Source organism: Megalops cyprinoides, chromosome 25 (assembly GCF_013368585.1).
Source record: "Megalops cyprinoides isolate fMegCyp1 chromosome 25, fMegCyp1.pri, whole genome shotgun sequence".
NCBI lineage: Eukaryota > Metazoa > Chordata > Actinopteri > Elopiformes > Megalopidae > Megalops > Megalops cyprinoides.
The window spans coordinates 8,913,768-8,982,070 of record NC_050607.1 but is presented as its reverse complement, the minus strand read 5'-3'; the positions used below and the strand labels follow the sequence as shown (position 1 = coordinate 8,982,070).

The 68,303-nt window shown below is 46.3% G+C and overlaps 1 protein-coding gene across 1 annotated transcript; it reads right to left on the bottom strand.

The window, feature by feature from the left end:
* Positions 1-7,793: 7,793 nt before the first annotated feature.
* LOC118771681 (cGMP-inhibited 3',5'-cyclic phosphodiesterase A-like) lies at positions 7,794-51,501 on the bottom strand. The gene is made up of 14 exons (XM_036519689.1): positions 50,737-51,501; positions 20,949-20,999; positions 17,262-17,522; positions 16,741-16,898; positions 14,504-14,577; positions 14,190-14,371; positions 13,656-13,793; positions 12,941-13,052; positions 12,487-12,600; positions 11,626-11,825; positions 11,042-11,245; positions 10,719-10,880; positions 8,520-8,814; positions 7,794-8,192 (listed from the first exon to the last, which is right to left on the bottom strand). Exons 1-14 carry the CDS (start codon positions 51,499-51,501, stop codon positions 7,891-7,893), a joined length of 3,018 nt encoding a protein of 1,005 aa, XP_036375582.1. The 3' UTR covers positions 7,794-7,890.
* Between the last annotated feature and the right edge of the window lie 16,802 nt (positions 51,502-68,303).

The following is a 68,303-nucleotide window of genomic DNA, read 5'->3' as shown; positions in this document are numbered from 1 at the left end:
AGGCATTAACATCCATGGCATGTGAATGCCAACTATGATTGGTTGTTTGTAAATTCTCTACTGGAGCCCTGGGGGAAAAAACTGTCAAAGCAAAGCAAAGCACTAAGTGATGGTTATATATTGTTTATTAGTAATGTTCTACCTTGAAATATCTCAATTCTTTAGTGTACTGACTGCTAAGAAAATCCCTACATACAAAAAGTGATAAGTGAATTTATCCAAATATATACCTGTAAACCTATGTGAAGTACGCATGCATTAAAAGGCCTTTGGTGACAACATGCTTTCCATAATCAACGAGCCCTTCAATACATTGTGTCTTTTCAAGGATCTTTGTATGTTGAAACTCAGTATTGTGCAAATTCAGTACCCGGGCAGCGTTAAATCTCTGGCTGCTACTTTGTATGGATCCTCACATGCCTCATCTATCGCTGCCCTTGCATTTCCCTTCACTGTAAGCAGTGAAGTTATAGCGGAGATTGTGCATTCGATGGTCACCCCTTCACCACGCTCCCTCTGCAGGCTGATGTCCAGCCCCTTCCTGCCACCCTCTGCCTTGAAAAATAATGTATTTGTAATTTCCTCACCCACCTGCGTCGTTGATAAACAACCTGAACCCTCGGTCTCTATGGCAACTGCATTGTAAGTGATTATTCATATTCAGAGAGAGACGTGTAAGAGGGACTTTGTTAGCTAGCATTGTTCTCTGGAATAAAAAAAGAAAACAATACTTGTGCTTTCTATTAACCTATAGCATGCACATCTAACAGGAAACTGAGATCGACTTTGACGCAAACAGCACCCCATTGGAATTGCAAAGCAGAGCTTACCAATAATGAATCAAGGGCCGCATTCAATCTAACAGCTACAACGGCCGTGTTCTGGACATTGAATAACAAAAACATACATAAGTTTTTATTCATACACATCACCAGGTTGGCTGTTCCTTTAAATCAGTGAGAAATATTATTCAAGAGTAAATAAATTCAGTCTGTATTAAGTACTGAGTTCTGCAGTGTTAAGGCCGAATGTCCTCCACTGTTTATTTATGTCTGCCTGAGACCTTCTCTTCCACTTTTCTAACCTGCACCCTACCTGCGTATCGTCCTTCACCTTCACCTGCTGGAGCGGAGGGACCTGAGGAGCTTCCACAGGTACCACACATATGTGTTCCTGCAGGCCTGGAGCTGAATAGGACCATGATGCACTGCAACCCACGGTCTGCCAGTCAGTCAGTACATCACAAGGCCATGTGCTACTGTGACACACACACACACACACACACACACACACACCGTGGGTAAAGAAGAGTTCACCTTATTCACTGGCATGCAGAAAAGATCAAAACACAGACGCCCAAGTACCACAGAATTTAACTCATGTTTTTCCATCACTTTCACATTACAAGGTCCACATTGTTCAGTTGGTGACAGGTAGGTTATCTCAATATTTATCTACTGTATAATACAATATACCAAGAGGCACTTCCAGTAGTTCTGGTAATAAAGGAGCTACAGTATAGTGTCGAAAAATGACCAAAATACCAAACAAACAAAAAGAAACAGCCAAAATAAATAATATATCTAATAGACTTTTTTGTCATTTTAATTTTTTTTTAATCTTTACAGCGTATATTTTGTACAAAGCAAAACATTGACAAGCCATAAAATGGGTGTTTCTTTTAACAAATACTTGTGAATTAGTTTTTAAGTATTGCTACATGGGTTAAGTGCAAGGTACTAGTGAGAAGAAAACAAATTCAGTCTGTGTAGTGCCAAATGTCAAAAATAAATACAAAGTCTGATTTTTAGCATTTGCAGACTTATGAAGCTGGTTTGGTTCTGTATTTAACATGCATAGCAATGATTATGGCAACTGAATAGAGATGAATTTGGACAAAAGAGCACAACAAGACAATCCTTTCAAGGCTGGGCTGAACAGGGGACAGAACAGTAAAGATGGAATTCAGTAGAAGCGGAAAAGCATCTGACCAGAACGCAAGATCACCAACAGATCTTCCACAATTGCCAGACCAATCCTGTCCATTAGGGAACGGTTCAGAGACAATTTATCACCAACCAGACCCTACACTTAACATTCTCTCCTGTTCCTGACGCAGAGTTCTGGTTGCCACAGAAATTAGTTCCTGTGGTGCCCGCTCTCTGCGAATACGTCAGCAGTGTATTTTGGTACTTTATGACTGGCTAAACTCGTTAGGCTAAACACATTTCCATGGCGAACAGAATCAGAGCCAAACAAGTAACAGCCTCAATGCTGTCGAACCTTCATGAGCTCTTCCCTTCATCAGAACTACATCTGTTCAACGGTGCAGAATCAGAACCTCCAATGAGGGGCGCAGAGCCTGGCATCTCAATGATACAGCACCTCGGGTTAAAATGCACGTTTGGATCGGGCAGTCATACTGGGCGGGGAGAGGTCAAACGATGCCTAATGATGCATTCACAGTGTTCTGCGTTTTCTGCGCATACTGGCAGTGGCACTGTCTCCGAATCATGCATTTTAATTTGCAACTGTTGCGGCTGGGAAACGATGCACAAGGAGCTGCGCCTGCACTCCAGAGCTTTGGGTTCTTTTTCCCCCCGGGAGGGACTGCTGCAGTTGTTCTGTTCAGTAAATATTCGGTTACATGCATGGCTGTGCGGTTGTAATGTAAATGACGCGAGTCTCCAGATAAGGGCGGTCTGCTGATGCACATAATGGCCGGAGTGTTTAAACGGAAACAGCGCCGCACCGACGCTCATGCGCTGAATACATTCCGAGAAATTTCGAATGAGAAACGTCAGGTGAGACGGATGACAGAGCTGTCAGAATCCGTCCACCAGAACTGCAGAAGCACAGCATTTCCGGGAGCAGGGAGCACTGTGTCATTTCCACGCTCTACCTCGGTTTACCCACTGTGATGTAACCTCGGAACAGCTGGAATGGAATTTAAATTTTTAGATTAAACAAGTAAGATCTGGAAGCACAGAAAAAAAAATCAGCTGAACAGAGTAGAATTAAGAATACAGGCACACAAAGTATGTGAATGGAAGATATAAATATGTATACACACACTATGTATAATCGGCTTGAGAGTGAAGGGTGAGGCTCATGAGTGGAGCTTTCCCTGCGTTTGTGTGGTGAACCTCTGGCCAAGTGTGGAGGCGTTCAATCTAACCGCTTTGGATCACAAGTTTGCTGGTCACTGAAATGAAGGAAAATTGAGGAAAAAAATTCTCTGTACAAATGGAAAAAGTAATACTGGTCTCTGAAAGTTGAGAACAAAACTCCATGCGGTTAGACTGAATTCCCTGATTGTCAGGTGTCAGGATTGTGTGTTAATGCTACAGAAAATGATTTCATTCTGTGTGGCTGAACATGGATCATTTATCAAATGAGGGACAAAGAGAGAAAATATCAAGTGAACCCTCAATAGAAAACACACAAAGGAAATGAAATCAAATTGAACACAATTCCCAACAATCACTGCTCTTAAAATCTCAGTTTATCAGAGGAGCACAAAGCCTCATTTGACTAAATACAAAAAAATACAGAAGATAGAGGAGGTTGGAGTAAATTTTCTCATCAGCAGGTTGCTAAAATTAGGCACTGAGAATGACCACAAAACACCAGCCCTCAGCACTCAGAGACAGGGCCCACTGCTGAATCATGGATGAGAGGCTGAGTGTGGATTCCCTGTCCACAGCACAGCTTTAAGTCTCATTGCTGCTACGTTTTGGATGTGGGATGAATGACAGGAGATATGGGGTAAGGGGGGGGTGTTCAGAGGGAGGTACATGTGGCCTCTGCTCTGGAGATGTAAGCCCAGGTTGGCCATTTACTTATTTGTATTATTATTATTATTATTATTATTATTATTATTGAAGCTCCAAACGAAGATTCAGGTGAAGAACTTTTTCCAAACCAAACAGCCAAACTGGACCCACTTACCATTTACTTTCCACCCCATACCCCCCCCCCCCTTTCTTTTGACCATTTATCATGTGCAAATTGGTGGTGGCGGTGGGGGGGGGGGGGGGGGGGGTCAACAACCTTGAATCCAAACCAATTAAAAATTCCTTTACAGCTGTATCAGACGCAGCCTGGATAAGCAATATTGTGGATGAGGGAACCCATAACTAATTCATAATGTGTAGAAAGCTGAGAGCATGTGGCTCTGGAGACGAGTGGTATGAGATGGAGCCTCACACTAACTCTAGCCTCTCATTCCGTGACTGACGTCCACCTCCCCAGCAAAATGTCCTTCTCACACACTCATTGCTGGAGAGGTTGCGGTCTCAGTAATAACCGGGGTGGAGAAAAAAAAAAAACAATTAAGGTAAAAGAAGGAATGAGCCACACCATTAGAATTCCCCCCCGAATGCAGCGTTTAACTGCAACGCAGTGTGGACAGCCCATTATCCCTGTTGGTGCTGGACGAGGGCCGCGCTGTTCTCTAATTAGGCCCCACATCTGGGAGCGTTCCGTCAGAGAGCAGACGCTGCCGTACCCGCCCGCTCCGGCCAGACCGAAGTGTCTGGCACCTGCTCGTTCCCGCGGTGCGCGTGTGTGCGCGCTGCCCGGAGAAGCCAATATGGAGAGGCTGGCTTTCTGGCCTTTGTCATTCAGAATCCCGGGGTGACCTCTCCCCCTGCCTGCCTCTCGTGCCCGGTCTGTGACTCGCACGTCGCAAGCCCTTACACAGCCGGCCCTGCAATCGATCTGATGTGTGCCGTGTGTAAGTCCTTCTGGAACATTGTGTTTTAATGCGTTTAGTGAGGCCAGGAGGAGTGAAACAGAGGACATGCTGTCTCCTGTACACTTAGAGGAGGGGGTGTGATCAAGTCGGGGTGTGTGGGGGGGTTGGGTGACTTTAAGAAGGGACACCCCCTCCCCGGTGTCCCCCGACCCCCCCCCCTCTAATTCTGCTTGTTACAACTGATCCGCTTTCTGATCCCTCTCTTCTCAGCAATGTTCCATAGCCTGTGCTTCAGAGGAAAGCTGCGCTCCCCTCACAGTTAATGCTGTGAGGTGGGGACCCACTGCTGGGCTGAGTAATGGAGGCGTTGCTGTGCAGGGCTCAGCCCCCACGCTGCACCACTGTTAGAGGTGCACAATGCACTGATGCACTCTGGGTAGACTCTACATGTGTCCCTGTGTTTTACGCGCACAATCACGACAGACTGAGGATTTTCCCCAATACTCAGACATCTAAATGTCTGAAATGCGTAGAGAGCACATGGAACTTCCGCATTGTTCTTTGGAAGAGGGCTAATTGGATTAAGTTGTCTGTCAGGCTCCACCCGAAAAAAAAAAAAAAAAAACAAACATCTTTGGTAAAATGACATCACAGACATCACAGCTCTGCCAGGGTGACAGCGGTTTGTGATCACGTGTGCACACCGCGCACGGTGGGTGCAGGGGTCACGCTGCAGTCAGCCCAGCGCGCTGCACCCTGTGGCCTCTCCTCTCAGCCAGTCCAAATCGGCCTCCAGCTAAGCACAAAATGCTGCAAATCCTGCCCGCCTAATAACGCTGCTGAGATTCATGTCACTTTTGGCAGGATCAAGGACTTATTCTGGAGATTTTTTTTTATGTGGATTTGAATAATCTAAAAAACAATAGTGTTAAATTACCAAAAAAAAAAAAAAAACATGAAAACAACTTTTCCCGACCTGATATCCTGAGCAGAAGAGAAATTTTCAGATTATTGCTTTTACAGTGCAGGCTAGACCCCCCTCCAAAACACCTTTTCGCAGTGTATTCAGATTATATAACGCTGGGCCTTCGTACAGCGGGGGAGAACGGGAGGGATGTCAAGCTGAACGGATATGCCTGACTGCAACCTCCGAACACGGCCTGGTAATGAGGCCTCCTTTTCAAAGAGACAGCAAAAAGAGTGCAGCAAATATGAGCGCAGGTCAAAAAATGATTAGGTCTCCTGAGGTGGCTTTAAGGCCGGTGTTATTTGTCAGGCCGTTCAACCTGTGGCGCAATTATAACCGATCCGGGTCAGCGTGCATCAAAGCCATCCGTCATGGGCTGTGTGAGCATAACCACTTTCATGTGTGAACCCCCACTGGCCCCTCCGGAGAGACCCTCATTATCTCACATGTGCGCAGGGCCCGCCCTGCTAACCTTTTGATTGGATAAGATCGGCCATATCAGTGGTGCACCCACGGGCAAGATGGCATACTGTGGAGGTGGCTGACAGACATGCGGACCAATAAGGAGCTTGAGCACTCCCTGTGGAGTTGGGGGATGTACCAAGCAGCATCGCGGTAAGTGTGGAGAGATGAGCACGTCTCCAATCACAGGAACACCGGAACACCCCGCTCTTTTTTGGCCACTGGGGAACCCGCCCGTCTTCACTACGGCTTTAATTCAGCTGCTGCAAGAATAACATGACCTTGTGCTGCAGCATAGAGGTGCATACATATGCTAGCATACACACAGTGGACCATACATGCACACATCCTGGCCACCATGAGGAAAACCTCCTGCTGAATGAATGAGGACAAGTAATTTCACATCCTTGGTTACATCACTAAAGAAAGTCTATTTTTACAAAGTAACTGGTGACCTTTTGGAGGTATTGACAACCCTAAACCTAATTATTGCCGAGGGATACACCAGTCTGTTAAAACCACAATGCTGTGAACCAATCATGAACTATGGATTCTGACAATGGTGACCAATGGTGTGAGCTCTCTGGTCCTGCTCTGGGTCAGGTACATGGTGTGTTGATCTGTGACTTTGGTGAAGAGCCGTGCCCTTACAGAAGCATGTGTGGCAGTTAAAACATGACAATAAAATGCCTTGAAAATAAAAATGGAGCTGAAGTCATTAATTCATCCCTCAACAGCAAGCCGACGCTGTGAAACCAAGAATTCCCCTTTTTTTTGGCTTAGTCGCTATGAGAAAACATCCAGACATTTACAGAATACCACCGTCACTGAAAAACAAAAAATCACAGATGATAATGTCAGTAAAGAGAACGGTGAGAATATTGTGTTTTCCAGGGGAGACAAAGAGATGAAAGGAAGCTGCTAAGAGCTTGCCTGCGTGTCCTTGGAAACCAAGCAGGCGTAAAGTAGGGCAGAAGGAAACAGAAATGGAACCGTACAGCAAAGAGGGATGCAAACCTCACCAGTGAGGCTTTTTAAGCCCCGCACTGTTTCCCGCTCCTCCCACTCTTATTCACAGGTTAAAATGAATGGGACTGAAATGCACATCCTGCCTTCACAGATTGGAATCAATGGGACTGAAATAGGTGTTCTGCACTGACAGGCTGGAATGATCAGGACTGAAATAGACACTCTGCAGTCGCAGGCTGGAATGACCAGGACTGAAATAGACCCACTGCACTCACAGGTCGGCATGAATGGGACAGAAATACATATTTGTGCTCACGCTGCTGGAAATCTGTCAATGCCACTCAAATGTGTCGTTTCACTGCATAAAAAGTTTTTTTTTTTTTTAAATACTTTTTTTTTTCTTTATTAAAATATTTCTGTTAGAAAAGGAGCGGTCTGTAGAGCCCAGTGCAAACGCGCTGGTTTGGGATGGAGTTTGTTTCCTGGGCCGTGGTTACAGGGTGGAAGCGCTCCCAAAACAGCAGACTGATTTCTCTGAACCAGGACCTCATTAATATATGCATAATATATGCACAAAGTATGCATAAAATGATTTGACCCCACCCCACCCCAAACCCCACCCACTCTCCCACCCTGCTTCCTACAGGCACGTACTCCCCAAACGTCTACAGTGTTGTGTCTAAGTGATGTGCTGGCATAAAAATATCTGGAGTCTGTTTAAAAAAATTTGGAAAAAAAAAACAGTTAAACAGAAACGCCGTTCTGGCTTGGAGTCCCCATATACTCAGGAGCTTCACTCAGGGGGCACCTCTTCCTCGGCAGTTTCCGATGCCGGGACTTCTTCCTCTAGAGGATCCGTTTCCCCTTCCTCTGTTATTACTTCCTGTTCCTGGTCCTCTGCTGACTCCTCCCTTTTGCGCTCTGGCTCCTCCTCCTCATGGATTGGCTCAGAGGGGTTGGCGAGGTGTGCAGACTCCTCCTCTTCCTGTTTTTGAGCCTCCTCCGCAATCACCTTCTTCCACATGTCGTGGTTCTCCAGCAGGTGCTGAGTGATCTGGCAGAAAACTTTCCGCCTCTTCTTTGGGCTTCTCCTCTCTGTGTGACATCAGAGGGAAACAACAAGGACAACAGGGGAATTTAATCAATTACATCAATAAACCCAGTATAACTCCTATGGTTTCTTCTATCTGAAAGGGCTGCTATGGCCAAGATCTCAACAACTTTATGAAGACCTTACAAGAGCAGTCTTCAGGCAAATTGTGAGGTATGGAAGAGGTCTGGTTAAGCAAAAAAAAAAACAGTCCTATTGAGCTCAGAATCCAGCAGGACTGAACAGCTGACATGCTCCTAGCCTTAACGGAACATATGGCATGTGGTCTGAACACATAGCATGTTTGTGACAGTGGACCATAAAGCCCTTACGGGACGCCTCCGAGCCGGTGGATGCGTCTTCCTCCGCCATGTCTTCCTCCTCCTCCTCCTCCTCCTCCTCTTCCTCCTCTACAGTTTCATCCCTGCCTCCCCTCTCCTGCTCCGCTTCAGACCCCACCTCGGAGGGCTCCACCCAGCGGCCGGGCATGAGGGCGGCCGAGTCGTAGGAGCTGCAGAGCGGCCCCACGATGTGGGTGATGAAGGACTCCTGAAGCTTGGCCAGCTGCGGCGCCGAGCGGTCCATGAAGGGGCTGATGGGAAGGCCCAGGCTGGACTCCTCGTCCCCCTGCAACAGCACCCAGAACCCCCGCCCCACCCAGAAAACAGTTTGATTGGACACTCCTTGCATTTACAAATCTGCCCTGTAGGTGGCATGGAATATCCAATGTTATAGCTTTCCTGGGGCTCAATTTCGAACAGTTGCTGACTTTTTCCCAGTAAACTTCAAACAAATTTCTCTCTGAAATCAGTATTATAACAGAATAGATACCCAAACTGCCCCAGGTGCAGAGGCCTCCCATTACTACACAGTCTGAGGGATGTCTCCTGGCAAACTCAAAACCACATTGCCACGGACACGCCAGCAGCAGCAGCACAGATTGGCCTATTTCAACGAGCGGTTAACTCAGCGGCTGTGGCTAAACTGTTTGGTTTCGTACAACCCCAAGCGAGCGGCCGGCTACCAGCTACGACGGACTCCTCCTGATAATGTGTGCTTACATCCTGTTCTGAAAAAGGCACAGAGAACTGGGTCAAAAAAGCTCACGGCCACATTACGGGGATTATAGCTAGCTTAGCTAGCGAGGGCCTGCCACCGGAACACTGTGACTCAGAAAGGTCCTTTTGTTGGCCTGGTATGTGCAGCATTGTCTGACGGCGCGCGCAACCGCGGAGAATGAGGCCAGGGCGGGGTGAAACTGGACCGTAGCTGGCGGGAGGTCTGTCCTGTTGCCATGGAAACTAGCACAGGTGTTGTCAGCGTTCTGCCATATGAGGCGTCGCGTAAAGGCAGGCGTACTGACTGAAAGCATGAATGGATGAATCAATGAATGAGTGGAAGACCTTTGGGAATCTGTTACATCACAGAATGGCGCTATATATGTATATAAAATATAGAGATACATGTTTTTTGCTGCATTATAGAGAGAAAAGGGAGCAGCAGACGAACTTGATCCACAGGGCAGTACAGGTCAGTCCCTCCTAACAGTGCTCACTCTCACTGCAGCCCCCTTCCCCCGGTCCGCCAGGACGGACTGTATAATGCACTCAATATTTTCACACCGTTTTAACGGATGGGACACGCATCACAGCACTGCAGCTGTTGGCAGCCATACCCTATTTCTCCTTTTTTACTCAGCTAACTGTGCATACATTGTACAAATGCTTTACTATTCTCATTATTGCCTTGTCTTCCCAGAAGAGGACATCAACACACGTTAGGGAATGAGAGTGATAGGTCCCTGCAGAGCAAGGTGAGTGCAGCTTCCGCTCAAACCCTCTTTGTCTTTCCTTCTTGAGCCTTTCATCTCCGTGTCCCTCTCTGCAAACTGTCACGAGGTCTTCCTGCACACACACGTTCTGTCCAATCAGCATGTCTGTTTACGACATCCCCAGTGGTTGCCGGGCGTCCGTGCTTAACTGCCACTCTCAGCAACATGAAAAGCCCTCGGAACATCTGCTGACCATGAGGTCCCACTGGCCCTCCTCTCACATTCGCCCTTAAGCAAATCCTTCACCCAGATCTGAGGCCACAGCAAATGAGGCGCGAACATGCGCCAATCGATCAGTGTGGCTATGATGTCATGCACAGCTCTTCAATAAACTGACTGACAGCTGTGCTCACAGAGTGCCCATGCAAGTCTTTAATGCAAGGATTAAACAGCATAATTCAGTCTGTTCAACAAAGGTTAATTTAGTGCTGAACTCCTTGCAGAGACTGCTCATGATAAGCAGGGCTGGTAACCGTAAGGTTGCCTGTTCGATTCCCTACTGAGGCACTGCTGTTGTGCCCTTGGGCAAGGTAATTGCCTCAGTAAATATCCAGCTGTATGAATGGATAACATGTAGAAAACTTTCACCTATGCAAGTCGCTCTGGATATGAGCATCAAGCAAATGACAATAATGTAATGTAATGTAGCGTAATTCCCTGTGAGGACACTAAGCAGACACCAGGGGGCGTGGTGAGTCACCTGCTGGTAGAACTCATTGACGATGCCTTCGGTCCACTGCAGGTGCAGGTCCTTGCACTTGAGTGGTCCGTTGATGTCGGCCAGCTTGATGCACATCTGACACACCAGCAGCCGGTCGTTCTCATTGGACCAGTCAATGCCCGAGCCCACGTCATCACTCACCTGGCACAGGTGACATGGTTTTAAGGACTTGCTCATTGCTGTCACACACTGAACTTTAATAAACTGGTTAAGAGACAGCGTATGTCCATTCAAAGGTTCTGTAGCCTTGCCGTGAGACAGGAAACAGGATTTCTGTCCATTATAGGCATATGATGGGTTACCTTGGCGTTGAACTCGGCCAGGAAGTCAAAGTGCTTCTTCAGGTCGGTGGCGAGGATGGCCTCGATGACCAAGAATCGAAAGCGCTTGAACTCCAGGTGGTCAAGGTGGACCAGGAAGTTGTACTCGGGGCGGGACATGAAGAGGTTCCAGGCAGAGGCAGCGTGGTGGTTCTCCAGAACCGAGCGGTCATTATACAGCACTGCCTGCAGAGGGAGCCCCAGAGCAAATATGCAGTCACTCCACTGGAGAGTATTCATCAGACATCTATTCATAACTCCCCTTATTCTACAGTGTTATATCCTTTCCACAGGACTACAGCAGCTACTCCATATTCAAGAATACCTTGTGTTACCACTAGGGGAGACTCAAGCCACATAACTACAGCCCCGAACAAGAAGGTGATATATACATCACAGACTGACAAACGCATCATTGACAAAAGTATATATAGATGCTCTCTGTGACTGGTGACAAGCACGCTTAAAAATACTGGGAGTTTTCTGGCATGTGCTAAATCAAGTGGTTGGATTCCCACATTAATAACTTGTGACGTCATGACCGAGTGATATCATCAATGCGTCACCTGTGGCGCCCCGGTGGCCACCAGGAAGGCATTGGTCCTGCCGGGGTGGTCGTAGTCGTGCATGGCGGCCGCCACGTACAGCGCCATCAGCTCCAGGGCGGGGATGAGGCCTGACAGGCAGCTGTAGCCGTCCTCCGACGCCGCGTACGTCTTCGAAACCACAAAGCCCATGTGGCTGTGGGTGATGCCGCTGTCTGAGTCTGTCCAATGGCACAGCGGGGAAACAGAGTCAGGGAGGAGCCAGAGCAGTGGGCCACAGGCGAGCAACGCTACCCCCCTCCCTCCCTCGGTACCACCCCCTAATCCTCTTATACGCCCAGATCAAAGCTGGCCCACTGATTTCTCCTGCCTCTGAAGACTGCGAGGAAAATATGAGCACACATTTATTCTAATTACCAGTTCATCTGGCACTAACATCAAAGGATTTTTCAGGCACACACACCCACCCACACAGGCACGCATGCACACACGGGCACATGCACACATACTCACACACACATATGCACGCATGCATGAACACACGCACACATACATACCCTTAAACAGTTCCTGAGATTTTAAAGACAAGCAGAGACCACTGTCCACAGAGACTTCAGTGCACATTCTTGTACAGCTCAGAGCTGTTTATTTTTACTTTTTACTGACAGTGAAATGAACAAGGCAACGTCTGCACAATCACAGAAGCAGCACTGTATGTAAGTACCCGCTATCCAGAGAAAATATCTGAGCTCAAACGGCATGTGTGACTCCTGAATACTCAACCTATCATACATGTCGGTTCAATATAAACTCATTTATAAGCCACTCCTTGTACATCTTAGTGTAACATGCTGATAGATTTCCCTCATAGCCTTCACGTACCAGAGTCGCTGGTGGAGCCGTGGTCATTTACCAGGCTGGGCAGGCCTGGTACAGCTTGTGTTGTGAGGTACCAGACCGCGTGCAACACATCTGTAGCATGGATTCTGTTGTGGTCTGGACAGCAACAGATTCACGAGACCTGATTTAGTACCACACATCTCCACAAGAGGGCAGTGTAATCCATAGGACTACGGGCATTAAAAAAAATTAACGCGATTTGGGTAAGAAGCCTTATGGCTCCCTCTTGTGGTATATACAAGGTATTACTATAGAAGTATTTTTTACTGAACCATTTTTTTCTGCAGTAGAAATATTCCAACATCACACTCAGAAAGAGGAAGAGTGGGGGGGGGGGGGGGGAATGAAAGAAAATAAAAAGCAATAATGACAGCCCATTTCTACATGGTGTTATCTGTGACAGGACAACTCCAATGTCTCCTGGTCTCTTACTCACAGGGTATATCTCGGTAGCCATTCTCCAGCGCATGGAAGTAGTTCATGAACTCTCTGACCGGGATCTTAAAGGTCTCAAAGAGCCCCGTGTCTTCAAACAGCCTGTAGGTGACCTGAGAGACACAGACACCATTCCCATTTCATTCATAATGTTCCAGTATAAGACTGAGACGAGGAGACTTCCACATTTCACATTTACAATATTATCCATTTTTACAGGCCAGATATTTTACTGAAAAAATCCAAATTAAGCACAATGCACAGATAGACAGCACTGGCCTTGGATTTGAACTTTTAACGTGCAAAAGAGGAGGCCCTGGTCTCCTGCATCTGCCTGTGATCCTTTATGCATTTTTATTGTTTTTTGTATATGGTTTGGTTGTGAAGAGGGTGTGGGTTAAAATTATTGTTGCTGTCCATCATTTATGACATTAGCAGTAATGGAAAAAGAACAAACCCTTTGGTTTTGAAGCTACTTGATTTTCTCAATGTTTTCACTTAGCATTTAACCACAATAAGTAGACCATCACTGAAAAAAACTGCAAACTCATAAACTGGACACACTAACAATTATAAAAAACACTTCATGTCTATATATATATACAGGCACCGGGAGCTTCAGTTTGATGTGCAGTCTGTACCCTTATTCCGGGTCAGCGGTGTCCGCTCTGCGCTCTGATTGGACGGTTGGGTTTGCGCAGACGCAGCTGACTGACCTGGCTGAGGATGCAGCCTTTCTTGCCGTGGGTCTTCTCCACCAGGCTGAAGATGGGGAAGTTCCAGTTGTTGAGCTGGCTCATCAGGGGCTCTAACTCCTCCATCACCAGGGGCTCCGGGGCCAGCACGGACTCTTCCTGTGGGGCAGGAACCACATGGCTCCACTGTGAGCCACCAAGCACACCCAGCAGACTAAGCCCTTCCTCAGGGACTCCATACTCCTACCCCCAGGCTTTGAGGCCTGTAACCACCACAGAGCATACCTCTAGGACAGGCCTGGCTAACCACGTGGTGACACAGCAAGCCCTACCTGTGTTTGTATCAGAGTGTTCTTGTGTAGCTGTGTTTATATCAAAGAACTCCTCTGTAACTATGTCTACCAAAGAGCTGTTGGATAACCGTGTGTGGTGTTGTGTAGCTGTGATTGTTTCAAAACACTGTTGTGTAATTGTGTGTGTATCAGAGAGCTGTTGTGTTATTGCGTATATTGTAGAGCTGCCGTATATCACAAGGGCAGCAAGGCTGGTTTTTACCTCTGGGAGCATTAGTGGGTGCAGCATAACGCTTTCGGATGGGCATGTCCTGCACCCCTCTCGCAGGTCTGCGGCTTTCCTGGCGCTCTCCGCCTCGTCCTCGTTGGGCGCGATGTCACTGCTGTCACTGTTGTTGGTCTCGTACGTGCTGTCGTAGTCTGATGACACCGTCGCCGGGTCGTCTGGGAGGGACAGAGAGACGCCCACTGGTTTCTGATCCAGCCAAGCTCCGGGTGAATGGGGTTCAGCTGAGCTCCTGACTGAACCCCTGAGAGTTGAGAGTGTCAGGTGAGAATTACCTGCAGGAGGCTCACCTGTGCGGAGTGTCCTGTCCACTCCATCCATCGACCCCTCCCCGTGGCTTAGCTTATTGTATGGCCTTCCACAGCTGTGAAGACAGACAAGGGGTCAGGGGGTCAGGTGCATGTCGGTCTGCATGGTTGAAAGAGTTCAGTGCTTTCCACTATAATGGAAAAGCACACATTACATTACATTCATTTACCAGACACTCTTACCCAGAGTGACTTCCAGCACAATAGAACAGAAGTGTATCCATTCAAGCTGAATATGCAACAGTGTCAGACCAGGCTGACAACACTCCCAGACCAGTGAGTGTGAGCATAACACTATTCAAAGTTTACTTCGCGTGTGCTGGTGAGGTTCTGGCAGGCTTGCATGTATTTGGGAAGGTAAGACAGTCAAGCATTTTCTACAGAGCTGCACAGGATGAACACAGTTACTGAGGGGTAACCCCGTCGTCGCCTCCTGAATAGTGTCCAAGACACACACACACACACACACACACACACACACACACACACACGTGCACGTGCGCACGCACACACAGGAACGCACACCCAGATCCATTTTGGCATGCAGACATACGTACATACATGCAGGCCATTATCTGCAGCTCAGAAATCAGCCTCCTTACGTCTCTGCAGCTCGTCAGGAGCTCTCTGCTTTCACTAACCCTAATGCTCAGAGGCACGCAACGAGCCGTGATTGCTCTGTTACGCTTTTCCGTACCGATCCGCCGCAGCATTTGACATTAAGCGGTCCAGCGCGCTGACAGATACGCGCTCGTTCGCCGGCGCCAAATGAACACCCCCTACAGCCACGACAAACAACGAAATCCTCACTCTCTGCTTCCAGGAATCTGCGCTCACGGGGCACGTGTGGAGCAGATAAAACTGAGAGACGCAGTGGGACCAGAGGAGGGCCGCTGCTTTGCCTCTCTACCTCAGATGTGTTAGATAAAATGCCTGGCTTTATACTGCGTCACACATCATTATAACCGCCTCATACTGCACAGGAAAACTGATGCCACATGTCTTCCTAATGACCTGTTGAAAATATATACAGGTACAGTGCACGTTTTAAATGAAGATTTACAGTTATGTTATTCAATCAGGTACAGTTATATTAAATATGTTGAATTAAATCATTTTGACTGACTAATGTCTAATTTAAACAAAGTCCGGATGAAAAACAGCACTTCCTGACTTTCAGTTCCAGGTTTAAGGAAGTAAAAACGAAGCTGAAACAGCAGCTGTGAGCTGAGCAGCGTGAGGAGCTTCCTGGGTTGTTCTGTGTCTTTACTGGATTATTGAGGGCTGCAAGAACAAGGTCAGCAAAAATATAATGCCTACGTTCACCACCTGAGCGGAAGTCTCACACACACACACACACACACACACACACACACACACACAGTCACATATGAATACATGCACACACAACACACAATCACAGACACAGACACACGTGCACACGCACACATGCATGAAGACAACACACACAAACATATCCACACAAATGCACATACAGATACAAAAAGAGAAATACAGACATACCCTGCTGTTCTTAGATAAACACACACATACCCACACACTGGCTCCGAAACATGAAAGGCAAAAAACACAATGTTTTTGTACATAATGGTGGTAAAACCTGGGCCTAAGAGACTTTCTGCACACTATGGCCTTCATACAGTCCACACAAGGGCGCAGAGCCATATCAGTCTCTCTGAGGGATCACTCTAATGTGAGGAAAAAAGCCAACAGAGAAGCTAAAGATGCCCTTGCAGAGGCTAATTCAAGTCACTCAAAGGCAACTCCCCAAGGACCCATCACTCTGGGGGAAAGAATGCTGTTACTAAATGCCTATGACTCTGGCCTTGTATTTCACTCCGTTCCCCCATAAACGAGAGTGATTTGCAGCTATGATGTTTAAACAAGTTGACTGGAAACTGGACAGTAACTCAATCTGAGACTTGGCCAGCGCTCTGACCCCTCTGTGGAACGCTGGCCTCTGCCTCCACGCAAGCTGTTTCATTTCACCTTATCCTACTGATCTCCGGAGCCACCCCCCCCCCACACCCCCCTTTTCCCATGAGCCTCGGGGGTGTGGAGTGGTCAGCAGTGGCCCCTCGCTGCTCTCCGCTCCTGCGTTTCTCTTCACCGCTTGGCCTCGTCCGGGAGGAGGGGCTACCGTATGCGGCTCTATTCACTCGCATCGATACATGTCATGGCAGGGACTGTGCTGGTACCTGCAGGTGGCGCCCTCGTGTGGGGACTTCATGCTGGTGCTCCGGTCCCTCCGCATGGGGCCTGGCTCCAGGGTTGGGAGGCCCGTGGCCGAGGTGGTGGTGGTCCAGGTGGAGGAGATCCTGCGCAGAACCGCTGGGGGCAGGTTCCGCCTGAGACGCTGCACGCATATGCGCGCACACACACACACACACACACACACACACACACACACACAGACACAGACACAGACACAGACACAGACACAGACACACACACAGACACACACACACACACACACACACACACACACACACACACACTCTGTTACAACCAGTCTGAGGGCCCTTAGTGATGCCATAGGTTATTAATGACATCATTATTATTATTACATCATCATATTTACTTTTCAGAGGCCTTCATCCAGGGGAACTCATATCCCATAACATATATGGTTTATATGATCCTTTTAAACAGCGACAGATATTTATTGAAGCAATCACAGTCATCTCCAAAGCATTTCCCATGGTGCACTGGACCTCACCTTGGCAATGGCCAGCTTCTCGCCCCGGTCGAGGCCGTCCTCGGAGTCGGAGCAGGTGTAGGTGTCGCTGAAGGAGCCCAGCGTGTTGACGCGCGGCCGGTGCAGCGGCTGGAAGGTGAGCTGGGTGCTGAGCAGGTTGCTGACGGCGCGGAGCGAGCTGCAGGTGTTGGGGGGCAGGGCAGGATCCGCCAGCAGGTCTGTGATCAGCCCATGGGCCTCGCCCATCACCGCGATGTCCACCGCCACGCTGGTGCCCGACGACTGCGAGATTAAAGGGAGGGACACTGACTCAGTCTTCATTCAATTAACACCTAGCTTCATGTTGTTCTGACCTGATACAAAAGGGATGATGCTGCCCCCTGCAGGCTACTGTGTGCACATACAGAAAATATTAATGACACAGCTGGAGAGAAATGGATCGATAAAGATCGAGAGAGGGAGGGAAAGAGAAGCAGGGAGAGGGAGAGGGGGAGATTGAGAGGGAGACAGACTGAGAATGGGAGAGAGAGGGGAAGCAGAGTAAAGGACAGATACTGAGGGCAGTGGAGGAGAAACACAGCTGTGCACCCTGGGGTTTGGCCGGTTTCACTGGACTAGAGGATCTGCCCTGCAGGGCTACATACAGACCTAGATGACTCAGTCACGATAGAAATACTCACTGAGTTCTGAATGACACGTCAGTAAGGAAGGAATTTAAGGACACGCAGGAGCTAATGCGGATATGTGTAATGACCTGGAAACTATGACATCCTCAGTGTCAAAGGTCACCCACACCATGTGTAAAGGATGAAGCACGGCACATATTTTTGTGTAACGCAATCCTTCAGCCACTATTCCTCTGCTAAATGCACAACATCCTCTGAGCTTTAGGCTAGCACCCACAATCCCTCTGGGTGGGGGTTTGGGGGCCATGTCGCACATGCTCAATGACGACAGCAGACTCCAGCAGACAGCCGCTAAAGTGCTCCCGCACAGAGTCTCCTGTTCAAACAGTAATCGCTTACTGAACACATGATCGCACATTCGACCTCAGCGTACCCAGAAATGCTCCCATCTGCCAATGCCCCCCAGCGTGTTCCTGTTGTCTGGCTCTGTTCTGCTCAGCCATTGGTCTGTCCGTCGCAGGAAGAGAATGACGAATTTTCCTCCCGGCATTCTAGAAGGTGAGTCACTGCGACCAGAGACCGTTCATCATCAGGGGAGACTGCGAATGCTGTAAGCTCTCCCTGGTCCAGCTCAGTAGTCCCACTTGCTTTGTAAATTGTTGAATTTAAGCGTCCCGGTGATGGAATTTTAAGTTCAACAATGTAGGGACAGAAATTTCGAAGAGTGTGGAGTCCACCGTCTTCGGTTCATACCCAATATGGCTGTCTCAGACGAGCAAACCATGCAGATGTGTGTGGAGTTGTGTGTGGGCAATGCTTTGCACCTCGAGCCCCCCCCTCCACCCACCACCACCCACTAATGAAAGGACATTCACAGTGTCTTGGTCCAACAGCAAAACACATCAGCAACAACACACAGCCATTACTGCTGTGTGCATGACTGTAGTGGTGGCATTTCATATGGCCAACAGGCAATTTCAAGCCAAGAGCAATTATACACAATGCAATCAGAACTGCAACTCTGGTATTTCCTGAACCCAATAAAAGGAAAAAAAAACACCATGGCAGCCAATTTCTTGCTGACTGGTCACTGCTGGGACATTTTCTGTGTTGTAATTTAGGCAGCTGCTGTATAACTTCTTCATGGCTGTGCTGTAGGATAACAGAGTACTTCAGACGAAGAAAGAGAAAGCCTAGCACATTCAGCTTTCACGTTTGTTATAGTTTTAGTTTAGCTATTTATGAGGAGCTGATGTTGCTGAGGGAAGCGACGGGGCACAGGAAGCATAACTAAGTGTCGTACACGAGGAAGGTTAAGTGGCCTGAATCATCTCTCCTCTCCGCGTGGAAGTCTTCCTGTTTTACTGGACAGCTCCCTCTAAAATCCACTCAGCTCCAGCCAACCCCGCAAAGAGTGAAACAAACAAACCTCAAAGGCTAATATAAACACAGAACTCTTACCCGCGACTCAGATTTCATGAACGCTTTGAAAGGAGCTTGAAGGAAGAACCGAACAGATGCTCATCTAAAGGTTTCCTTGAAATGAGCGTTTCACAGAGTCCTGAATCACCTTCCTGAATCAAATCACAAGACCCATGTAACAGCAGGCAGAAAATGACTCCCGACCATGCTCCCGACAAACACCGGTACAAATCCAAGTACAAATACAATTACATACTGTATGTATAAATCCAAGTACATTTGCATACATACATAAAGCAGCAGTGTGGTGTAGTGGTAAGGAGCAGAGGTTGTAACCGAAAGGTTGTTGGTTCAATTCCTGGCTAGGGGACTGCGGTTGTACCCTTGGGCAAGGTGCTTAACCCACAGTAAATGTCCAGCTGTATAAATGGATAAAATTGGACCTGCCTGTATGTAAGTCACTCTGGATAAGAGTATCTGCTAAATGACAGTAATGTAAGGGAATGTAATTTCCTTGGATCTCCAATCAGTGTCATATACACATGAGCAAATCACAATACAATGCCACCTAGCACCTACTACTACTATGGTTTGAACCATCTGTTATATTTCCTTAAAAATCCCAGGTACATTACGAGGTGGGCGATGAGTTATAGCTGATGGATTACAGGTTGGGTGATGAGGTGCAGGTATATTATAGGAGATTATAGGGTGGGTTAAGAGCTGTAACAGGTGATGGATTACCAGGTGTGTGATGAGTTGTATTAGCTAATAGATGGTAATATTTTTTGTTAATTTCAGCGACTGTCAAACTTGCAATGATTTGTAAGTTGCAATAAAATCTCTTTCAAATCTCTTTTTCTCCTAACATTAAATCTGTCTTCACCCAAAATAGGTACTGGGAGCTGCCCGTTCTCAAGTGAAGTTCAAAAATACACTAGAGGTCCAAAAACAACATATTTTGAATAAACATTTGATTCATTCTTTAACTACATCTCTTTCCTTCTGTAATGTGCAGTGTTTGCCATAACCTGTAGAAATAAGACATTGCTAGGCTAATGATTCTGCTAACACATATCGTAAACAAATACAAATGCTCCAGAAAAGGCTGCAGGATTTATGCACTGAGTGAGCTGCTGTAGCAGGAGCAGCCAGGCCTGCTCTCACACTCAAGACATAAACCCAGGCAAAACATCTCCTGAAACATGACAAAAAGCCAGGACGAGCCTCAGATTCTTTAACGGTCTTAAAAAAGACGTTTACGAGATCCTTCTGACAGAACCCAGACACCTATCAAAACTTAACATTAAAGAATATGTCAAGAAGTCAGACCGGAGCAGGCAGTCCGTCAATCAAGACTGGCCCGCAATGGCAAATGTCTCCTTCACAACAGAGAGAGCTTTTCATCATAGCGCCAAAAATACGACAAAACATTGAGGACAGTAACAAACAGAATACTCAATGCCAGCCTCACTATGACACTGCTGGGTCAAAGGAGCTATCGGAGGGTGCTGGGGTGGGGTGTTTCTGAGGGTACCCCACACCACTGTGGGAACACCCCCGACTCATCTTTAAAGCACTGCCTGGCTTTAATGGTAAAGTTCAGCTGGAAGTCACAGTGGGGCGGACAGTGCAGTGGACAGTGCGCCAATGTGCCGACCTGGGAACCCCGAGGGCCTCGCTTGTGCTCCCATTCGGACTGAGGCAGCATCTGCGGGAAAGACACAAAAAAGAGAAAACACTCACATTAAATCCATCCCTCGTTAGGGGTCCGAAAATAACAAGCCCGTCACAGCGCTACGGAGCCAAAATTAAACAGCCGCAGGAGAATAAAAATATCAGTTTCTCAAACACTCGCGGGTTTGTTTTAGTCTCTTTTATCCACATTTTCCATTTCTGCGCAGTGATGCGAGCTCATAACTCTCCGGCGCAGTCAGGTTTAGTTTACACTGCCCTTTACTCAGATTAATGGGATCTACACAGATGAAAATTCTGAGAGCCGGGGAGCCGTGCTCCTGCGGCCTGAACCCAGGCGCAGAGACACAGAGCTCTGTTGCATGGTTGACCTCACTGTCATGACAGCCATTTTATGCATCTCATCATGATGGCCTCAGAGGTCACTCTGGATAAGCGCTTCTGGCAAATAAACACAAATCAATCAAACTAATTTATTGATGATTTAAGACATTGTTTGGTCTCCAGGTCACAAAACAAGGGGATCTGCCACAATTTTGAGTCGGTAAGAGACTTAGCTGCCATCTCAGAAATCTTTCCAGCGTCGACGTGACAGAGCAGCAGCATGGTGGTGATGTCACTACATCAATCGCAAAACTTTACTGACATTGCAAAAAGACATGCATTTAAACAGAAGAAACAGACATGTCTGCATCACTTTCCCACAGTGAACAGGAAATAAACAAGGAGGAATGTATTTTGAGAGGCGCATCTTCCCTTAGCCTTGTAGCTGTGCGGTGAAACAAGAAACCCACAGTATCATCCGCACAGGGTGCTGCTGCTACTCTCCAGCTCTTGGGGTCACTCTCTGACCGTGTCCCCCAGAAACAACCCTTCGGCTTACTATCGGGAGGGAAGGATAGCGTTACGACGTGACTCACTGTTTAAAATTACAGAGGGAGTGACATACAAGTATAACTTACCCCTAATAAAACAGAGCATCAGTCTTGATCAAATCGCAAATCTCAGTTTCAGACCGAGCAGCCTTGCAGCTCACAGATCCCCTGCGCAGTCCCATCACCCCATCCTGATGGGCTCCATTACGGCTCTAATGCACTTTTAACAAGGTAAAGCTAAGGGAGCATATGACACTGCAGAGGGCTAATGTAGCTCTGCATAAGATAACTATTCACTCATAGCGAGCACAGCATACATTTTATAGAGAAAAAAATTTATTTCCATATGCTGCTGGTACTTTAACTATGTACTTAACTTTGTACTAAGCTTCAATAGGCTTAGATTAATTTTGCTTCAGACTTTTGGTTTGAAAATAAAAAAATCACTGTTTCCAGTACTCTGTCTGTTTGGTTCCCCTCCTTTTTGCATTCTGCATTGTTAGTGCAATTCTAACAGTCAAAGGTCAAAGGTCAAATCTAAGACTTTTGAATCAACTCTACCCCAAAGTGTATTTTGTTCTGTTTAATTAATAAGGTCATGTGCAGTAATTAAGATTATTTTTAGACTGGAGTGTTCCTTCTGTCAAAAGTTTGTGTAATGTAATACCAGCTGTGACCTGCAGAGGGGGGTGTTCCAAAGACCCGTGCGTCTCGGGTGCAGCGGAGCTGCGGTTACAGCAGAATTGTGGTGTGGGTGACTGTTTGATGGGCTGAAGTGACCACTGGTAACCATTTGTATTGCTGATACATTTCACTGGATGTACCAGCCCTTTTGCCACCATATCTGGCTTTTTGGCTCTGTCTAATGTGGTTTACATGGCAGTGGGGAAAGAAAGAGAGACTTTAACTAATCATGACCAATAAGCTCCTAATGATGAGAGACTGAAGCTTCGTGAACCCTGCAAGTAGATAGAGCTACAATGCCATTACACTACAGTACATAATACTGTACTATAGTACAGTTGCTCAGCCATGCATACGTTATCTCAGTATAGAGTACGGTCATCATCTGACATGTTGGAAGGCAGGCTGAGGAAGGGGGTTTGTTTTTTTCAGTTCCTGTAGTACAGCTTTTGGGCCTGTGAGGATTAGCACAGCTGCAGCAGAACCCTCCTGAAATACCCAATAATTCATGACGTTTTCATCTGTTACAGAGTGGCCATTTGTGGGTATGAATCATCCATGTGCAACTACGCAATCTCATTCAGGAGTACTGTACTGAGTACTGTGCATGGACAATAGCCATGGTAAAACTTCAGATCTGCAAACAAGGTCATTCAAGCCAAACAGGTTAAAAAAATGCTCAACATTACTACTCTTAAATTTGGCTGACAGTGGTGGAATAATTCAAGTTAAAAAAAGAAAGAGAAACCAGATAACTCTATTTAAACTCACATCTGTGAGGAAACGCAACTGCTTGGACACACATTACTCTTCATCTTTGTATTCATTCTGTGGTCAGAACGAGATAAACTGCGATTTTGGACAGAGTGGAGCACTTCATTACTAATAAAATGACACAGACCATAATTAATGATATGTGGAGGATGAATCTACACTGTGAAAGAGGTCTGAGGAGCATTGTCCGCAGAACTGAAAAATGAACCAATTTAAAATGTGCCCGTCATTTTCATAACGTTCACCAGGCGGGCGGTTATTTTAATAGATGGAACACAAGCTGTTATTTATGAACACACTGTACAGGGCTGCCTTCACAGCACGCATTAAAAGAAGGATGTTCAGCCTCTTGCCGGAATAATCTTTACAATAACACAGGTTAAAAAATGACCCTCACTATTTCAGAGAGGCTACAGCTGGACTGTGTGTACTATATGCACCTGCCAGTCTGCACAGATCTGATACAGATGCATGTTTTCATAGCCAGGCTACAATGGAAAAACCTGTAAACTTTTTACGACCAAAGGTACAGCTTAAAAGCCCTGCGTGAGAATGTGAAATTTACTGATTTTATGATTTAAGGTGTTATTTTGATGACTGATGTGAAATTTACGGATGATTGCTTTTTATTTCTCAGGCATGAGGCAATGATTTTGTTGACTTTCGCTTTCATCTCATTTGGTATCTAGCACAATGGTATGCCTATTTCCAAGCAGAAGCTAGTGAAACACAACTCCCCAGTATTTCAACATAATACACAACATTAACATTAACAATACAGCAATATAATGTATAATGGCCCATTTACTACATAGTAGATGGCCATAACCATAGACAAAATTATCTAGCATATGGCTTTCTTCTACCCTTTGTAGATCACAATCCTTCCTACAAAATCTACAGATTTGTGACCACATGGGATCGATCAGGGGATCTAGACAGAAGTCTGGACATATATGAGTGTACATGAGGATACTGAATGTGCAAATGAGCATACTTTTTAGCTCATAACCAGCCAATTTAAGACTTTTCCTACCGTTATGTTATATGCCTAAAGGCGGGTGTGACCAGACCAGTTAGCCTGGTAGTCTATTGTTAACTGACAACATCCTGCAATTCCAGTGCCACCTGCATGACTTAACCACAGTGACCCAGACATCAGAGTTCTTACTGACTCTACTCCTCCAGCTTCCTGGAAATGTAACTAAACGTGTCATGCAATTTTTCACCTGTGCGAAGCTTGGCCGAAAAGACAAAAGTTCACCTTCATATGGAAGCATGCGGTTGCTTTCAGTGCCCGGCTTCCACATATATACTGATGCAATATTTTGGCAATATTTTTTTGCCAAAATACTGCATGGGGTCTACATCACTGTCATCTTGTCCCAGATATTGTACCAGCTGGACAGCCCAGAGACCCAGAGAGCTGGGTGACAATACCAGCCCTGCCACGCCGGTATGAGTTAGGCTACGCCCACCTGGACACCCCTACACCTATAGCAGAGCTGCAAACTGCGGCTTGCAGCGCTCAGGGGCTGAAACAGGAGTTGGCTCCCTGAAGAGTGGAGCTCTCTCCAAAAGCCATTAGGGTATAATAGCCCATTCATACCTCTGCAGGAGGCTGGAGAGCAGAGCAGCTTTCAGGCACAAACAGGGAACAAAGTAGTCATTTTCGCACCGCTTACGAGGCCAACGGACAGTTTGCAGGTACCAGCCGACTCTGGCTTTGTGCTGTACTGGACTTTACTGGTGTTACCATGAAAAACTGCTGTTCTCAGACAATTCACTTTACCAAACAACAGTTCTGTTATCAACAGCATCTGTTATCCTCATTTTCAAGAATTCTGTAACAGAAAATGGCGTGCAAAGAGATTATAAGCTGTTAAAGTGACGTTACGTCGTCTTAAGTCAAAGAGAGTGTTGGTGACACCAACAGTGGTTAACATCAGTTAAAAGGGAGGTTGGGTCCTTTTCACACTGGAACTCAGAGTGAAGCAGGAAAGCACAGCAACAGAGGCGTGTTTATTGAGTGCTCCCTTTACATGATTTTGTGCTGTTGTTCTGTAGTCTACGCAGGCTGCTCCTGGCGAATCTCTGCCCTCACCGCCAGTCTGAAACAGCAGGCACGCGGGTCATTTCAAGAGCGTTACATGACAGTGAACAGACGTCAATTCCCTTTGTCAAAAGTTTCCAACTTGGCGCCCAAAATGGCCGCCGCTGACAACTTATGAAGGAGCTCCACATCATGAAACAATATTCCTTGTTTTCTATTGGCCGCCGTCATGTAAGTTGTGAGAGTCCTCGCATTCCTGTGCGTTTATGGCTCCCTCTCAGCCGTGGGTGTTACGGGTCCACTGTAACTGTAAAGTGTTTTATGACGGTGGACGTCTGGCTGCGGCAATATTTCTTTCTAATGCCGCTTTTTACGGTACATGAACGGCCCCATAATTTTTTTTTTTTTTTTCTGACGCAAGAACCTACGAGGAAATTTCGGTTCTCAGAGGGGACTGAGATTGCCCGCGCTCTCTTCCTGGTCAGGAAACCTGACGGGTACGTTTCGGAGGAGGTCGCATGCTGCCCCTCGCACCTGGGGCACAACTCTTCAGCGCACAGCGTGCTGATGTGACGGGGGAGTTGTGCAGGTGGGGGGGGTGGAGGTCGTGTGATAGCTGCTCGTGCATGGATATGTGGAAATCCTGACGAAACGTACAGCGCTCTACAAAGGCTCCTCTCCCGACGGAACGGCGTGAACCTCGACAGCGCGGGAGAGAAATACGCACGCTTTCGAAATAAACAGATAAATTTAAGCCGGCACCACAGGGTGCCGCCAGCCTCTCAAGGAGATCTGCGCAGGACTGAGCGCTGTTTGGCAGCTGCTGCAGCAGAACTCTGATATACAGCATGTGTTTAGCCCACTGTGCTGTAAATCTAAACCCCCCCCCCCCCCCCCCCACTCCCCCCCCACTCCTGAACTTGCCTGCTCTCCTCAGAAAAAGCTTAGGGCCCTTCTCTCAGCAGCGATGAGCAGATCATTGAAAACGCTCTCTCACTTTCATTTGACGTTTTCTGGAAAAAAGGACCCTGGATATGTGAATGTATTTGAACACATCTGACACACTGTTTACCCACAATCACACAGTTCACTTCCCCTTTCCTCCACCCTACGGCCCCCGCACGCTTCCCCTTTCTGTGAAAGGTCACCTTGTGTTTAGTTCAGTAAACGCTCCGCTTTGCGTAACCCTCAGTCGAGCTCAGCAGCCTTCCTGCACAACACGATCAATAACTGACAATGGGGGGACGTTAATGATTACAGAGACACGTAACGTGTAGAGGTCCACAAAACCTCAGGAAGCATGCACAATCAAGGCAAAGCAGTTTCAAACCAGAGACTCAAAGCTGTGACTCACCAATGACCAATCACTACAAGGACATCTGTGTTACACGGGCATGCCCTTTATATTCCCTTACAAGTTTTAACAATTTCAACGCTCCAGTAATTTCAGTTTTACTGGGGCAGTGTGGCTCACGTGTAGATCACTGTTTTCCCACCCCTCTGACACCTACAGGGCTTTAAATGTACTGGTTACCCACTGTAACTTACGAGTCCAAATGCACACTGAATTTATCTCAGGTTTCTGACTTTTGAACCCAGGGAGGGTGTTTGGTTGGTCATCACAAAGCACACCTGACAGGTGGGCTTTGCTATGCAGATTTAAAAATGCTTGGTTTGTCAACCCAAACACCCCCATCAATCAGTTCAGTGCAATGGAAGATCATACAAAAGGGACTGCCTTTAAGTTACATGCTCTCTCAGCGCATGCTGTGTCAGAAAGACAGAGCATGCATGTGGATTCTTAGAAAAATAGACCCCTCTGGGCCAGTTCTGATGGAGAGCACCCCCCCCCCCCCCCCATTCACCCCAAAGTGACCCCCGTCTGGAATCATTTGCAAAGGCACTGAGCTCTCCCTATGCTCTTCCTTGCAGGAGACTCTAAAAAACAGATGCTCAAGTGAAAAGGACGACTGAACAGCCACTGACTGGAGTAACTCAGCCACAACTCGATCAACAGTCAGTCCACACCTATATGACACTGCACTGCAGCACTGTCACCAAGAAACTCTACCGTCTCATTTGACAGCAGACAGAGCAAGACAGTACAGGTGATGCCTGTAATATCTGCGTATTTGGCTGTGTTTCACCTTGTCCCTTCAGAAAGTCCCACTGATGACCTCACAGCAGCTGTCACCTCATTCAGAACAGCAGCAGCACACAGCAGTTTCCCTGCCTGGGAAAGAACAGTTGCACTTTCATCAAAGGAGGAGCTCCATGAACAAAGGCAATAAAAGCTCACAGATGAACTACGTATATGGGACTGGATGTGGTTTGAAGGACAAAACCAGAGGCCACTCTACAGCACAGAAGCACAAACAATCTGGACAACTGTTCATCTCCTTCCATCGGGGCAAATGTTCCGTCTTTATTGGCCATGTGCATTAACATAATAGAAAACAGACACTTCAATAACTGAGCGTGCAGCCTCTAAACCAATTATGGGGCAACAAATAATACAATGCATCAGAGACATAAAGAGACAGCTGAATGAGCCCATAGAAAGGCAGCTACCTCACAGCTGGTCTGCGTCTGTGGTGGTTGACCCTTGTTGACCTGGAAGTAATCTGTAAAGCCCATAAAATGATCTGATCTCTAGGCTGACTCTGTGGGATGCAGTCTGCATGCTCTTCATGACAAAATCAGGTCATGGAGCTGTACTATGGAAACCGTGCAAGCTGATGCCAGCTTTCAAATTGTAAAATTATCAATAAATACAATTTGAAGAGATACTTGGCCAAAACCACATTTGGTTTCATTTCAACAGTATACAGCATATCAATAATGAATACCCACAACCATGTACCTACATTACACAGTATATTACTGAAACCCTGGCCCGATCTAACCAACAGACCTGACAGAAATAAAAATAAGAAAAAGAACAAGTCAATGCTGAAGACAAAAATAATACATATGGTCTCCTTTTCAGAAGAGCACATCATGAGTTTACTTTACAATTATCATCTAAATCAACGCAGAACTTGAAAGTAAATGTATTTTTTCTCATAAAAGAGGACAAACGTTGGAAAATTAACATCAAGGAAAGCGTTAGTTGGACCAAGCACACACACAAACTCATAGCTCTTACAAGAGAGATTTATGAATGCCTGGTTTTAATTTCTCACCATTGTGTTTTTTAAGTGTACTAGTGTGCTGACAATAATCACATTTAAAAGCTGTGCCTGGCATTAGCTGTGTTTCAGTCCTGCTCAGACCAGACAAAAAAGCCCAAAATGGGTGGATCACCCTCTGGGGCCTCTTCTGGGTTTTTTTTTTTTTGGTTTTGCAGCTTTTCCCTGAAGATGTCACTGGGGCTGTCCACATGGAGCCACATGGAGTGGCTGTACGCCAATGGGCTCCCAGCTGATTCGTTGAGATATAGAGGTACAGTTACAGCATGGGCTCCCAGTTGATTGGCTAAGCTATAGAGGTACAGTTACAGCAGGAGCTCCCAGCTGATTGGCTAAGATATAGAGGTACAGTTACAGGATGGGCTGTTGGTTGATTGGCTAAGTGATGGAGGGTCAGGCTCTGATTGGGTTAGGGTGCTTCTTAACAGGCTCCCCAGTGGTTACACATTTACTGAAACCCACAGGACACCACCCAGGCACCAATAACCTGAAAATATATGGCTGGTACCTGCACGCCCCAAACATGGACACCAGATCCTGTTTGTCCAGAGCTACTGTTCACACCGAGTGAGTGAAAGGGATGAGCTTTCCTCTCTAATGTCCACGTCCACAGAGGAGCACATCAACCTGCAACATCCAAAACAACCCATTTTGCTCTGAGGCACCCGGTGTCATCGAGGAATCTCTCCGAAAGCTCACGCGCAGGGAAAGTGTAAATTCATTACCGTTATTTATGGGAGGGTGTGCTCAGACGATTTTTCCAGAGTTATTTCCACCATTTTTCTGTCAGAGAAAGCTGGAAAAGGACCCCTGTTTACGGCAGCTGTTCTGAGAAGATTGAGACAGGAATGCCGAGGCACTTTGAGGGTGACAGCTAGCGGAGATCAGGGCCATAAATCAGACCTGCCTGGACCTGACAGCAGTGTGGACTGTGGAGTTTAAGCGCTAAAGTGTGGACCCACCACCTCCCTGCACCCCCCCCCCCCCCCACCCCCCGGGAGCAGATGGAAGCAATTACACTCAAGACCTCAGTCTTCAGCACACTCACTCTAGTAAAATCTTGACGGGAATGATACGATTACGTCTGCTTTCCTACCGTCTGCATTTCATCTACCTGGACAGTGTAAACCACTGGAGAACACAGTAGGCTCTGAAGATGCCTGAAAAGATCTTACTGCCTATTAATGAAGCATTCATTGCATTGACTGTTTCTGACAATAAACTTTTCATCTCTCATTAAGGCCCATACAAAGCTTACTTGGCATTTTCCTTCCTTCAGTACATTTGATCAGCTAAGCCTGTCGTTGATTCCTTACAGGAGCTGCAGTGCCGTTAACACACTCAGCTTCTCAAGTATGTTTACGTCAACCCAAGTGCAAACGGCAGCTTGCGAATCAAAATCATCTCAAAAACGCGAAAAATGTCAACGCAAGCGATTAGCGAGATCACGTGACAGTGAGCCGAGCTGAAGGAAACCCCACGCGGGGCCCTGACGGCCGTTAAACTGTCTGCATGATCCCGCTTCAGTGGGCCTGGCCTTGCTGGAAAAGCGCTCCGGCCCCCGAAGCCAAATGCAAATACTTCCTGCAGCACATTGTCCCAGAGGACACTCCTGTTCTGTAAGTTTCCGGCCATCTCACAGGAGCTCGGCCCATTCTGACAGAGGCAGCACTGCAAACGCAGCACGAAACTCAAGCAAACTAATTAAAAGACAAAGCAGGATGAAGAAAAACAACTTAACACTGGGCAAAACTCACTGACCTATTAAAGCATAACGGTGCATGACGAATTGGTGAATTTGAGGTGCAGACAGCACTGAGGGCCAGCAGGCAAGGGTTAGAGAGAGTGAAGGGAGGAGAGAGTGTGTATGCAATATGTGTGACTGTTTATATATGTATATATAAAGAGGAGAGAGACTGACTTTTAAAAGCTCTTCATATAAATAACTGTAGATAAAGAGCAGGATTATTTTCAGAACTCACCAAAAAAAAAAAAAAAACTGAAAAAATGACCACAGCACCAGAAGCAAAACTGTAACAGTAACACAGAACATCTTTTCAGAACATTACAAAAGAAACGAAATAAAGTCTTTCTTACACCCTGCCAGCATCAGACCAGCACCTCGTACTCATTCACCTGACTAGAAGCATCTTAGCTGGCCTTTATTTAACTTTATTTTAACTCACCCATGTCACGGAGCCCCTTGGCCTTCCTATTCTGCCTTGCTATTTCAGAGTAGCCCGTTTGCTGCCTCAAGGATAACATTTATCAACAAATAAAATGCTGCAGATAAAGTTAGTTACCCAATGACGCAGCTCCATGTTTGACTGACTAAGAGAGGGAGAGAGGAAGAGAGAGAGAGAAAGAGAGAGACTGAGAGACAAGGAAAGACAATCGTTACACGGTGCACACTCGTCTCCTGAAACAGCAGGGTGGGGTGGCCTCGCGTTCAGAGGAATGCCGACTCTCTGCCCATGCAAAAACATGGACCTTTTGAGACAGGAGCTGCGCCGAGTAGCCATGGCGACCAGCGAGAGGGCTGTTGTGATAGCGAACATTATGGGATGACTCCCTGAGACGCAGAGCTGCGAGTGATGGCATCACTCTCAACATAGCATCTGTATCAACTCCAACAAAAGGAACACCAGCCCAGCCCACACAGTCAAACTTCACACAGGGCGTAATACATCCTAAAACAACTGGCACTTCCTGTGTAAAAGCAAAAATCTACCGCCTACTGCCTAGTAGACACCTATTGATTTGAGTGAAATTGCTCATTCAAACTAAAAGATAAAAGATAAAAATAGTACAGATTATTGCCATATAAAACACAAATCCTAGTATAACACTAGAAGACATTAGACATAATAGTATATCCAATGTCCACAACAATCAAATATGCACACGACAGGAGAATGAAATAACACGTACACGTACCCTACCCAAAACCATGCACACAGCATAGGGAGTAGAGCCAGTCAGCATCAGAAGAAGGAAAGAAGGAGCGGCTGTTCCTTGTAAAAAGTAATAATTTTTTTTAGAAATTCTGAATACCCTATGCTTTTGTCCCCCTTTTCTACCAATCTGGAGTGTTAGACTGTATCACAGAGATGCCACTCATCACCACAACCCCTGCCAACACTCCGGGACTGCACACACAAACCTGTGATGTCACTGCAGTCCCAAAGCTAAGCTTGCACATGAGCTGAAAGAAGACACTTTCATGCTCAGCTGAGGTTTGTCTGTCTCACCACACACAAGTCGACTGAGTGAAGCCATTTTGTTCTGCTGCTGAGGGGATAAGGCTCAGCTTGCAGCTTGTGTTAATGTAAATGCCTTCACCACTGAGCCACTCTGGAGCCTCCTTATTAGCTCTAACAGAGCTCCGTGGTCTAACGGTAGAAACTTTGGGTTCAAGCCCTGCTAAGGCTGCTACACCAGGCAGGACTCTCTACACTTCCAGTGAAAAAGGAACTAAAAACCTTTTTGCTAAATAAGAAACCTATGCACATAAAGAATGTCCTTGAGAAGAAATCGAGGAATTCTAGAAAAACTCTTGTTCCGTTGTTCCGTTTCCAACAAAAACAATCACAACAGGTCATTTTCCATGACATCATCTGACGACATCATTTAACAAGCCCCGCAATTTCACTCCCCTATCGCCCCTCCGCCTCCCTCTCCACACATTAATCATGCTTTTAGACAGATAAGGATCCGAGCAGAAAGTCTGAGATAGAGACATAGGCAGCCGAGACCACGATCACGATTCTACTACAGATGACTACTCTTCAGCTGCGATGCTTATTGGGCCACAGTGTCATGTGACCTGTGCTGTGACCATTCATGAAACTGCCACCATCCCAACTGCCAAGCCCCCTCAAACCTGCGTTCTGTGACATGATTGGCTTGGCTGATGCCTATCTGAAATGCAGAAACAATATTATTCTCGTGGGGACAGTGACAGCTATAATAAGGAGCTAGTCCAAACTGTTTTTGTTTGAATTCCCCTGATAATAAATGCCCCAGAGCGCAGCAAGGCCCGTCAGCCCTGCTCGTTATCTGTGTCATTATCCCTTTATTTATAATGCAACATTTCCTGATTTCAAACAAAAAAAGGCCACTTGGTTCAGCTCACCGTGGAAACAGACACATTCCTCTGGGCTCCAGGGAAAAGGCAGAAACTCACCGAAGGGAAGCGACCGATTGCAAAAGCCAAAAGGACGTGAAGTATCGAGGAACGGAGCTCAGAGGCATGCTCCACACGCCGCACATGCGCTGCCTTTGGATCTGCTCCTCTTTATGCCTACTGTATGTGCACATGCAGGCACGCACGCACGCACACACACACGCACACACACACACACACACACACACACGCACACACACACACGCACGCACGCACGCACGCACGCACACACATACACACACGCACGCACACACACACACACGCACGCACGCACACACATATACACACACACGCACACACACACACACACACACACACGCACACACACACACGCGCACGCACATGCGCACACACACACACACGCACGCACACACACACACACACACGCATATACACACACACACGCACATATACACACACACGCACATATACACACACACACGCACGCACACACACACACACACACACACACACACGCGCGCACACACACGCACGCACACACACACACACGTACACACACACGCACGCACGCACATACAAAGAGGCCTTGTAGGAAATTATGGAATGTGTTTTTTTTTTCTTGTTTGTTCGTTTTCGGCATGTATGTATTTGGTATGTTTTCATGCCAAAGCAAAGATTTCCATCAAAATAGGCAAAACACACACAGTAATAAACCACAGGAGAGGGAAATCACAACTCCACAGACACATGAAGCTTTCTTTGGCTAATATGTTCACATAAATGACTGGATCCTGTCACACATGTGGGTATTAAATCTTAGTGCACTTGTACAAGCATCCGTGGCTTCCCTCTTCCTCCCGCTTGTCTGCCTGCGACTGGAACTGCCTATATACCTGACAGAGGAGGAGAGATCACTCATTCAAGCCAACTGTGTGAGATTAGGGTCTGCTTTCACTGGACACACACGTGTGTCCGTGTGTGCTTCCATGCATGTACACACATGAATGTGTCTGGTGTGTGTGCGCCTGTCAACCTGTCTGTCTCTTAGCATAATCTATCATCCATTTAACCACAAAGAAAAACCGGCACATTCTCAGGTATAGGTTTGACCAACTGCAGTGGGAATGGAATAGCTCCTCCAGATGGGCTGTCCTTAGAGGGATTACAAAACTCAATCCTTGCTCAAGCCAATCCTTGCTCCCTCACACTCCCACAGCTAATTCAACCCCAATCAACACCCAGCTCCTCCATAATCCTGCCACACGTACATGAAAACAGTGGGAGCTCCACCACCTTCCCATCACCCCCTCCCCAGTGTGTAACCTGTAGTGGGAGACGGAACGATAGCAAAGCGCCACGCCTGATTGGCTGGCTCAGAGAGTAGGGGGTTGTGGGAGAGGAGACGATTTCCTGTCTGGGCTCTGTCCTCAAGGACAGAGGCTCCATTCATCAGACATCCCCTCCGCCACATTCTGTTTGCTTGTTCTGTAGGGTCACTGACAGCCAGGAATGACAAGCAAACAGACACGCACTCGCACATGCACACACTTACACACACATGTACACACACATATATGCACACACGCACACACATACCATTTTACAGTCCGGTGATCTCATGTACTATTAAGATTAAAACTGTCTCTGGATGCCTGGAACAGGAAAAAAATGACCATGGGCATAAGGAGAGAACCTTCTTCATAGCGTTTATGGATTCCATCCGGTTTATATAAATAAGTTGAAAATTGGTGCCTTGCTTTACCCCTGTACCCCCTCTCTTTGCACTATAAACTCTGACCTGACTCCTGTACTCTCTCTCTCAGTGCTGTGGAGACTGACCTGACTCCTGTACTCTCTCTCTCAGTGCTGTGGAGACTGACCTGGCTCCTCTACCCTCTCTCTCAGTGCTTTGGAGACTGACCTGGCTCCTGTACTCTCTCTCTCAGTGCTGTGGGGATTGACCTGGCTCCTCTACTCTCTCTCAGTGCTTTGGAGACTGACCTGGCTCCTGTACTCTCTCTCAGTGCTGTGGAGACTGACCTGGCTCCTGTACTCTCTCTCTCAGTGCTTTGAAGACTGACCTGGCTCCTGTACTCTCTCTCTCAGTGCTGTGGAGACTGACCTGGTTTCTGTACCCTCCGTACCCTGTCCGTCAGTGCTGGGACACAGGAGCGGATCTGCCCGGGCTAATGACACACACATCAGGATGCCCGGCACGCTCTCCACTTTCCTGAGCGCTACTGCCTCATGTTACTGACGTAAAAACACAGGCCGAGTGTTCCGCACATGGCAGCACGTGCCCCAGGCAGGAGGGTGACTCACCGGGCCGACTGGCTTTCATTCGCTGCACCTGCATCACCCACCACTTTTGCTCCCTCTCCCTCTCTCTCCCCCTTGCCCTCTCCCTCCGTGTGCCATACTCATAGTTACACAGGGCAAATTCTGCTCCATTCACAAAGCAATGTAAAGCACTGATTAATTCAAGAAAACTGACCAATAAACCTTAGATTGCTGGCACTCAGTGTCATCACTGATACTCCTTGTACACTAACCTGAATCATCTTTGTTTTCAGAATTAAATTCTACAATATTATTCACCTATCTGCACGATATGCAAAAGGCATACTGTAAATATGATTTATAACACAATAATAATTAAAGGTGTATTATGACTAAAATGCATCCAGCAACATCCATGGCAATATGTAGTCGGAATCTGCTAAACAGGTGCTTTCCATAAAGGCCATGTGTTCAGTGCTGATGTCTTCATTCCCCTCCGGAAGCAGAAAACGATATTATTTGGGTCATCGGGCCGTGCTGAACAGATCCATGGGAATATCATGGTGAAACCGAGAGAGGATGAGGGCGCCATCTGTGAGCAGAGTGTGTAGCATCCTGGGGCCTACGGAGAGAGCTCCAGCTCCACCCTGCAGCCAGACTACCCCCTCCTCAGCCAAACACAGAAGGAGCCATTCACAGAGGGCCAGCAAGCCGTGCCCGACGTTCCGGTATCCCGAGCAGGAAAAACAACTTCCCTTCTGTCTGTCTGTTGGAAGTTTGGACAACAGGTGCTGTGTTCTGCGCCAGGGGTGCCGTGAACCCAACGCTCTCCTGGTGCTGGCAGGGCAGTCTCGCGGAGACCGCCTTCCCATCTGCACCGCGGAGCATCGCGTCATCACATGACCCCCACTGACCAATCCCGTCCCAGGAGCGAACACTACCTTACCGTCAACGTTTCGAGCTTCATGGTCCAAACAGCTGGGGTGAATTGTGAAAGAATGGCCGATTAGTTTAAACACAGTACCGGACAGCGTGAGGAGGTTCAGCTAACACCAGCTGGGAGCTTACAAAGGGCTTTTTCTAAAACTGCTCTCTGCAGGTAGCACCCTGGATATTTTGCAGCCAATCAGAGAATGGGTTTATGTCAAATTCTCCACGTGAGAGGTCAGACAGTGATGAGTGACAGCTGAATTATTCCCACCCCCATCGCTCCATCCTCAGGATCCCATTCAGAAACAAAGTTGATGATGGACATATTCTCACCCTGATGTCTGCATCTGAAGCCTCTGTAATTGCTGTAGCTCACCAAATGACTAAACCCCAGTAAATTACTGAAGCTTTTTCAACAAAATAAAAGGATTTTATTCATCATTTGTCTTTCTAATGCATTGTGATATATATAATTAATATGAAAGGAGTATATTTTAAACTTTGTTACGCACTGTTATGTATTCAAATATTTTCTTATTCTATATTTTGTTTACTGTTGTGCTGTAGTTATCTCACGTATTGAAAGTTGCCACAGATACAAGCATCCTCAAAATACCACATTAATACTATTAAAAGCTTTGGCCCATATATGTATAGTGGAGCCATTCTCCTGAACTTAAAAAATTCCTCGCAACTCTCTCGTCTATAAAGAGCAAAGAGACTCCGCTAACAGCAGGAGCTAATCGCAGGGAATTTAATGGACTTTCCATGTGTCCACTGGCCGTGGCTAATGACACTCCCTCACTGTGTGAGGGGCATGTCCTGTTAATTTTATACCACATAGCCTCCAGTCTTCAGTGCCAGGGTTTGAGTTCTCAATGGGGGAAAACCTCACTCATGTCACAGAGGCAGTGACGGGTCAGTACCCTAGATCATGTGTGAAAACCAGAAACTGTAGAATGAGAGTCCTTCACTCCAGACCGCCTCTTCAGTAAGTTTTCACAGAATTTGCCATATTGATGTGAGCCTTTACCTGTTGAAAAAGGAACTACTACAGCTATGTACTAAACATGCCGTTTGCAATCTTCTCATACAATTGTCAAGTGCTTGTGCAGATATGCCATTCAGATAATAAACTGAAAAGCATACGGGCCTAAAAGGTTAATAATACCAGAGATGACCTTGTATGCTGTTAATTTGTATGACTAATGCCAAATTAGTCTGCCATGAACTGTATATGTGCGCACAATCAGAACACATATGGTATTGTATTGAAATAAGCACATTAAAAACATTGTAGTCCAATCCATACAATAGGCTGACGTAAATGCAGCCAAAGTCCTGGCAGTGTGTGGATTCTGGGCACTCTCACACAGCGCTGGAATGTTTTATAAGACAGCAGAGACGGCTTACATTTCCAGCAAGAGTTCCAAAAGCTACTTAAAATGTCCATAGGTAAATCCAATCCGTAGTGCGCTCTGTGCCGCTGCCAGCAAAAGGCTGGGTAATAAAAAAGGAGAGAAAAAATACTAATCCTGACATCGATTTCAGCTTTGTTCTGAGCTGCAACACTGCAAATAAAGAGAGACACATACAAGGGATGAACACACCACAAATGGCAAATATTCAGCAGTGAAAAAGACACACAAACAACAACATGAGTTTAAAACTTGAAGCACAGATTCAGGACCTCAGAAAGGTTTCCGTTCTCTGCTTACACATTACCCCTGCACCCCACACTGCCTTCCACACCACAACCCACTGAGACTAGCAACAGGCAACATCCTGACAAAAAAAAACAGCTTGATAAGCAGAAAGAGAGACAGAATATTCAACCAAAGCTGCTGATCACAAACAGCTCTGGTGATGAGCTGACCCCAGATCAGTTGTATGGATGGTGTGGTGTCCAAGAGCAGTATTTACAGCTAGCCTTCTGTTCCTCAATGCCCAGTCTCCTGTCCCTCAGGACAGTAACCCAGCTCTCACAACCAGTCTCCTGGCCCTAAAGGCTTTAACCCAGCCCTCATGCCCAGTCTCCTGGCCCTAAGGGGTGTAACCCAGCTCTCATGCCCAGTCTCCTGGCCCTAAAGGCTTTAACCCAGCCCTCATGCCCAGTCTCCTGGCCCTAAGGGCTGTAACCCAGCTCTCACCCCCAGTCTCCTGGCCCTAAAGGCTTTAACCCAGTCTCATGTCCAGTCTCCTGGCCCTAAGGGCTTTAACCCGGCTCTCACACCCAGTCTCCTGGCCCTAAGGGCTGTAACCCGGCTCTCACGCCCAGTCTCCTGGCCCTAAGGGCTGTAACCCGGCCCTCACGCCCAGTCTCCTGGCCCTCAGGGCTGTAACCCGGCTCTTACACCAGCCTCTCCATCTGAGAGCCATATGCAGCAGCTCTCTCCTTAATGGCCTGCACAGACGTCAAATTCCTGGAACCGACCCACTGTCTCCCAGATAAACAGTAAAGGGGCCGTTTATTTCACAACCTGTTTTTACCACTGCCAGCTGACCTTAAATACAGACGAAGCAGGGAGGGGAAGGCAGTCAGAGAGAGACACAGGAGTTGGGGAGGAATGAGAGGATTAAAAAGAAAGAGAGTTAATGGAAGCTTGAGCGGCGGCGGCCCCTCTTTATAACACATATCTAAGCCACTAGTGCATGTGCTCCTGCCTTTGTCTTCCCCAGGCCCACTGCCCACAACACATGTGTTCCTGCAGTTGTGTTCAGTATCCGTTGTGCATTCACACCACTCTCTCCAATTTTCCTTTTGTGGTTTTGCTTTTTCCCCCATTTATGCAACCTGGTTTCAGAACCATGAAGTGAGCTCATCTCACCCAAAAAATCTCTGCACTCGTGCAGAAGAGAGACAAATGCAATCTTCCAATATACTGATATGCAACCAACAGCTTTTTTTCATACAAGTCACACGGTGCACCACTGTGAAGTGGGCACCAACTGGAGGATAGGCGCCTCTCCACTGACGCCATCCAAGCAACTTGAATCACAGGGCCCCAGAGAGCAATGAAACTAAGAAACCTTAGACCTTGGCTGACCTACCCACCTCATCCCTGGTGGAATGATGCCAAGCCGCTCTGCTGCAGTGGGCCCCCGAGAGCCCGTTTCAAACTCAGGCCACAGGGCTCAGTCTGCATTCAAGACAAGCACCTTCTCAGCTGAGCTACTCGGGATTCCATTATCTGTCCTTTTCAGACTTGGACATTCATTAGACAGTGGGCCTTCACCCAGCAGACTTTCAAAATCCTTGCTGAAGGTCATATTTCAATCCTTTAAAAAGCATGCAAGTCAGCCCCGCACTATTCAGAGACAGAGTTTATTAAAAGCAATACAAGAAATAACCAGTTAACATGCCTCTCTTTATGTCAAGCAAAACATTTATTTTCAGGAAACACCCTTCCAACAAGCAAGGAATGGCAAAGAAAACAGAATGAAGTGAAAGACTCTGGTAACATGAATATTTTTCTCAGAGCAGATGGAAAGTATTCATACAATCCCAGTGTAAACACTGGTGTACCTGACAAGGGCTTTGTTATTGATTGGATCATCAAGGAATCAAAGTACCGGGCAATAAGCTCTGCTGACGACAATCATTTCCAATGAGACCTGAGCACTACAATAATAACTACAGATAAATCGTTTTCAAATCCACTGCAAATGCTATTTTCAGGTGGGTTATCTGACCAGATGGAGCGTTCAAACCTGTGGGCTCGGAACAGTGCCGGCGTTTCGTCAGGTTACGTATCTCACTGTTTATGAGAAACAGGCTCCAAAATCACGCTGCCAGGGCCGTTGGTATAAATAAGCCCTGACAAGACATCGCTTTGTTTCGGCAACCTGCGCTCGCGTGTGCTGACAGCAGCGCGGCTGTGTTTTAGAGACGGACTGTTTTATCAGCTAAATATTTACAGCCGGCGCCGTATCGCCTGTCAAACAAGTGCGCCGCCCGTGTCATCACGCATGCGCCGAGCCCGCGGCCGACCAACAGGCATCGCCACAGAGTCTGGGCCCCCTGCGCTCGCATCCTCCTCCCGCTAATTCAATGCGATCGTCTGCAGGGAGCCGCGCATTCCGATCCATTATTTATGCGCTCGGCCTCGAACAGCAAGGAGCCCTTCTTCTCCTCGCTCTGCATAACAGCAGAGGAACTTCAAAAGCTCAGGGGTGGGTCTGATACCATAGCAAGGAGTACAAACAGTCACAGCAAATAAAAGTTTCATCTACAGTGCAATATTGTAGATTATTCAAGATCATTTTTTAAAAAAAAAATTAAAAATAAGGCTCTCTTTTATATCCCATAGTTATTGATGGATAACCTTAGGTTTAGTGCCCTGCTGATTGCACTGGGGCAGCTGGGACTCAGACCTGCAACCTCCTGGTGAGAAGCCCAGGCCCATCACCACAGTATTGCTCTATAGCGTGATGAGAGCTTTTGCACGAGGCTGAGTCTGTGAGGCTCTGTGCTGCTGACAGCCAGAAACATCCTTATATAAAGGCCGGGGCGCATTGGAGCGTGGACCGTGCAGATCGCTCCCGGTGGGTGTGGGGAAGGGAGGGCGAACCCAGCGGACTGCGGTTCACTCCGGTCGATTTTAGACCCGGCTTACGTAACGGGGCGAATGAGGACGGGGTTCCCTCACATCTCACAGTTTTTCCACTCCGAGCGCTGAGATCACGCTGCGCCATTAAAGAGCCCCCAGAACTAAAGCCCACGCCCCGTCAGCCCACCTCACGGTCCCCATGTAGCACTTACATCTACTCAGATCACTACACTCCTGATTCAGCCCTCTGGAAGAGCTCCAGAGACACGTGGGAGTGAACCCCAGGGAAAGCGCTTGGTCTGATGTACATCTTGGCACAAGCATAACCTCACTGACCATTGCAAGACCATTTCCTTTAGAAATGCTTGGTATGTCCAACCAAACACTTTCCATGGGTTTTATTCACTCACAGAATCATGCTAGGAGCATTTTACCCTCTGGTTTGATCCCAGGCGAATCCAACTCCATTTTAGTAAGCAGAAGCAGGCTGTGCATGATAAAGCTCAACGTTCAGATGGGCTGAATTTTAATATTCCAACCGACTGAAACAGGCAGCATCCTAACCTGTGACCTCCTTCTGTCCCAACACTATCCCATAGTGCATTGCGCTATAATCATATTCCCCAAAACAGCAATCATAGCTCAAGCTTACTGGTGCACAAAAATCAAAGCTCTTTTTGAATGAATCAGACTATGCAAGTTCTGTGCAGCCTCGTGATATAAGAGGGCCAGGAGCTGCCTTCTCTAACTTCAAGTCAGTTCAGCTGGCCTGGGGCAGCTTTCAAAATCACGCTGACACAAAGGCCACAAAATGACATTCCTCACAGCCAGAACAAACCAGCTTTACGTTATTTAATTTCTTTTTTTTTCTTGCAACGGTTCACTTTTTGTAATTCTGCATAGGGTTACCTTGGTATCTCCTTCTTTGATCTCAGCTCTCCTAGGAGCAACAAAGCATACGCTGGCAATGGACTGACGCAGTTAGATTTCCTTCTAGCTCCAAAAATCTATAAAATTCAGTGTTTCTTCTGCATGTCTTCACCCTTCAACACTTGAACATTGTGTGTCATGGAATTCTTGAGGCCTTTTTCAAGTAAGAGGTTAAAGGCCTTTTTTAATATAGGTTCAAACCTACACTAAACACCTTGAACTCAAACATACACTACAAAAAGGAAAAACAACAATAGTGTTTGTCTGTCCCTCTTGCATGTGTTCCAAAGGGACGTAAACTGGACAGACCCAATGTGCGGTCGAGAAGGAGACGCACCGGGGCAACATAATGCCCTTAATCATCATCATTTATTTACCTCTGCAAAGCATAAACCAAAATGAAAAAAAAAAAAAACAAGAGAAAGCAAGATACCGGCAAACAAGAGCAGACACAGAAAATAAACAGACTAATCCTCCATCCTCAGTGATGTAATCCCTCGCTTTGGAACAATGTGTGCTCGAAAAAGGTCAGCCCGTGCGCTTACCCAACGCCGGCCGGGGTCTAAACACCCTCTGCACACATAATTACCAGCCAAATAACCCATAATAACCACTTCCCACTCGACGCGGAGAGGAAGCCGTGTCTGGAGACAAGGGACAAGTGCTCCACATGTGTTTTCTGGCTTCTTTAGCGCAGGTTATGTGGCTCCATGACGGAGGAGTGGGCGCCTAACAGCGGCCGTCCTAGTGGTTCCTTGCCCCGTGATTGATTACATGTATGAGCTGACGGTTATATAGCTTACGATTCTGAAATGTTTCGAGGCCGTTGTGGGTCGAGTACCTTGCAAAAGGGTACAGCAGCAGTGCCCCAGCAGGGAATTGAACCAGTAAACTTTCAGTTACAAGCCCTGCTCTTTACCGTTTCGCCACACTGCTGCCCCTTACACACTACTGCCCTTTACACGGTAGAGGAGACAGGTGACACAGAACCTGTTAGCCATCCGTCTCCAAGCAACATCAGGTGGGGGCACTGGGGCGGAAATGGCTGGGAGCTGAGCACAGTCACTGCAGTGCATTGGACCAGATGCCTTCATCACAGATGAGGAGAATGGAGACATCTTAAATGTTTTGGGTCTATGGACACATGGACCTATTTTGTTTTATTATTTAGTAATTACTTGCGTGCGAGACACCCTTATTTTTCAGGTGACATATTTTTATGCTATTATGTTAATAATTTAAAAAGCTGGAAAAACATGTAAACATTTCGAGTAAGTACCTTGCTCAATGACACAGCAACAATGCCCTATATGAAAATTTTTGATCTAAATCTTCTGAGATGGATGTATCACCTAGTACTCATACTTGCAAGCCTTTAATAACGAACTCAGCTCCTTATTACTACGATGTAACTGGAAACCTTGAAAAGATGATATATGGTACACTGGTAAGGAGATGCGCTTGCAACCCAAAGGTTTCCAGTCCAGTTCCCAGGTGGGGCACCGCCGCTGTACCCTCGGGCGAGGCACTTAACCCAAACTGTCTCAGTAAATATCCAGCTGTACAAATGGATAAGACGCGAGCTATGAAAATGGATCTGGATAAGGGCAGCCGCTAAGCTAATGAAATCTGATATCTGGGCCCGGCGTGGTGTGCTGACGCAGCCTCCGCAGTGCTGCTTGCAGCACGGGTGCCTCCTGCATGCAGCTGCCTGCAGCGGGGCTGCGCTGATGCACGCAGCCCATGACGGCACAGCACTCCAACCCCCCCCGCTCTGACTCACTGCTCTGAAGCAGCGGCCGCTCAGCACAGAATCTGCCTTTGTTTAGATTCCATTAGATGCCCTCAGCCAGTGTTTACATATTTTACACAGTCTGTAACTCTTTACTGCGGCCACAGCATTAGCTGCAGCTACTGAGGGCTTATGGTGTGCGCGCGCACACACACTCTCTCAAACACGCACACACACACACACACACACACACACACACACACACACACACACTCTCTCAAACACGCACACACACACACACACACATACACACACACTCTCTCAAACACACACATACACACCTACACACACACACACACACAAGCACGCAAACACACACACACACACACAAACCGTTTCTCACACAGACCGCATGAAGTAAAGGTCTCTAAATCAGGCATTTTATTTGCCAAGTTGGCAACAATGTGTGAGGAATTGGAAGCAGACACACGTCCCATAGAGACACTCTGACATCATCGCTGTATTGCACATTATACAGTAACACTGTACAACTCCATGTACAATGTCAGAAACATACAGCAAGCTGCCCAGAAAAAAATGTAATGCAATAAAGGCTGCTTTCACAGAAGGAATGAACTGACTGCAGAGTCCTAATGGCACTGTATACCAGTAGAAAAAGAAAAGGCTTTGATGTGGGTAACTTGGGTGTCTACGGCTGTGAATTTATTCAGGGCAGAAATACATTAATATACCTGAAACTACTTATCAGACAAGTCCTTACTCTGCTACAGTATAGTATGCATTTTGTCCCACTTCAATCCCAATGACTGCTCACTCCTGTTATATGCATACACCAGTTGTACAACATCACACCACTCCTGAGCACAGGCAATTATCAGGAGTCGATCGTAGAATTCTGCATATATTCAAGAGGCCACTCAGCATGGTAAAGACAATCCTGAGGTGACACCGGACATGCGCTGATGCACCAGATTGACATCGTGTGCAGTTAATCAGATAGAACACGCTGGGCAGCGTTATGCAATCAGCCGAACAACACGCTGAGCTCGGGTGCGTTTAAATGGAATTACACATCCAAAAGCACACAGCAAGATTCCAAAACACTACCAGCTGTACCACTGTGTGGGTATCACAAAAGCCCCTGGTTAAAAGCACCAAGAGCAAATCCTTCAGACTTAACAATGCAAGGGCAGTGGACACCGTAAACACAGACCCCTGGTGTGAACACAACATAACCCGACTCTGAAAACAAAAAACCACAACACACAGCACACTGGATCACCAGTTTTAAAGCAAACTGGTTTCCAACATAGACTTAAAGCCGCTCTAAATGCAAATGCAAAGGAACATGCGTCCTCTTTTACAGAGGCTCCATATTCAGCTTACTGAACTGCTCCTCTGTGGGAAATGACTGAGTTTCTATGGAGAAGGGTTGCTTTGAGAGAGCTCCAGTCAACCGAGACAGATTAAGTGACCCCCCCCCCCCCCCCAGCTATTATCTCTCCATCTGAGAGGTTGAGAAAGCGTTCTTAAAACATTGCGAAAACCATGGCACACATGCTCACAGGACGCCCTCTGGAGACCCATTTACGTCAGTGAGAGAATGAGGTCTTTTAACTCCCATAATAACTCCCCAGCACACACTGTTCACCTCCAAAAGCAGAAATGTTGGGACACTATCGGAAAGGCCAGAAGCCAAAGTGAAATTGAGCCAAAAACAAGAGGTGTCAGATTTACAGACATACCACATATATTGCTGTTGTGCAATCCCTTCCCATGCACAGTGTAACCCCAAGCTAGCACGTGAAACATCTTGCGGTTGGTCATTCCGGCTTGATTCACATGCATGTCATATTTCTTGCACAATACGTTTGTACCTTCACACACTTTGTATGTGCGTGTGCATACTTGCTTGCATATGTGTTATGTGAGTATGTGTGTGCATTCACGCTTGCTTATATTTGTGTGCATGTGTGTGTGTGTGTGTGCGTGTGTGTGCGTGTGCGTTCGCGCACTTCCTTCTATACTAACCACAGACCAAGGAAGCACAGCTACAGTGGGATCTGTAGCTCCACAGTTTTGTTACATCAGAGCTATTAATTAACTAAATAAATGCTTCTCCTTGATCTGCAACCCGAGTGCAGTCAGCCAGCCGATGGAGCAGGAGGACATTTATTCACCTGCATGAGATGTGAGGGCAGATCTGAGGTCTGACTCCTCTCCTCAAAGCAATGGCAGTGTAGAGATGCTTAACGATCCTGCATTATTGGGGATTCCCAAGCTCTGGGTTGGGGACCCCAGTTTCCGGAACAATAACCACAGAGCTGGAGCAGCACCTTCAGTGCTGTGGAGGATTCTCTCATAGAGGGTCTGAGATGCCCCCCAACATCTGTAGAGACAATCTGAAACAAAGTCTGTTAAGCATGGGGCAGGCTCGGCGCCAGGAGAGAATACAGAGGGGTGCAACTGCAATCCAAAGTCATAAATACTATGTAGACACTGGGATATAAGGAGACAACTGGGGGTGCACTGAAGTCTGTCTGGGGGTGCAATGCGCCAGGCCTGGCATGGGGGCCGTCCTGTAAGCATGCAGGGGACAAAAGACATGTTTTAGCGCTGCACTCTGCACGGACACGCGTTTACGAAGAGGCTCGTGTTCTGCCCTCCTTTTCCTTGGCCCGCTCGGCTAAAACCTTGAATGACCTACTTTTGCGAAAGCTGCAAACCTGCGTCTGAGCGTAATTAAAACCCTGATGTGCGCGCGCCAGTCGCTAATGACCGATTCAGCGCTGACAGCTGTTTCCATTCCAGACGGCGCAAGGTTTGCGCTGAATCCACCCCAAAACCACAACGTGGGCTCGTCCCAAAAATCACATCCCACACGAAGTCTCCTGCTCGCTCTCCAGCAGCCGGTGTGTGTGGAGCAGACCCCTTGCTAACAGCAACACCGTGCACACTCAGGTCAAAAGATTCCCTGCGCACAGTGGTTAAAACAACAACAGCTACCAGTCATTCAATTCAAAATATTTTCAAAGCTATGCCAGGGGTTTTATTTGGATCTCATCTGACAGGAAGCCGTTTAAATTTTAAATGGTTGTAAAGTCCGTTATTGCTAAGAAAGAATTTGCTCTGCAGGCTGGGATAATATTTGTGTTGGTGTTCATGGTGACAGTGTGTAGTCAGCTGTCAATCACTCAATCTACGCTCCTGTCATATCAAAAACTCCATCTGCCAGCTGCTGACTTCACCCACATATAACCCTGCCCTTGTGATTGAAACCTTCCTGTACCAATCACCTTCCTTCACCTGTACTTCCCTTATGCATGTAAAATTAATCTTTAATTACCTTTTCTAACAAAATAGAGTAGAAGGGTTACTCTGAACAGTTTGCTGTTAATTTACATTTATTAATAAAGATTATTGTAATATTTACTAATACTTTGCTTTAATAATATGTTTAAAAATATTTACTGTGCTCAGTTCTGCGTTTTCATTAAAACAAAGAAAACAAAAATGCAAAGATCAGCTTTTTGAAGAGGGAAAGCCCTTCACATGACCTGTCCATTTTTTTTTCAGTGTTTCAGGGGAAAACTTGGAGCAATATGAAGACTAAAGCATAACAGTGCTGACATTTGGAACAGTGCAAAATGAAGCCCGGTCTCTTCTTACAGATATCCTTCCAAGCTATGAATATGGATCCAGAAAAAATGAGTTCAATCACCCTGACTGGAACACAATAAGATTAGGCTGTCATTTCCCATTGTATCACCGAGCTCCCGGGCCAGTGAAGCCAAATGGCCTCTGTTTGATGAACTAATGATGACTTTCTTTAACGCACTCATTTCTAGAGGACCCCCTTTTGTTGTGAAACGTGGCTACTTAAGAGGGCTCCCGGACACTGCTGGCCAGAGCAGAGGGGCTAATAGGAAACTGCACTGTGATTAAATCCGGACTTCTCAAAGGGACAGTACTGCCTCCAGGCCTGCACAAGGACTGTCTGAGGAGGTGGATGAAAAAAATGCTCATGGTTATGAGGCTCAAACAACCACTGTGTGTGGGTCTACTTTCAAATTAAACTCTCTTCTTACACAGACCGCCAGTTTTGAGGAATCGTATGTAGCATGCTTTATCCCAGAGAAAAGCTGGTTTGGGAATATTCACCTGACTTTACCCTACCTACTTATATTTTCCACTTAACATACCAGTAACATGGGAAGGCAACTGTGTAAGCTGTCATGTAGAACAGGGGAATGACATCACTCATTTCTGTTTGCGTATGGAATGCAAGTGTTTCCGTTTTTACCAGACAGAGCTCTTATATTATTTCTCTATTTGTTACATTGTCATAACATTGCACTAACATTAAATCAGGGAGGCCCTGAGTCTGTGTTGGTACTGTATTGAAACGGTACGCCTTGGATCAGGTATATTGTTGTACTTGTGTGTTGGGCCAGATGCACATTTTTGGTCTCAGTCTTGTTTGTATGACATTGGCTCTTGTTTGCATGTGGGTGCTGGTTTCCTTGTTTGTGTAATGTTTTGTGTCACTTCACTGGATGACTTTTGCGCTCAACTTCTAGAGTTGCTCTGGACAGTAGTGTCTACTTGATATCAACAAAGTAAATGTAATGTTAAATGTACTCATTCTGTATGTTGCTGTGGATAAGAGCGTTAGCTATGTGACAAAATGCAAGTGTATTTTTAACCTGTTCTTTATATTCATGTTCCATCTGTGCTATGCATTTAGCCTATCATCTCATGATTGCCTCATAAGTTGCTCTGTATGAAAGAATCTACCAAATAACTAAAATTATTACTAAAGCACCAGTATCCCTGTCAATCTAGAATTCTCACTCCTCTCCATAACATTCTGGAATTTTACACCCATCTCCATCACATTCTGCAACCCTCATCCCTTTCCATAATATTCTAGAATGCTTGCTTCTCTCTCCATAACATTCTAGAACACATGCTCCTCTCCATAGCATACTACCACACACAGCACATTGTTGACATCAAGTAATGTCTGTAAAGTGATTCCCACACTGTAACACAAATGAAAAATCATAACGCCCTCTAGTACAACTCAACAACTAAACAAAAGACTCCCTGAGAGGAGTCTTATTTTGAAACACTCCTTAAAACAAGTCCATATCTGAGCATGAATGCCACATAGACCAGCCTGCTGTCTATGTGTATACTGTGACATTTCAGCATTCACACACTTCATTTCTACAAATAAAAGGGTCGTCTGTGGAAATCTGTGACCCGTCCATTTAAGGAAATGCAGACTAACTGCCTTCATAAACCGACAGTTACATTTACAAGTTTATGAATGGTTTCCCCCAGAGCTGGCAACTTTGCATATCTGCCAGTAGAGGGCGCCTCTTCTGGAGAATGTTAGGCAGCTGCAGTTGACAGCTGAACCAGATGGCCAATGATCTCAGCCGTATTGGTTCACTTCGTATCCTTACAACAGTGTGGCCTGGTTTTTTCTCTTAAATAAGCTTTAGTTCATTTATGTCAGAGAATCTGTAGCTTACCATTGTCAGTCACTGGGTTTATAAACAGTGAAATTCTGGTTTTACAGAAAACGACTCTAAAAAGTAGCATTACAGACGCATGACAGATCACGACGAAGCCCAGAACAAATTTTATAATTGAGGTGCGTTTAGTTACACAACCTGGTGTTGTTGTACGATGCATTTTCAGAAATTAGACATCTAACATGGTTATCATAATTTAGCTCAACTTTTTTGCTCCATACGATCGGACAGCGAAAGGACCGCGCGCTTCAAAAGGACCCAGCCACAAAAAGGGACCCTCCTACACTCGTATCGCGACCTTTCTACGCACAAGAATCACAATGAGTCCTTTGAACATCCAGACAATCTGTTTTCTGTTTGAACGGCCACTGTGGCCACTGATTTCACACGAGGGAGACGTAAATCCGTATGGATGGACTTTAATAGCAATAACTTAGTGACTAAAATCAGTTTGCCCACTAATTGAATAAGGGCCTGTTTCCGCGTTGAACGGATAAGATCCAGAGCAGCAGTATACGCATGAGTGATTGCCAATTCTTGGAAACAGCTGCCAAGTCCATCAATTCTAAGAAATGTAGCTATATAAAAATTACCATGATACTGAAAGCAAATGCTTGGATCCTATAACAAGTGTCAGCGAGGTAAAATGCGAAAGACGAATCTAAAACACAAGCCTCTCATAGTTTTAAATTGCCATGAAAGCACGAAGTTTAAAAGGCACGAATACGGTACAGCGCACCTTTACTGCGAAAATTCATACAGTTCTGGTTTCAAGGGTTGATACTAGAACGTGTGAATGTGCGCCTGTGCGCCGCAAGACTTACTTAAAATAAAAATATACCAGTCAAATAACGCACGCAAACCATAATTTGAAGAAACAGACCGTTATATGCTACAGTTCAGAACGTTTGAAATGTATTTGTTTCTATTGCTTTCAGAATGTATTGGGTCTAGTGGACTACTGATCACAAGCCGAGTGCCAGTGGGCTTCCAAAACGCTTTAAAATAATAAGCAAGGTGCAATATATGTTCATGAATAGATGTATTGCAGGGAAAGGCAATTATTACACGACTTTAAACACAACTTGTTTAAAATCTCACCATTATGCTTTCCACTGGAATGAGGCGAATTAATAAAGTAAACATATACATAAAAAAACAAAGCAATACAAAGTGTTATACCATTCAGCGCCAGATGCAATGCGTTATAGGCCTGTTATATCAATCTAAAACAGGATGAATAGTTGCCCTTTGTTGTGTGAGGCGATAAGGAAATCGTCGAAACAGTCAGATGCCATAACTTTAAGTGACACCCTGAACCCACAGTCTGAAACTGGAGGTGTATAGACGCCCACCGCTGCTTACGTTTACTACTGTACGTGGAGGGGGTACCGTTCACAGGCGGCAGGAAAATACGTCAGAACCAAAGGCTGGGGTACCCTGTCATGAAGCATTAGCGGACTCATCGCATACATTGTTTTTGTTTTTTTGTTTTGTACACCCTTGTATTCTTAAGTTTTATTGCTAAATATAACAATAGGCTCTTTACTAAAGAGCGTGAGTGTCAAGGGAGAAATGTTCTTATTGGGACACGTAATTCACAAACAGGCTAGCTGCGCAAAATAATTAACCAAGCAGCAAAATTTAATAAAGTGCATGTTTAAAATCTTTAAATCAGCGACGAGATAATGTCGAAACTGCGGTGACACAGCAAGGACTATAGGATTGTGGATGAATACATTTCATATTGTTTAAATAACCTCCACATAAACATCCCGCGCCCAACGCTACAGCCTTAGCGGATCTGGTGTTTACCAATTCAGCCTATTCCTGACAGAGAGTAGTAAACCAGTAGTGTTACAAACAATAATAACGGAAGGCGACTGGGTTTTTAAATCCTCTGCACGCAGATCTGTACGTTGATGCAGAGGCCGAGCAATATGTACATCCGTAAATTCACAACCCATGGAAATGCAAAAAATGTCACGACTAACCGAAGTCAGACATGATAATCGCAAATGGGACAGCACAGAAACTCACCTGGTCCCTTTGAATGCACGGCAGCGAGGTGCGCCGATGGGATTTGCCGCCAGAATGACTGTGTGCCATGTCTGAAGATATTACTGAGCTGGATCTCCTTCGCCTTTTAAACACCGGGATATCTTCCTTCGTCCCGGTCACGGAGGCGCAGCCCTCCCCGTGTACGGCTTGGTTCGGCAGTAACTTGTCAGCATACCTCGCCAGCAGGACGCCGAGCACTCCGACCACGTACGCTAAGTAAGGTCGCCAGCCGGCTTGCACTTTGTTCAGCGAAATGAGCGAAACGGTCCTGACGACGCTGATGAAGACGACGATAGCGATCCCGTGCTCGAGCTTCAGCACCATCAGTGCCCCGCTTGCCAGGCAGGCGAGCACCACCGCAGTCGCCGTGAAGGAGAGAAGCTGCTCCTCCGCCCCGTGCAGCAGCGACTGCGCCGCTGCTTCGCTCAGATGGCACACGGTCAGAAGAAAAAGCGCAGCTTGGACCAGGACACCGCACCGGATCAAATACAAGCCGAGCCAGAAGAAGGCACAAAGGAAGGCGAGGGTAGTAGAAACCAAATGCCACCAAGTTAACAATAGCTCCCCCGCGCAGCTCGACGCGAAATAGACAGGAGACCCGGACTGTCTGTTATTGCTGCTGCTGCTGCTGCTGTGCTCAAATCCCCAGTCCACAAATTTAACCACCAGAGCGAGAAAGACCGAAAGCGACCCCACGCACACCGCAGACGAGAGTGTCCCAGAGCTGCGTATTTTAGCGAGCATCTGTCTCACCCACGGTCCGCACGCTGGGTCCGGAGACAAAGGGGGGAAACATGTTTTCACGTTACCATTGCGATCGGCAGCCCTGGAGCAATTTTCATATCTTGTGCTCCATAGACCGCTGCTGCCGTCCGATTCTGCGGTCATCGCCATCATTCAAAGAGTTAACATTTTAGCGTGTGTATAAAAGTCTGTATTTATTATAATATCGGGTTATAAATCCATGATTTCAGGCACCACTATGGAAAAAACACAGTTAAAGAGAGGAAACATTCCCAATACCAAAAAACATGCTTGTTGTAAAAAAGAAAAAAATGCAAAATGAAGGATAAAGTTTGAAAGAAACTATAAAGGTTCCATTGTGGCAGTACCTTTACAGAAAACACCCCCTGTCACTCGTGCCTTCGGGTAATGAAATAAACGGTCCTGAACAGAATGACAGACTCCTGACGTTTTACAGATTTAGGCCATAGCCGTTTCTCCCGGCAGCGATGCTCTCTCCCGTTCCACGCTCCTTTGTCCTGCTCTGTGGCTCAGCCGTCTTTTTTTTTGCCTTATTTTCCTCCTCACATTTCACTTTTTTTTCCCTATCCATCCAAGCACGCTTTCTTCTTGAAAATATACGAGCACCATTCCCGATCGCTTGGAATCGTAGACACGCGTTGTCCGGTCATAGTTTTTGTATTGTTTTTTTTGTTGTTGTTGCTGATGTAGTTCGTTCCTTTTTTGATAGGATGCCCTTGTTCCAGTTGCTCACCAACTAAAACTATAAATCCAACAACGATGCGGCGAAGTCGATGTCAGTGAATGTGACGACGAAGAAGAGGGGGGGTGGGGGTGTGGGGGACACGGGTTCTGCTTTTTGCCATCAGCTGTAAATTTTGGAGTGGTAATGCTCCTCGGATACAGTCCATACATACTTTATAGAAAAAGAGGGCACTGCACAACAGGCTGGACCAAAATTCAGGGTAATTTGCACATGGGAATATTGGACATTTTAAGTACACATTTACCCCCGCCCGTTCGGAATTTGTAAAACTGTTTGTCACCGCTGTAGTTGATTTTTTTTTTTTAAAAATCACATGCATTTTAAACAGGCATTTTAAAATCGTCTTCTTTAGCTCCGTTTTTCAAAAACGTTTCTTCTCGGTGGAGGCAAAGGTGTCTAATGCCTTGAACCGGATATGTTTAAAAAGTGTTTCTGCGACCCCGCTCATACTGGTATTATTGTTTCGAAAATTATCATTGCAGTTTATTTAAGTTCTGTTTTAGATTTGCTTTTTCTGAACTTTTTTTTTCTGAAAAAAAGTTGCTCTGGATAAGAGTGTCTGCTAAATGCATGTAAAGTAACGTAATGTGATGTTAGTGATGTTATTGGGATGGAGGTGGGACCAGCTGCAAACTATACCACAGCAGAGTAAATAATTGCCTAATAAGCATTTTGAGGGAGCTCTATTCTGAATAAATAAACAGGCATTAACACCCAGGTTCCCCTCATCAAAGCCTTTTCACTTTACTGGTGTTCAGTACCGGTTAGGACTCAGATGCTGGGGCATGCATTCAGTGCAGGCAGCTTTTATTGCGTTACATTATTCATCTGCACATCAGAGACCCTTACAGGTTTGCTCAAACACTTCAGGTTAAGTGCCTTGCTTGAGGTCATACTCATAGCGCTCAAACCTGTCACCTTGCCATGGTGAGTCAGACAGCACAGTTACTTAAGACAGGTTTGTTTTTTTTTTGTTTTTTTTTTTGAAAAAGCAGTTCAGTTCCTGCCAAAAACGGTGACCATCAACAGACTTTTTGAATGGTTGGGAAACAGTCATGCACTGACTGGAGAATTCAGGTGCAGACCAAAAAGGAAATCAAACTTCCCAAAAGTATTCCCTTCTTTCAAGCAGTTGCTCCGCTACAAATGAAGCGTCACTTTGGTTCATAGGTTTATGGTGACATGGAATGGGATGAAATACCAGCTGTGTTTTAATAGATGAATTTCAGCAGATGACACTGGAGACAATCAAACAGCCACCACCTTTGACCTGTGTACAGATGAGCTTTACTTCCTTCCAGCTTTGCCAATTATTTAGTTAAGCAATACTTCTGCTGTTACAAAATTATACATATCCACAAGAACAATGAACAATGCAGGCAAAACTAAGTGAAAATCTTTCAGTTTTAATGGGAAATGGTTTAAAATAAGTATGTTGTCACTGATTGATGTTTGTTTGGGAGGTTACTTCATTATTCATCTCTTTGTGTATGTATACCTCTGTCTGTACATTCTCTGTAGCTCATCTGCATGAGGAAACCTTTTAGAATACCTTTGCAATGGATAAAAAAAGCCTTTGATTGAACTTTTTTTTTTCTCTGCCAAGGGAGAAGTCATTTAAATATTCATCTGACAGAACTCCCAGTGATGGAAGAACCATCAATGTTTTATTGGCTTGAGCACAGTACAGTGCATGCTGAAGTCTGCCGAATTCTACCTCACAATGTACCTTTCTGCCTGTACATGCTGGCACACACACGTGCACACACACAAACCCACACATGCATAAACTCACATTCTGTCTCTTTCAGGATCAAAGGAGCGCAAGCAGCACAACAAACTTTGGGAAAGCGCTTGGTTGGACATGATATCCATCTCTTCTAATGTCTTACAAATAAATTCACAGGTCTCCCGTTCAAAGTTTCACCATGGGCAGCAGTGTAGTATAGTGGTAAAGAGCAGGACTCCTAACCAAAAGGTTGCTAGTACAATTCCTTGCTGGGGCACTGCTGCTGTACCCTTGGACAAAGTACTTAACCCAGAATTGCCTCAGTGAATATCCAGCTCTACAAATGGATAGCATGTAAAACTGCAACCTATGTAAGTCACTCCGAATAAGAACATCTGAAAAATGACAACAACGGAATGTAAGGTAACCCCTGGGCAATAGTAAGGAGCTGGCAGTGGGTGTCCGCTCTGGTCGAAGTGAGTGTCACGCAGACATTTTGTCCTCAGAGGTCAGTCCTGTCCGGATTTTACCACAAGAAGGCGTGACCCAGAGGCACCTCAAAGCAGGATGAAGGAGATTGGAATGAGAGAGGTTTTTAGTGCTCGCACACAGTAAATCACACCTCCACAGAGCAGGCCCACTTTGCCTCAAGGGGCTGTTTATACTGACACTAAACAAGCCATAAATATTATTGCTACCTATTAAGTGTGACTCCTTTTTAGAAGCAATTCTTCATTTTTTATTTAAATGGATCACACTCTTGTTTTAAGCTTTTATAAACAGAGACACATATACAGAGAGAGAGAAAGAGGTAAAGTAAGTGTGCATGTGTGTGTGTGCGTGTGTGGTGTACCGCAAAATAAGGAGCTAGATTAATAACCAGGGGGCTGTGTGTTCGATTCCCAGGTGGCCTGCTTCTGCTTTCCCCCACGAGCACCATACTTCACCTGACGGGTTTCAGTAAATACTCAGCTGTGTAAATGGAAAAAGGGGAAACACGTCAGCTGGGTAAGTCACCACGGATAAGGGGGGAGGGGAGCGGGGGGGGTCTGTTTCCTCTGTAAACCGCACTGCAAGCGGCCAAGTCCACACGCGGTTCAACCGCAACCCTTTACGCATGTTCTACTAGAAGAATGCTCACTGGATCAACTGCCTTTCTCCGTTAGGTGCTGCAGTCGCACAAAACAAGCGAAACGAAGAGCTGGCACCACAAGCGCAAACAATTTATACCAACACAACGCCTTCAAAAGTATAAGTGAAGCGTGATGTTATTTACGCCACTGTAACTGACAGCCAACCAGCTGTGGACGGAGAAAAGAGCTCCGGTACGACCCCGGAGCCCTTTGCTGCAGCGCTGTTAATAAAGCCGGGGCCCGCGTCCGGAGAAGAGCGTTGCAAAACCGCCGTCAGCTGGAGACCCCGATGGCAGCCCTGCCGGCCGTAATAAATGAGCCCTGAGAAGGGGAACCGCAGCGCAGCGGAATGCTCGCCCCCCACCCGCCCACCCCCCGTTTGGCCGAAGTTCACTGGATTGTAAAAATCCTGATTTTATGGCGGCCCATTCATCAGGGATGTGGTTGGGATCTCTTACAGGGCCTGGCTCTGACCCTCCTGTTACCTACAATGGCATCCAGCACAGGAAACACACTGGATGGCATCGCCGCATGAAGCGGCGGAGAGCACCAGCGGTCTGGATCCACGGGTTTCAGAGGCTGCACGCGGTTCGACCCCCAGTCGGGGAGGGTGGGGTTTGGGGGACACGGTGTACGGCTGTAGGATAGTGTTCATAGGCATAGTCTGGGAAAAGTGCCAGTTTGTTTCCAGACAAACCCTGAGACACGGCAGCATGACTTGGTTGCCTTTGGTCCTGTGGCTCACCACTAGCCAGTCAATCAGGTCTGAGAAGAAGAGGCAAAACATGACTATGCTGTTGTTGCTCATCACTGGCTGGCCAATCAGGTCTGAGTAGAAACAGCAATTGATGACTCTGCTGTTGTTACTCATCACCAGCCGGCCAATCAGCTTTGAGTAGAAAAGGCAAAAGATGACTGTATTGCTGTTGCTCGTCACTAGTTGGCCAATCAGGTTCCTGCAGAAATGGCAATTGATGACTGTGCTGTTGGACCTCTGGTGGAGTAACGGTGAAGAGTTTGCTTTGCCTTTCTCAGACTGAAGAGTAATTGTGTCCAGGCCAACCTTCACCTGAGAGAGCGTCCACACACAAGCCTGCGTTATGTAGCGGCATAATCATTGAGCAGTCTGGTTTTGCTTTCCACTAGTTTACATAAAATTAAAGCTCTCTTTAGCTAACCTTCCCCCTGAAATATTTCAGAGGAGCCAAAAATATTTTTACATTATATTTATTCCTTCATGTCAAAATCTCTCTGATTCCCGTCAGAGTTCATGCACCGTGTTTGGGAACAGAGACACTGTAAAGGACACAGAATGTTCTGCGGCATTTAGACTCAAACATTCCAGTCAATTTTTCAGCTCATTCCAAAAATCGCAGTGGTTGTGAATGATAGGTTTCTCCGGGGGTTGGTGAATCATTCAAACCACTTGTATTTGAGTCAGATCATCACTGAATCAGGGATCATTTACCTGCCACTGTAAACAGCTCCAGCTGAAAATAAAAGCCAAGGAATGTCCCTGTTTGGACATACCAAACATTTTGGAAATCAATCTTTGTACGGGTCGTTGACTTGGTGTCTTTGGTACATCCAGCTACACACATTCCCCGGGATTCTTTTTCAAATAGTCATTGACCTTCTTCCTGAAAACTCAAACAATGTACACAGTACAGTTTAAAAGACTTGAACAAGGTAAGCTACCGAAAATACAGTATTTTTAGAGAACAGCTTAAATGGGCCATCAGAGTAGTCTCTGCCTTTCTCTCCACGTTATACCCCACCAATAATATCTCTCCCAGCAGAAACACTCACCTTTAGAGAGACAAAAACACACAAAGACTCTGCATTACATATGAAAAGGCCACGACATGGTCTTCAGAGAAGGAGAGCTGAGACTTGCTCAGACGAATTACGTAATTCCTACACAACATTTCGAAAAGACGTACATATTTCCTGCGTATGTCTCAGGAGAGGGAAAAAAAAAACGCTTAGTTCTTAGACTGAATGCCCTCCTAACACACCTCTGCATTTTATAAGCAGGAAAATCTGTTTGTTGCCCATTAATCAAAATCTTTGACACAGTTATGCACAGTTATGCTCACAGTTATGCTCTACCAAGAGAATGTGTCACCAAAAAAGTCACCTTGCAAAAGTCATTTTATACTAACTGTCACTATCATGTCCACATTTATATCCATTGCACTTATGTGTACTCCAATCCTTATTGTTCACTTATTTAGCTGCTAATGGCCAAGCTACTGAATCATTTATTCAAACACTCATTTTGTACATCAATTTTTGTGAAGTGATTGTTTTCATTTCATCGTTTGAATTTTCCCTTTGATTTCCTGTCAGGAGAAACAAAAAGACAGTCTTCCTCTTGAAACCTGACACCACAGCGTGTGGACATCCTTGAAGATGACGGCAGCGGCAGGTAGCCGAAGGGCAGGACTGACTGAACGTGTCAGCGGGTTTTCAAATGAGAAGCAGTGAAGGAGGAGGCTTGTTTTGGAAGCTTACCATACTCATCCTTTGAAAAGATTTACACCTATAGATTGAAAGACTTCCTTAATTTGATTATGTCATTTTTTTTTTTTTTTGTTCCCATTATGCACACTTCTTTCCTGGGAGAGCTCAAAGATGAGACGCAAAGCCGCGTGTCACATTCGGACACAGCGGGCAGCGCGGAGGGTAGCGGGTCTGTGTTTTCCTCACGGCGGCCAAGAGAAACAACACAGCGCTCACCTCATCAGAGAACAGGCCCGGTCCACAAAGGCCCGCTTTTATACGATAGTGGGAGGATGGGCCGCAGGCCAGAGGAGCTGGCTGGCGGAGCCTCGCTTTTCCGCACGTCACTCTCCCTTTCATAAACAAACAGGGGTGTCGCTGAAGGTGTGCCTCAGATATGTGTGTCCCTCTTTTTTTTTTGGGGGGGGGGGGGGGGGGGGGGTTTAAAGGTTTACAAAGCGTACCTTTTTCAAAGAGGGGTCTGAGTGTTCCCCTGTGAAATAAACAGAAAAGAAAACAGCACAGGGTTTTGGTTCGTTTGCCCAGCTGATTAAACGACTTGCAGGGGTGCGAGCTACAACATCCAGGAAGGATTAGAGCCGACCGGCATCAGAGGGGAACTGCTTTGAATCTCATCCACAGTGAGGTAAAAACTGTGGGGAGGGGTGAGCTGCAGGGTGGAGCTGGAGTCTGAGGCTGGAGATCTCCATCCTCACACTCAGAGCTTGAGTCACTGTGTTCAGGACACACCAAGACCACTGCGCCTAAAATCAGTGTCAAAATTTGTCTTCTAGCCTCATCTTCAAAAATGCTGTGTGCGGATCTGCCACAACTTAATAGCAATACTGACAATAGAGATTGACCAGTACCTCTGTGGTAATGTTAGAGCTGGGTATAAATAGGTTGCCAACAGGATAACACCATTTCAGTAATGAAGGCTCTGTGCTGGAATGAATGAATCACGTTTAAAAGCCCTGAATGTGGCTCTTGATGAATTTGTTTTTGCCTTTTTACATTAGCTTGATCTGAACCTACACAAAACTATATTTACAGAAACTGGACATGTAATAACTTGTGTTGAAAGGTGCCTATGGCATGTCTTCAAGCTACAGCCTTCAACTGTAGATTTTAGGAAGGAGGGCATCTAGAAGGGGTTCTGATAGTAAGCAGAGTGGAGTATCTGTACTGTTTGATTTGCTAGCATTTCAGAGACTAAAATAACTGGTCACAGACACATACATATGGATAGTTTGAGATGCTGGATTAACGTCTCTGATGTTAGCAGTCAGTGTGGACTCTGGGAGCATTTCAGGTCCTTCTCTGGACTCTCTCAAACCCGACGCTCTACGTGCAGAGCACCTGATGGTCTGAACAGCGAGGTCCAGGAGATCGACCCCTGGAGTCCATCCACAAGCAGTGCCAGCCTACCTCCATACGCACCGACTCTGCGGTCTGGGCTATGGGAAAGTGTTGGGCCTCTCTGGGCTCTTTGGAGTCCACAGAACTGAGAAAAAACCACGGCGGAAGGACACTCCTACACAGAGAACAGCAGAACTGCAGGGTGAGGTCCTCCACTCAGAAGCCCCCCTGGTATAACACACCTTCACCATCGGCTGACTCTGTTTCCTGTCTTTGCAGCAGCTGTGGAGCAGGCTTATATATGTCACATATATTTCATGAAGCATGTCTTCCTGTTGTATATAGCTACTGGCTGTGTGGCTGCCCCTGAGAGGCACTTGCAAAAGGCCTTGAAGGCTGAAGGATCGACCCGCTGCCTCTGCAAACGGGGGCCTGAACGGCTTTCAAAAACTGCACTCCCTTCTGGTGAGCAGACTGCACGAAGCAGAGCTCCGAGCAGCACAGACGATGTCACTTGCAGAAGGGCAGCCATTGTGATGGGAGGTTGAGTAATCTGTCTGGGGCAGGCACGGGTCTCCAGGTCAGCACTGCCGGTGTGCTACTCTGTCCCTCCGTGAACCCCCCCGCCCCGGGCTTCTCCCAAACTCAAACGAGAGACACTGAATCTGCAGCTACAGGACAGTGTCCCCACTCTCCAAAGCTTTGCAACTTCACTGCTGAATCCAGAGGCTTCTGACGCCTGCGGGCAATCGGGATCATTCATCAGCACTGATTCTAATCACTACGGATACAGCACTTAACAAAAGAACTGCCACAGACTTCTTCTAAGGTCATATTCTGTATTAATACGTCATGAGATGTCCCACAGAAACACCTACAGTACCATACACTACAATATCATTTAAATGCTATAAATGCTTTGCTCTTGGGGGGATAAAATAACCAGAAAAAAAAGGTTGGTGAGGAGAAAAGTGGAAAATTTAAAGGCAGCCAAAGATAAAGCCAGGAGCAACTTTAGTTCAATAATTTGGGTGTGTAATTTCATTAACATGAAAGGAAAGTGTGTGAGCGGAGGCAACAGGAAAAAGTTGATGCAGTTGATGCTGAATCAACAGTCAACCATTCAGAACCAGAAAACCTCCCCAGCCTGCCCATCAGTAGTCACACACTATGGAATGAACTGGGGCAGAGCTGATCAGCAGGTGATGCCTCACCAGTCCCCTGGTCAGCGCCCACACTGCACTGTGACTGGCCTTGCCCTCCCTTCCCAAAGGTCTGTATTTACCCGTGTTCGTGCAAAAGGCTTTTTACTGCACATCCTTCCCATTCAAAAGTTTATCCCTGTTACCAACACAACACATCGCCTTGGTGACCACTGTACATGAAGGAACTTGTCAGGAGGTCTTCACTTTCTGTCTGTAATGTTTTAATGGTGAAGCTCTTCAGTCCGGCGCTCTGTAGCCGACGCTCAAACAGCAGGTGGTTAGAGCCAAGCCCTCCCCCGGCAGGCACACAGTGGGCCGCCTGCACGTGCCAAAAAAACGGCTCCCCGCTGTTGCTACATCCTCTCCCTTCACGTGCAAAGTGAACCCCCCCCCACCCCCCAAAAAAAAAAAAGTTGGCCCCGATTTCAGCCCATAAACATTTACACAATTGCCATGGAAATGGAGGTGAGAGTAAGCCCATCACTCAAGCGGCGCTGAGCAGACTTCATCTCCGCTCGGATGAACAAACACACGCGTCGCACGTGCCCATTGTGCGAACGTCCCAATCTAAAACCCTTATCCTTTAGGGGGCGGAAATAGCTTCAGCTTCAGCTAGCATAATGCGCTGAAGAGATGCCAGTACTGATTAAAGCCTCCTCCAAGTGCCAGTGCTAAACCATGCAAGAGAGGTCACACTTCAACAAAGAGCTACAGAGAGCACACTAACATGGGTATATTTCAGTTCTGTTGATGAAACCTGTTTATTTGGACAAAAAAGGCCATATTTCAAAGACACAGTTTGAGTAGCAAAGACTGATAACAAAAGCTCTCTCTGAAATGTGGGTAAATTCAGATGAAACTCATTACACTCTCAAACATGACCAGCTAAATCACACCCAGATGGCGCAGAGCAATAACTTGTCATTAGATTTTGACTCTGGAAGGGAACAGTGGAAAACGGGCTGTTTTTCTAACGGATGCCCGAATCCGCTCTGACAGATACGCGTATTAAACGGGAGATGCGTGTCTGAGGCACGCTGCTACGGACGGAAACACGGAGAGGCCAGGGAATACGCAGCTGCTCCACGGATCCTGACAGATAACAGACCCCTCTTCAAAGTTTCTGCAAACATCGGTGTTTCAGCCAGCAGGGGAGTGTCCAAAACGCTCTCCTCCAAACACATACAGTATGAGTGTGCTGTCAGACAGCAAGCACAGTACACAGGCCTTCTGAACACACTCAGACCAGGGCCACTGGGTCCTTTAATGGCATTATTATACTAAATTATTATTATTAAAAGCCTTTAGAAACGGTTACATTGTCAGGACATCGACCAGGCTAAGGGCAGTCTGATGGATGTGGATTCAGTGGAGTTCCTAGTATCTGTTTATATACTGTTATCCTCAGATATGTTTACTCAGTGACTCAGTGACTATTACCATGCTGACTGAGTGATTCAGGAAATAATAATGACAACAACATCCACAATCCTACAAGGATTTCCAGCTTTCCTTATAACACAAACACTCTCAGGACTGGGCAAGGAAGCTCAATGGCTTTAATTCATACAGCACTGTACAGCACTGTAGATCAGATCTGCTGGTTCACGCGGCTCGCTGGAATGAAAGTTCATAGACACTGTGGCCTCGCAGGACTAGGGTAGAGTAGCCCTGCAGACACTACCGCCCTCTAGGTAGAGGGTACAGTAACCCTGTATACTGTATATTGCAGCCCTGCAAGATCAGGGTAGAGAAGCCCTGTAGATATTGCGGCCCCGCAGGACCAGGGTAGAGAAGCCCAGCAGTAAATATTGAAAATGCTTGTGCACTGCAACCACAGCTGGGATGCACTCCTGCACTGGAATGGTGAAGTAGCTGGATGAATGCGGAGTGAGTGGAGAAGGAATGACAGACAGCAGCTATGACTACACCCTCCTGCGCGTGATTGCGCCACATTCCCGTCAACAGCAGGGGGAGAGAGCCAGAGCCGGGGCCAGCGGCAGCTAAACGCTGGAGAACGTATGGTGCCACAGCGTTTCCAGAGCTTAGAAATAATGCAAAGAATTCATTCATGGCTCAGTGAGGCCCTTCAATAATTAAAGCCCTGAAATGGCAGAGTTTTAAATTTTAAAAACATCTACAGCATTACCAGCACATCGTGTCACTCCTCACAGACCTGCACAGAACACAGGACACAGAGGCAGATGTATTGATGACGATGATGATGATGATTACGATGATGAAGGCAAAGATGATGATGATAAGGGTAGTGATCATGATGATGATGATGATGAAGATGGTGAAGATGATGATGATGATAACAAAGCACAGCACAATTTAAATAAACCAGTGTCTCCACACACATAAAAATCTATACAAAAAATACATATATCCATACAAGACATGGTGGATATTTATCTTTTTTGATTAGGCCTGGACTTGAATGCATTCAGCACTATTTTAAGCGGTGCTGAGTGCAGTCCTAACAGTCTGATAGAAGCAGGAAACTTAGGAAACCGTTTATCAGTCTGTCTGGATTCCTCTTGCTCAGAGGCATCTTTGTGTCTAATCATTCAGCCATTGCAGTTCAGACCAAAAAAAAAAAAAAAAAATCACAGCTGGAGCTTTGCTTTAATGTGCTCATGTTGCATCACGACGACGTCATTGACAGCCATCTTATTTATTGACTTTGATTAATGGTGCAAACAGAGTAAACATTATCCCAGCTGAGTGGGCCCGTGAGGACTCCCCGGCTTCCTGTTTCCTTTCTCTGTGGTGTCGGGTCCTTTTCTATTTCGGGGTACTAACGTTGACAGGTCTGATTCTGCAGCGGTCCCAGGGGGCTGCCCTTCGACCTGCCCGCGCAGAAAAGGCTAAAGACCTCTCAGCTCTCACAAACGCGCATCGGCCCCCTCATCTAATCTGCAGCCCAGGAAATTCAACAAACCTTGTTATTTCTCTGGTCTGTGGAGGAAAAAGCGGTCTTTCCTCTGCTGAGACACAGTCTTGCGTCAGCACACAGATAAGGACTGCCACTGCCCTTTCAAGAATCCACACATAAAAGCATTTTTATCAGCAGCTGATTACAGCTCAGTGCCACGCCCTGGTCAGGTGAGGGCCAGCTCTGGGAATGCAGCTGGGGACTAGCGCAATGTGTGTGTGTGCGTGTGTGTGTCTGTGCATGTGCGTGAGATAGAGAGAGAGAGAGAGCATGAGAGTATGTGTGAGTGTGTGTGTGTGTGTGTGTGTGTGTGTGTGTGTGTGTGTGTGTGTGTGGGAGTGTGTGTGTATGTGTGTGAGTGTGTGTGTGTGTGTGTGTTTGTGAGAGAGAGAGAGTGAGAAAGAGTGTATGTGTATGAGTGCGTGTGTGTGTGTTTGTGTGAGTGTGTGTATGTGTGTGGGAGTGTGTGTGTATGTGTGTGAGTGTGTGTGTGTGTGTGCGTGTGTGTGCGCGTGTGTGTGCGTGTGTTTGTGTGTGTGTGTATGTGTGTGTGTGTGTGTCTGTGTGTGTGTGTGTGTGTGTGTGTGTGTGTGTATACAGGGGACAGCTGGGGTGAAAGCAGAGCCTTCTCCTGGGCCATGATCCGTGTGTTTCCATGAAAGCAGCCATTCTGTGGGCTGGGCAAAAACTGACCAACGAAATCACACCACTTTATGCAGTTCAGATTATTCCAGGGTCAATATCTTCTGAAAAGAACTTCAGGACAACAATATTATTTGTGCTATGGTAGGATTGTTTTAAAGAAGAGCTGAAATAGAACATTACATATCATCTGTTCTCTGCAGTTACATAATCGCATGTTGGCCTCACTTCTACATGGTGAGATGAATTATTCATGCATGAAGCGAATGAGAGTGCTTGCAGTTGTGCAATGCTGCCATCATACATGCAAAATGTGGCACGGACACTGCAAAGACCTGAGTGTAAACCGGGATCAGACCACACCATAACGCAAACCCAAACCCAAGCCCACAACAAACTGAAACAAATGCAACCAAAAACAGAAACCTACTGAACCGCCTGAACCAAATGCAGCCAAATGCACCCAGAAACAAAAACCTACTGAACCAAACTGAACCAAATGCAACCAAAAACAAAAACCTACTAAACTGAAATTAACCAAATACAATCAAATGCACCCAAAAACAAAAACCTACTGAACCAAACTGGACCAAATGCAACCGAAAACAAAAACCTGCCAAACTGAACTGAACCAAATGTACCCAAAAACAAAAACCTACTGGACCAAACTGAACCAAATGCAATCCAAAAAAAAAAACCTACCAAACTGAACTGAACGAAACTAACTTCAGCAAAACAACCCACCCAGGTTGGCACAAAAGGGAGAAAACTTGTGTGTGGCCCGAACCTTCTATTAACCAAACTCCTTCCACACAGCAGATCTGATTGAGATTAATTGCAACCCTTCTACCTCTCCAACATCGACACATCTGTATTAGCCCTTGAGTTGGGGGAACTACATACACGTTCATGTGCACACTCAAGGTCGCAGGCTGAACCAATCAGGAACTTCTCTGTCATTATAAATAGGTTCTGGTCTCTCACGCTGTGAGAGTGCTAAAGCCAATACCTCCACAGTGAGGGATATAACCACCCTTGGTGCCCTCCAGTCAAAGGGACTGAAGGGAGTGTTGCGCAGATGTACCTACCAAGTGCCTGTTTTAAAGACTCTCTCATTTAAACTCAACCTCAACAATACATCTTATTTCTCTTTTTTTTAATCTGAAAGGCAATATTAACTAACTGAATATTAGTTTACATAAGAGAACTGTTATGTTACTGAGAGCTGCTAACTGAGAGATTAGATGAGGTCTAATTTATGGCAGTTTAGATAAGATATGTGGAGTTCCACTAAACTAATGTAAGATGCAGCCATTTGGATGAAGAGTGTTCATAACAACAGCACATTGCCCACACTAAATATTTATGCTGAATTTGAGTGGAATGTTGTTTCAGTCAGATAAAAAAAGACCCTGTGATTACATCAGGGATATCAGTGATTAAAAGAGAGAACCCTGTTTATTGATATTAATAAAGAGAGTGCAAACAATGCACTATAATGTTTATCCAATAAAAGAAATAGAGGAGATGTTACTTGATTTCTGGCGGAGAGGGAGATGTGGTCCTTCAGAGAAAGGAGGCCGTGATCTGGGGCGCAGCTCATTTGAGGGTCGATTTGATTAGTGCACTGTTTCTTTCTCCGCATAAACAGGAGCAGCAAGGAGTAAGGCCTGGACCATGCTCACACAGAACCATGCCTGGCTCTAGTACTACAGTCGGTTCACACAGAAACCACGGCAAAGCCAGAAAATTATCCCACCAGCAGTATGAATCCAGCGGAAAATCAGAAACTGAATTCAGAATGAGCGGCATGTCTATATGAAACCCACTGGGTATGTGTAAGGCATAGAGATTTACAGTAAAGCACAGCAAACACTCTTTGACTTTTTTTTTTTTAATTTATTGGACAGACATGTATTGGTAGCCTGACAAGCCCAAAATTACAATGAATGGGAGGATTGAGATTGTCACCTGCTGATTGGTCATCTATTGACATGTCAGCCAATCAGTTAATGAAGCCCTTCTGTACTGACAATCTGGCACTCCAAATAAGGAAAGCTGTGCATCAGCCACTCTACCAGCCAGTCTCATCACAACCTTAATTAATATTGGATTAGCACATTTCCTGGCACCTCCTACTGAAGTAGCTATTACTGGTCATTGTGTGGGGAAATCAATAAGACCATGCCATCAATGTTATCTTATTTTTAATCTCTATTCTGAGAGAGTTTAACACTCTCCACTCCCCTATGTGGGACAGATAGCGCTGACATCAAACTGTAGAGCCAGGTAATCTTATGGACAGCCTGTCCAGTCAAGTGATTTATTAACCTAGAGTCTATAGTACGTTCTGAACCCTAATCCCTGTCCAGGTGTAACAGAGAAGGGGAAATTTCTATAGCCCTTCTGCATCGATCGATACCTGGCAGGTTGTAAAAAGCGGACTTACAACCCTGCTCTGTCTCTGTCCCCTATCTCCGACTGAGATGAAATAACGTCTACGGGAGGCGGCATCTTAAAGGCTCAAAGCCTGTCACAAATGTCATTTAAAAGCCATCATTTGTCAAATGAGGGGACAAAAGGGGAACTTTCACTCCATGGGGATCATGGGATGAGGACAGATTCAGAGCACTGGTGAGACGAGCAGTAGCAGTGACTACAGCATGATGGACACGCAGCTCCAATGGGGCAGAGCTCCTGGGGTACTGCCGTTCGGTCGGCTCCTGACACCCAATAAAATCTCTATTATCTGCATCTGCTAAGCAAATGTGACATCAAATACCACCTCCCGCTAATGTCTTTGGCTTTAATTAGGATCCTTCTCTGGCTGTGAACATGGATGTATAAACTCAGTAACACAGTGCCAAATGGAGTGCTTGTTTTGAATGCACGAGCCATTGACTTGCTACAGCTCCACCCTCTGGATAAAGGTAACCCCTCGGATTCACTGTATGGGACGCTACAGGTGCCTCCTTTTCGGCATGCAGTTTCTGGTGTCGATAAAGCACCTGCGTGCGAGTGAGCGAGAGAACCGAGGCACACCTCCAGCACATGGGAGCCCTTTCCCTGAAGCAGAAAGGCCACAGGGACGGGGGGAGATATCTGTCAGCGTGAACTTGCCAGGGAGACGATCCAAAACAAGAATTCCAAAGCGATTGCAAATATCCTCTCATTAAACCATAAAACTCTCATGGAGAATGGAAGGGTTTGTTTTTTTTTCCCACAAAACCCTACCGAGTGGCTCTGCTCAGTTATCCGCACGCGGTGTTTGCACAGAGCCTCATAAAAAAACAGGGCCCAATCAATCTCTGCTGCTGGGGGATGTACTGATGACACACACTGGATGAGTGGCTTCTTTAAAACCGCCACTTCCTCTACAGTCACCATCTGTACCACTCAGAACCCTGGAACGAAGTCCCCCCGACTTCTCCAAACAACAGGAAGAGCGCAGCAAATAGACGAAGACAGCAGTAACCACCCTGCTTAATGTTCAGGACAGAAGGGGTCAGAAGTTTAGCGAAGTCTTGCAGATTTATAATTATCTTGCCCACCAGATACTTTCCCTGGGTGTCATTTACTCATAGAATTCCTCTGGCTGCCTTTTAAAGGAGAGCTCCTGTCAAAAAATTCAGCTGTGACATGTAATATTGAATGTATTAATGTGTGAAATGTATACATACAGAAAGGGATTTTCACTGGAGTGAACACAGACATGCAAGACATCCTGTTTTGTCTGCTAATAGTGGCAAATAGAAAGAAAACAGGAGTAGTGCACATCACCACATAAGAGAGGGATCACACTATTCAACCCTGTAGATCGACTGAAAGATATCCACCAGGAACTGCTGTGTAACTTCCCCCCAACCCTCCCCCTCCAAGTCATATGAAGTCTATAACTAATCAGACAATTAAGCCATAAAATAATTGTGTGTACCTGAGCATGACCGGTTCATATTAAAATTAATTTATGACACAAGATTCAAAGCTGAGCGGGCTGACTGAGGGACGTGACGGCAGCGGAAAGGCCACACCCCTCCCTGAAGTCAGCATTTATTACATGGTCCAGAAAGCTCACAGACGTTTCAGCACCTGTGCTTCCTCCAGCCCATCCATGCATCAGTTCCAATTATGATCAGCTGTACCATTTGGATGTCTGCTGGTACGACACTTCCTGCCAGGGTGTGTGTTTGCTGGGAAAGATGGCGTTGTGTCACAGGTGCTCATTTGCTAATTGTATTCTGCACAGTGATCTCAAACACTCTCAGACTCTCCCTGTATGAGGCAGTCTACCCAGTACATACATAACTGAATGAGAATAAGCACAGGTAGCCCAGCATAGGCATGCAGCAGTCATGCGCTGTTGCTCTGACTGATGTCTGTCTGGTTAGGTCTACTTGATCACCACGGCGACGGCTCAGCATCCAGCAGGAGGAAGCAGAGGAAGGCGTCTCCCAGGACCTCCTGTTATGTCACAGTCCCGCCCCTCTCGTTATGAGTGCGGGCAACGGGGCAGGAAGTGGCC

What these genes read in the sequence shown, in the direction of transcription:
- LOC118771681 (XM_036519689.1), bottom strand. Translation starts at nt 51,501, where the DNA reads ATGCTCGCTAAAATACGCAGCTCTGGGACACTCTCGTCTGCGGTGTGC. An exon ending in CGTGCATTCAAAGGGACCAG is followed by an intron (nt 21,000 to 50,736) that starts GTGAGTTTCTGT and finishes TCTTTCCCGCAG; the next exon opens with ATGCTGCCTCAGTCCGAATG. An exon ending in TGGCCACCGGGGCGCCACAG is followed by an intron (nt 11,246 to 11,625) that starts GTGACGCATTGA and finishes CTCCCTCTGCAG; the next exon opens with GCAGTGCTGTATAATGACCG.